Source organism: Strigops habroptila, chromosome 1 (assembly GCF_004027225.2).
Source record: "Strigops habroptila isolate Jane chromosome 1, bStrHab1.2.pri, whole genome shotgun sequence".
NCBI lineage: Eukaryota > Metazoa > Chordata > Aves > Psittaciformes > Psittacidae > Strigops > Strigops habroptila.
Window position 1 is genome coordinate 87575689 of NC_044277.2, and position 72089 is coordinate 87647777.

The 72089-nt window shown below is 41.8% G+C and overlaps 1 protein-coding gene across 2 annotated transcripts; it reads left to right on the forward strand.

Moving 5' to 3' along the window:
• The first annotated feature begins 12358 nt into the window (after positions 1–12358).
• On the forward strand, positions 12359–50241 carry DSP (desmoplakin). 2 transcript variants are annotated; one of them, XM_030505504.1, is made up of 24 exons: positions 12359–12552; positions 21277–21379; positions 23079–23227; positions 23569–23743; positions 26445–26573; positions 27514–27564; positions 28604–28765; positions 29695–29799; positions 31013–31108; positions 31354–31479; positions 32340–32492; positions 34028–34182; positions 34611–34737; positions 35278–35482; positions 35975–36192; positions 36979–37145; positions 37471–37609; positions 38340–38533; positions 39105–39267; positions 39859–39942; positions 40861–40968; positions 41577–41675; positions 42495–44786; positions 46343–50241. In XM_030505504.1, exons 1-24 carry the CDS (start codon positions 12359–12361, stop codon positions 49535–49537), a joined length of 8589 nt encoding a protein of 2862 aa, XP_030361364.1. In that variant the 3' UTR covers positions 49538–50241. The 2 variants fall into 2 exon arrangements, with proteins under 2 accessions (XP_030361364.1, XP_030361370.1); XM_030505510.1 differs by having other exon boundaries at positions 42495–42992.
• Positions 50242–72089: the final 21848 nt, after the last annotated feature.

Sequence of the window (72089 nt, forward strand, 5' to 3'; positions counted from 1 at the left end):
TTTAAAAATAATGTGACCTCACTGAAGCTTAATTTTTTCCCAAATCGGTCACGTGGGCAAGAGCTCCTCTTTTTGGGGTGATATTCAGATTCCGGACTGCAGACTCCAAAATATGCTGATTGCGTGTTGCTGTAATGCCTGTGCCTAAATATGTGGTAGTGTTGCAAAGTTCAGCCCTGTAGGGACCCTAGTGTTTATCCGTGCCAGAGGCCCCACCCCAAACAGTAATTTGAGCAAAGCTCATGTCATAAATCTGCTGGCATCCCAAGTGAAGCCAGTGTTCCCTGGGAACGGAGGTTATCTCCTCCTTTTGCTGCTGGTCCTTTGAACTTCCTGTGGTCAGGGAATCCTCCTGTTTTCAGCTAGAATAACAATTACAAAACTACCCCTGCTCTCCTGGCCAGAGTTCGTGTCTAATTAACTTTAACAGGACTCATAATTTTCAGAGTGATTTCTCAAAAGCGTTATAACTCAAGACAATTAGTGCTTGAGAGAGAGCGCGAGACAGGGAGGGGAGGAAAACAGAGGCACTCCTTGGGGCAGGGCACTTCATGAGTGTTAAACAGATGTGACTCATTCCTGCCTCTAGTCCCAGCAGAAGTAATACCTTTTGAATAAGTTCTATGTGCTAGATAAAAACTTGTTTGCTGGTGCAAAAATCCTACCACGCGTGTTAGAACAAGCCCCCCGATGGGCTATTCCCATTAAAAACAAGGGTACACAGCAGCGGATTTTTCAGTCTATTGGTGTAAATTGGACACAGGTTTTTTTTTTAGCTATGGAAACTTGTCAAAGTCTGCAGAAAGAAGGGATAAAGAGGAAGGAAATGTAGACCAATGAATGAATGAATTAGTTCAGTTGCCCTTCTGGATCAGGATGTTTTTATTCTTGTTACGCATGAAATATGTAGTAGGGTATATAGAATACATCCATCAGCCAATTTGACAGGCAAAACCTGATCTTCTTGAGGATGTGTAAAACTAGAAAGGAGATTATAACCACGCAGAAGAGAAAATGCTCAGGACCCCTAGGTCTGACTTTCGTGTATTTATTTAAAGGTAGTTCTACATGCAATACTGAAGCCTTTGTGTGTATGACAGGCATCCTCTTAAGCTGGGGCATCCAGTTTTATCAGGTTTTATGCATCAGGTTTTATGGCCAAGGGTTGTAGGGAAATCTCCTGCTGCTACTATAGGGATGATCCCTATCTTGACCAATGGTGTGAGGATTCTAGAGGAAACTGGTTTTTTTTTTTTACCACAAAATTGGCTCAGAGCAAGGTTAGTCGGAGCAGTGGTTAAAACAGTGCCAGCCAGCCTACACAAAATCCTCACCAGCATTCCTGGGGATAGGCTGTTGCTAAAACAACAGTGGGCTGTTTCACTTAAGGGCTATATCCACAGGGGGAATGCAAGATCCCTACGGAGGGTGAGGAGGTGGCAGTGCGAGTGACAGCTGATGTCATGCACCGTAACGCTGATTACCATCTGCCATGAGCAGCATGTCCACACTGCAGCTGAAGGTGCAACTGCAGCATGGGTGGACTCCATTGGGCTTCATCTAGTGGCGCCAGCTCAGGTGGTAATGGCAGAAAAACAACAGCAATATCAGCAAGTAGCTGCCCGAGACCTCAGACACGTATTCTGGTCATCAGCCATGCTATATCCTTGCTGCTGGAGCTTCACCACTGCTGGCATCTGGCTGAAGCTAACCCCCAGGCTTATTGCTATGCTGCAGTCATGGGCAACCCCACAGCTGGCTAGTTGGTCCCAGAGGTGGATTGCAGGCTGCTTCTGGTACAGCATAACCACACGTGGGCCCTGCTTGCAGCACTCATCTTGGCAGGAAACAGGCATGTATTCTCCGTGGAAAACACCGAACAGTCACAGTAAAACAGCAGGTTTCTTTAATCAGCTCCCTGTAGTAATGCTTTCCCCCCTTCCTGAGAAATCTTTGATTTCAGCCATTCAATGCTGCACCTCCTCCAGCTGCTCCCATGGCTTCTCCACTGCCTTCCAGCAGCCCTGTAAAAAACTACTCATCTGCTCCAGATGAAGCAACACAGCAAAATGAATATCTGAGTGTGACGAGAGGCTACAAGTGAGTCTACACAACCCGTGGTCTGCCTGGGAAGGAAACCTGGACCGCCTAGGGAAGAAAAGTCTGACCTATCAAGTAGTGGAGTGTCTTGTGTCCTTGGAGCTGGGACTTGGGAATTTTGTGCCCTCTGGGAGGCAGCGAGTTGATTTTCTCAATGTAGGAGCCTGGGGCAAACCAGCATGTAAGTGGTTATGGACAATCAGGGGCCCAGGAGTGAAACAGGGAGCGAACCACAATGATAGTATAGATGTGTCCTAAGGATGATGCTTGATAGTTTTACAACATATTGTTGTAAGCAATGAAAACTTATCTTTAAATGGAAAACAAGCTGATTTACAGTTTTTCATAAGAATTTTGCATTGTTTTCTGCTTGTTAAATTCCTAATATTAGCATAGCCATTATGTTGTCTCTTTTCATTAGGTTGGCCCATTTGGCATCTCTCAGAGATGCCAAAGTACAGGGGAGGTTTTTGGAAAGTATTTCATGAGTACTGTTACTGGGGAAATTATGACCAGCTCTACTGTTTTAACAAGCTTGAATGGATATCACTTGACACTTGGACACATCTGTATCCCTTATTCTTTCATTATAAAAACCAATGCTGACAGCTCTACCTTCTTTTAAGCATCATCCAGCTATCATCCAGCAACAAGAACTAAATAAAAATTTAAAAAAAATCCCCTAGGGAAAGTATTGCCTTCATCCACCCATAAGACAGAAGCATCAGGGTCTCTGCTGAGTCTGCTAGAACTTGTGTGAATGTTACTGAATAACAAAGGAGGTGATTTATTTTGGAATAAGGACATTCCAGGGAAGATATGGTGTATTCATATTGCTTTCAAACCTTTTTGAGGGACAGTGGTGAATGTGAAAGCTTTGTTACATGAATGAGAAGGTGATGGGGAATAGCCAACATGGATCTACCATGGCCAGATTATCAGATCACATAGGCTTTGTGGGACCTCTACAGGTCCCTCGTCCCACTCCTGCCCAAAGCAGGTCCAGGTAGGGCAGGTTGCTTAGGGCCTTGCCCAGCTGGATGTTGAGTATCTCCAGGGTGGAGAATCCACAGCCCCTTTGGCACCTGCTCCAGTGTTTACCCTCATGGTAAATTCATTTTCTCTAATACTGAGTGGGAATTTCTCCTGCTTTACCAACCTGATTCCTTTGTAGGATAACAGAAAAGCAGTGGTTGTTACCTACCTTGACTTTAACTTAATGTTAGACATGATCTCCTACAACATGTTTGTATCTAAGCTGGAACATTCTGGTCTGGACAGATGGATTAGTAGATGGGTGAAAAATGGGCTTGTTTAAGCTTAAAGGGTTCATATTCTACCTGGAGGCCTCGACAAGCAGAGTTCTTCTGGGATCTACTCTGGCAATTTAATATCTTTGTCAGTGATGTGAAAGTGGAGGCAGAATGCACCCTTATCACGTCTGCAGCTGACACCAAACTGGGGAAAGCAAGCGACACGCTCCAGGGCAGGGCTGCCGCTCAGAGGGCCCTGGACAGCTAGAGGAAGGTGCCAAGAGGAACCTTACAACATTGGACAAGGACATATGCAAAGTCCTGCAACTGGGATGAAGCAGGTCCTTGCAAGAGTACAAGCTACTGATGAGCTCTGCAGGAAAGGACATAAGAGTGCTGCTGAGCAGTAGGCTAAACATGAGCCAGCAGTGTGCTGTGGCAGCAAGGAAGGCCAAGAGCCTGGTGCTGCCTGGGCTGAGTCAACAGGAGCACAGCCCCTGGGTGGAGGGGAGTGATTATCCTCCTATATGCAGGAGTCATTACATCCATCTAGAGTACTGCATCCAGATTTCTGCACCGGTTGGTTGTTACTAAGCCATCAAGATGGTTGGGGTTCGGAGACCAGCCCTGTGAGGAGAGGTGGAGGGACCACACCTTGTCCAGCCTGGAGATGAGACAGCTTCAGAGGAACCTAAAAGCAGCCTGTCGGTAGCTGTGAGCCACCAAAGCTCTTCACAGTGGTGCCTGGTGAGAGGACAGCAGGCAGTGGGCATAAGTTGAAAAAAGAGAAGCTCCAAGCGCATGTGAAGGTGAACATTTCCCCGTGAGGACAACAAACAGTGGAACAGACAATGAGGTTGTGCATGCACCATCAATGGAAGTTTTCAAGACCTTGCTGGACAAAGCCCCAAGCAACTTTGTTCTTGTGGCTAAAGGGCTTTGAGTCAGAGGTTAAACTACAGACCTACTGACGCCCCTTCCAACCCAAACCATTCTGTGATTTCTTGTTAAAACTGGGAAGGGAGACTTTATCACTTCAGTAGTTCAGTACCTAGAAGCTCTGGTGTTGTCCTAGTGATTTCAAGAACTTCCCAGTGCTAGTCAGTGCTCACATAAAAAAGTTCAGAAAAACTTACGGCCTGACGAGATAAATCAGGCAAAACTTTATAGCAAAATATGTCCAACATACATGACAGTCCCTTCCTCCTCCTGCCCAACACTGTTGCATAGGAGCTGCCCTCAGGCACAGTGTCTCATGCTGCTTCCCAAACACCCTTTGCCCAGCTCAGAGGCAGATGGAGTGAGCCCTGAGTGCTTCTTCCACTCCTGGGAAGAAGAGCCAGGTTGTGGTTCCTCTTGTTCTTGTCTGCATTCAACAGAGTGCATTAGCTACAAAAGCACAAGAAAGCACAGTCCTGTAAACAGTAGCCCAGTTCATAATTATTATTTTATTGCTTTTTTGCAGACAAAACTGGCATTTTTTCAAGGATGTGGCTAGAGTCTGTCCTGGAGACGCAGCCATACCTGTCATGCAACTAGCAGGACTGAAGTTATTCTTAATTTAAAGTCATACTACATTTAACAGAGAAGAACGGACAAGTGAGATTTCTGCTTGCGTTGAAGATAATCACATATACAGTGTATTACATAGTGTTCCACACAGAGTGGTCTTCCAGTACCTATTCACAGGTGTTTAAGGACAACTTGAGCACACTTACTTCACCGAGACATGTGCACAAGGAGGCATTTTTTACAGGAAGTTAATCTTGTTTCCTACAATGCCATTTGGAGGTGATTTCTAGGAACCCACACAGAAAATAAAACTAAGGAGAGCTGTCAATCCCTCAGCACTGGCACAAGAACTCAGACCTGTGCCAACAAGGTTAACATGAAGCAATCCTTTTTCTTCCCTGTTTCCCATCAAAGTCTCTTATTGATGTTAGCCTCGATGGTTCTTAATGCTGCTCATCATGCAAAAGATTAGCATTTTAATGGAAACAGCTGACTGTGTACTAGAGGGGGGTTAAATCCCCCTAAAAGAAAAAGGGATCTGAACAGAAAAAGAGGAAATAAAGTGATAATTATTTTTCTTACATGTCTGACTCAGACCTACTTACATAGAGAAGATATCATAGATACCCACAGACACATCCAAATCAGATGGAGAGCTGGGAAGAAAACACTAATGCAAAGTAGCCTTTTTAGCATCTTGTATCATATTAGGGTTCTAATCCTCTGGTCTCTTTATCAGACTTTTATAATTACATGGAGCAGAGAATGAGAAGGTAGAAAACCAAATGAAATTGATTCTGCTACTTGAACTACAAGGTTTGTGTAGGTGTTTGGGGGAAGGAAGCAAAGCGCACCAGCCCTTGAATGCTGAGCAGCAACACCATAGTAATAATTGACGGCTGAGGAGGAGAATATTCCATTGCAAGTCTGATAAAACTTAGTCAGCACTGGAATTCGGTCTAGACAGGAGAACACTTCCACATTTACATCGCCACATCTTTAAAGCTGCGGTAATCACAGATGTTTCACGATTCCCAGTGGCTGCCGTGTAGTATTCTGGCCCCACTGATGACAACCACTCAAGATTTAAATGAGTTATAGTGATGGTTGTGCTTTTGTAATGGAGGAGAATACGGCTGTAATAAAAGAGCTCCCATTTTTTGTTCAACATGGCTCAGCTGGAGGAAGGAGAAAGGCTAACTTCAACTTCTCACTTCAGAGAATTACGTGTGTGAGAGAGGAGGCTGCCTCTTTGTTTTCCTTCTTTTTCTCATTTGTATTGTAAACTTTATACTAGCAAAATTCCCTGTTAAGTGATCAGAATAAAGAAGACTCTTAGGAAACTTTCTTAAGTCAAGTTTTACACATTTAAAAAGGCTTTTCAGCACAGAGCAATTTTTAATGTTGCCTTTACCATTTAGCCTGAGGTCCCTTTGGTGTGGGGAGTTCTTGCTGGCTGGGTGTACAAGCAAGCACAGCTGGAGCACACAACACTATGATAACATCTGGAGTTTGTAGAGAGGTACCTTGCTAAGGAGGTTTCCTATTCTACCAGGAGATAAATTGCCCTCCATAGCCTTGGGGTTTTGGAGAACTTGGGGTAAGGATGACACTTCACTCCTCAGCTGTGAGAAGCAGAGCTTCTGGCACTGCAAAGAATGGAATCTTTATTTTCCCTGGTTGTTATCAAAATAGTTGTGGTATGACCCACAAATTGAACATGAAACAACAGGTCTGCTTGCAGAAACTAATGCAAAGTGAGTTAATTGGCATTCTTTTGTATATATTAGATCCAATTCTCCATTGTCCTCCGCAGCCTGCAGCCACTGCATGCCATAGAATTTCAGCACAGGGGAGATGTGCATGAAAATCTGTTTTAATAGTCTTACTCCTCTCCATTAAGTTAGTAAAGATACTTGGGACATTTATAACTGCTCTGATCTGGTGTTCCCTCTTCCAAGATACACGGTATTTTTAATTATGGTGGTAACATTTTAATAAGGCTATCAGTTCCCTAGGGCTAATGCCATAACCCAGTTATTTGACATGTTGGGATGACAAGCATCTGTTACAATGTGCAACCTTGCTAATGGAAGAGTCACACTAATGAGTGGGAACCCTAAGTGTCTTCTGTAGCAGTTCCCATTTGACCCTTCACTCCCATTTCCAAGAATGAAGGCACAAGCATAAGAAAGAGATGGGTGTCAATAAAATCATTGTGCTCCTTCTCCCTTTGGGCTTGAGACTACCTGGGTGTAAATTAGAGTAGCCCTGGTGTAAAGATCTCTTGAGAGCTTCCACTGTTATACTTATCTTGTACTTACTGCACGTGCCTGAGCTGCACTGTGGTATCTACCACCAATTATCAAACTGTCTGAATAATGAGGGGGAGATGCACCTTGCCAAAAGTTCATGGTTTATTAAAATAATTCATCCTCACAAATGAATACATTTTGCATGCATGTAATGTAGCTGAAAAGATTTTTGTCCCACTGCTAAACAACAGCTAGTCAGAAACAGCCTTTTATTGCTCTCAGCACTGTCAAGTATCTTCCTGTATGTTAACTACTCAAGCTCCAGCAAATGTCACCTGGTGTTGCTGAAACAGAATTGTGAAGTGAGCTTTTAAAGGAACAGAAATAACGTAATTGACCTTGTACTGTCAATGCCAGGGTCCTCTGCTTGCAGCACATGGAATCAAGAGCTGTGTAGAAATATTGTGTGCATGCTCTGTCAGCCATGGTGGAGCCATGGTGGGAAAAGGATGTCACGTGTTGGCCTCCTCCACCTGAAGCAAAACAGCGAGGCATCCTGAAACTTTTTGTCTGAGTTGTCGGTCAGGTTTGACAAGGCTGACACATCCCTTACCACACCCTCTGCTTTTGCATGGTACAGAAGGAATTGTGCAGTCCCAAGATGCATTCCCTCCCACTGAATTAAAAGACGTTTTTCTTTTTAACCATACCAGAAACTGGTAGCATAATATTCCAGGGACTGTCTAAAAGGAGCACAGCGGGTGTTCAGAGGCCTGGGAATGACAGCTCTTGGCAGGCAGTCCTGGGCTTGACTAGTCACAGGCTCACACTGTGTGCCTTGTGCCAGTCATTCCCTGCTCTCCTCAACCCCTCCAAACACTTGCTGGGGCATATCTACATTTTAAAATGGATTGTGCTGCAGGGCACTGTAAATCTGCCCATAATTAGGCACCAGTTGAGTGTATTTAAGATATAACTTCCCCATGACAGGGATATACTTGAATAAGTTGTTGGAGCCCTCTTGGTTTGTTATTGACATTTCAGACCATCTCTGCAGTCACTATGGAGGTGTTACTACTGGTACCAGCTGGTAAGCCTCTCTTCCCATGAAGAGAATTGCTCAGACTGTGGACTTGGGAGTGCTAACTGAAATTTTCTGAGCAGAGTTCAGACTGAGTGAAGTGAGGAAGTGGAAATTCCCAGGACTGACCTTCATGTTGGAATAAACACGGACTTTGTGAATGCTGCCATTATGCCTAAGCTGTTGCTTCCCAGGCAGCCCTTGAAGAGAAGTGGTGTGCATCACTTTACGAAGACATGTAGCCAGATTAGTGGATTGCACGTGCAAACTTGTCCCTACTGCCCAGAACTGTAGGAGTAAGGCACGCACGAGTCACATGCCTGTTTTACCTGGATGATTTGATCTCTATTTGGAATGCCAGACTTGGTTTTTCACAAGTTGCAATAATGGAAATCAATTACCAAGCCATACTCAGATTTGTACTTTGAATGCCAGATGTAACTGGTTATCAATGTGTTTTAGCAATTTTAAATTTATAGGGTTCCTCTCCATGCAAGAAGGGCATTAAAGAGAGAATGTCATTAAATAAACTCAGAAGATAGCATGTGAAATACAAGGGGCTGGCAGTTACTGTTAAAAGTTGTTAATTAATAAGCCATTGAGAGGAATTTCAGTGTCCCCTTGGAAATTCAGTTCTTAAGTTAAAATGCAGATGTCTTCCTTGTATAGACAGGGACAAACACAGCTTGTTACATTCACCTAAGGTAGTGTCCTGAATAATTAAACACCCACTATCCAGTAGCCTAAGCCTAAAATAGAGCTTTTGGGTACACCATTTGGGGTTTGGAAGGAGCCTTTTGTGAAACCTAAAGAGATAGATCATGCCTAGCCCTATGTATAAAGGAGCTTTCATCTGCTTACTAAAACGGTGTTCAGCTGTAGCCCCTTTGCCTCTTTGCAATTGCTTTTTCCTAATATCCTCATGATGTCTGTGATTCCAAAGGCGGTGAATTAGGATGCAGGGCTGCAGAACGCACTTTGGCTCTAGCTTGGTTTAAGGTGCCCAGAGGGAATATTACATCTTCTTTAGACTAACTTGCTTAAAGAAGGTCTCCTAAGACCCAGGCAGTTTTTATGGATCGATGTCTTAAGAGCTCCCTTCTGCTAAGGGAGACGAGGAAGAAACTCCAAATTACTACACTTCATTCTATCCTGCGTGAAGTTTTCCTCCGCAACTTGCAGAATTTACTGGACATTTGCTCTCAAAAACTCTTTGAAGTCAAAGTCAAGGAACTCAGGATGTGGCATTGGTTACATCAGGATTGGTCCTTTCCAGAAGTAGTTGAGCAAGGTTTAAGCAAGATCATCCAGTTATGGCACTGATGTTTCCCTGTAGTTGGTAGAATTTTAGGCAATACCTATGTGACTTGATCCTGCTTCAAGATAACCGAATTCACCTAGGGTAAGCACACAAATAAAATTGGCTGTTTCAGCAAATAAAAATATTTGTGTTTACTTCTTTCATTTGCCCTTGTATGAAAACAGAGAAGATGATAGGAGCACTGCACCGCTGTAAGTATCAGTCCTCTCCATTTCGGTGGGTCTGATTGTGCAAGCAGGACCAGCAGAATCCACTTGCTATTTAAGTACATTTTTCTACATGTCCAGGTAACAGTGACTCATCCAGGCCTCTGGGTGTATCACATACATGCTGTCTCCATCACAGATAATGGAGTGTCTCACTGAGCTGGCACACCAATCCAAGCTGAATGATGGGGCTGATTGGAGGTGGTGCTAGAACTCAGCAAGAATCTCAGGTCGGTGTAATACTTTTGAATTTCTAAATATGCATACATATAGATGGATAGCTCTCAAAAGGACTTGCTGAAAAAAATGCTTTGTGTTTGTATGTCTAAATACAAGTGCCTGGCTTGATGCATCACCACTCAAAAAATGTGACTTTTCGCTGTCCTGGTGGTACTAATGCAGCAATGAGTATTTATGTTTCAAAAAGTTTGGAGTTTCAAGGCCCAAAGTTCAGGTTTCCCTCATTCTGCATTTCCCTTCTATTCTACGTCTGTTTTCTACATTTTTACTTCCTTCTTTACAGCATTAAGCCTACGTGTTTGTTTTTCTTACTCATCCTGACTGCTTTTGTATTCTGCTCCCTAATGACTTTGGACTGTAATGTCAAATCATCAAATCGTGCAGATGTAATCTGTATTCAAAAAAGCACCCCAAATCCACATATATATACACACACCTATATGTATGTATGTATGTGTGTACATATTATGCACTGATACATAATGATTCATGTTATATATAATACAGCATATATATTACAATACAGAAGTCGCTGTATGACTTCACAAGTAATAGCCAACTTGCATTCTGCCTCTTTGTAGCACTCCATACAGCTCGGGGCAGTGCCATCAGGATGCCTTTTGGGACTTAGCAACCCCATGTTTGCTTGGAGGAGCTCTTATGCCTCTGTTACATTGCCCACCATCATCTTCAGCAGCAGGGCAGGTTCTCACATCACCAGCACTGCGGTGCTCCAAACAGAGCCCCAGCAGTTCCAGTGGCATTGAGGAGAATTGCTCTCATTGGTTTTCTCTTGAGTTCAGAAAGTCTTGTCCTTTGGTATGTTCTTGTAATTGCTTTCTGTCCAGTGGCTCATCACTTGGGTGTACAATAACAGGAAAATGGTGAGTGCAGGGAAGATGGAAACAGGCTTAAGAATTTATGCATGGTGTGGGCTGCCGGTGATCTCCCACAAGTTTAGAGAACTTACCTCATATGCATTGTCACAGAGTATCAGATGATGGATACAGCTGGCTCCCGTCCCGCACTTTGAGATGAAAGCCTTCGGTTATTTCAGAAAAGCTTGGCAGGGTTTTTCATGAGTGACTGCTGCTTCTTAAAATCTGGCCGTCTTCTCTTTGTTTGCTAACACCATGGACAAGTGGCCAGACCAGTTGAGGCAGTGCCACTGAGCGTAGCTAAGAAATTGTTCCACACCAACACTTGAAACTGACCCAGTGGTCAATGGCCGGTAACAAAGGCACCACAGGGCATCCTACAGCAAACTGCCTTTACTGATGCTCTGCACACACACAAATGCATCGAAACTATTTTGTCTCTAGGATCTGGCTTTTTTTTATTGTTATTATTTTATTTTTTAATAGTAAATATTAATTTTCAGAGCACCAGAAGAGAGAAATCAAGAGAAACTTAGGGGGAAAGTCAGTTTCAACACCTGTTACTGGATATCCCCATTTTCACGCACAAATACAGTCAGGAGCTAGTGCACGAGTTTCAGGTCTGTTTCAGAAACGCACTGGGCTTGCAGTACCGACAGCTTTCTCAAATGCAGGATACAATGTATTTCCGCAGGAGCACACCGGCCCTGTGACGCGCAGGGACAGAGGGCTGCTGCCAGCGGCCTGGACCCATCCGTGATGGAATGGTGCCGTTTTAACCAGCAATGCCTTGTTCAGGTGCTGGTTGCTTCCCGGAGTGTCATGAGGTGTTACCTCTGTGACAGCCGCAGGTAAAGCACAAGCCGGTAGGTATGACACAGGTCAGGAGGAAGGTTTTAATGGGCTCCAACCTCCACTGGCAACTTAGGAGGGCAGGAAGGCGGAAACACCGGTGCGAGGCTGACAGAGGCCTTGCGGTGCCCGGGCGGCCGCCGGGGAGCGACACCATCACCACCGCCGCCGCCGCGGGGAGGCCGGGCCGGGCGCGGCGGGGCGGAGGCCGGTGCCGCGGAGCAACCTGAGGCTGCCGCCGCGGAGGCGCGGACCACGCAGGCGAGGCGGTGGCGGCGGCTCCCCGCCCAGGAGCGCCGCTTAAAACCGCCGTCGAAAGGTGTGGCTTCGCCTTTCCTCTGCCGGCGGGGAGGGGACGGGACGGGACCTCTGCTCTTGCCGCCGCCACCAGCCTTCGCCGCCCGGCCGCCCGCACACCACCGCACACCGCTTCACGACGCGGCGCCCCTGCCCTCCCTGCCCTCACCTGCGCGCCGCGCTGACCCCCGGCGCTCGGCCCTTCCCCGTCCCTCCGTAGCCTGCGAGGGAGAGGCGGCACCGCGGCGGGGCGTCCCGGCGGTGAATGCCTTTCTCCCCGTCGGGTCCGAGTCAGTCTCCCCGTCGCTTTCCCCCTCGTCCCCTCTCCCCTCGGGCGGCGGCCCCCCGCGCTCCTCCGCCGCCATGAGCATCAACGGCGGCTCGCATCCGCGGATCAACACCTTGGGCCGGATGGCGCGGGCCGAGTCCGGCACCGACCTGCGCTACGAAATGAGCTCCCATGTGGTGGGGAGCGGCGGTGGCGGCGGCACCCACACCCACAAGACCTACTACTACCAGAAGACCTACGGGGGGGACTACGGCTCCGACGGATATGGGTAGGTGCGGGCCGGGATGGGGCAGCGAAACCCGCCAGCCCCGGCCCCGCTCCCTCGGGCCGCCTTAGGAGAGGGGCCGTGAGCCTGCTCGCGGCTTGATTCCCTGAGGAGACTAACTTCTAAAAGGCTTTTAAAAGCAAGCGAAAAACTTTTATTCTAACCCTAAAAAACTCCCAAAACTTTTGGTGGGGACGCTCCATGAAGGGAGGGATGGGGTATAAAGCAGAATGGTAATCCCTTTGCACTCTGGGGTGTAATATGCGTGTGTGTTGGCTGTACTGACCCCACAGTTCTCTGCTGATAAACTCCCTCTTTGCTTGGTGACGCAGAACAGGCTGTACTGAGGTAAATTGCTCTATACCTCATACACTCAGGCTTAGCTCTCACTGTCCTCCCCAGCAGTTGCATGACTAGGCATATAAAACGGTTTTATCTAGTGGGAATCATTCTTTTACTCATTTTTGAGTTGATTTCTAGCTTGCGCAAGGCCTGGGAGTTTAAGGCCATAATATTTTATGCAGCGATCCCCAACATTTGGTAGCTGAGGAGCAAAGATGCATGACAAGCAACATCAGTCTGCTCTCCTCCCCTCCACGTTTTTAACTTTCTACTTGTCCTGTTGCTGTGAGCGCAGTCAAGATCTTGTAGGAGGGTTCCAACTGTGAATCCCAGTTTGGAGAACACCCGCTTTCATGGATGCGGCTGTACCAGCAATCTGCACAAACCAATTCTGGCAAAGACTTTTTGGAGCAACGTGGTACTCTGAATGTATGAAAAACAAGTGCAGTGATCATGAAGACTTCTCCATTAATCCCCTTGGCTGGGAGTTCACAGGACTGAAAAGCAGTTAACAGTCACTGGGGGAAACAGCACTGGTGTATGATGAAGCACCTATACAAAACGTTACTGGTGATTACTTTCTTACGTGTGGAATGGCTCTGTTAAACCTATTGGCCTAATTATTGATGCTGCTGACTTAGGAATTCTTTCTGAAGTGCTGTCATGTAATTTGTGTTAAAATTTAAGCCCTAATTTTATGGGTAGTACATCATGATTGGATTGCAGAAGGATGAGAAACACATATAGTAAATAAACAGCAGATGAGAATAGGCAGAGAATAGGCAGATCAAGCAGATCTATAAGTGCCTATAGAGAATTAGGACTACCTTAGAGGGCACAGGGGGCTGTGTTTGGGTACATCAGACCTGCTGCTAGAGTACCACAGAAGGAAAGACAAAACTTTCATTCTACCTATTTTTTGTTTATTAATTTGCCCAGTTCTTAGTTTTAGTTCTGTATTTGACTTTCAGTTTGGTGTGTGTGCAGGGAAGTTAGTTACGATGAATTGAAACTATAGCATGTCTACTTACTATTACAGTAGTATGAGAATACCTATTTCTTACTATATAATTAGAACAATTCAATACTTTACCATGGGAGAGTGCACATACTAGGACACCAAAATGCCGTTGCTGTGTTGCATTTGGGAGGATTTGTTTTGCTAGTGGTGCTCCACTGCAAATACCTTTACTGTTTACAAGAGACAGACATGAAAAATTCATGGCAGAACATGCTATTTCTGGCTGTTCTTTTTCCAGACTCTACACTAGTGCAACTATATTGGATTCGCTAGAGTGACTTCCCTATTACTCCTGACCTTCACCAGAGAAGAAACACATACCTTTAATTTAGCAGCCTTTAGCTTTTGTAACATGTTTTAAACTAGCCCGTAGTTGTTAGGCTCTTCTTACTTCAGTATTCAATGGTGGTGTAACAAGAGTGGGAAGGACAGACCTGGTCAGGAGGTTAACAACCTTATATCAACATTATTTCATTTACTCTTTATAACATAATATTCTTATTTCCTTTTGAGAAGGCATATCTGGCACAGGAGTTGCAATGAAAGTTCCTGTTCACTTCATTGCGAGGCTTCTGCATGGAACTGAAGACCCCTGTTAATGACATCAAAATACATAATGTGAAAAGATCTGACCATACAAAATACTTTAAATATTTTTTGCAAAACAGTATGTGTGTTTGCACCTTACTGAGTTGCATAGTTTTTTTTTTTTTAATCAGTGCTGATTTGAATTAAAATGTGTCCCAAAATACAAAGTGATGGTTTTGTTGCCAGTTAATGAAAAAAGCAGTAGTGCCTGATTTTGCTCATTCGCTGCATACAGAAGATCCACTAAATCCTGTGTATGTTGTGCTGGCAGGATCAGGGCCATCATCTATGGAATTGGTTTTAATAATTGCGTTCAGCCTGACATCTTCAGTGCCGAAGTTTAGTGGCAATTACTGAACTCAGAAAACTGAGGCTTCCTTTTCCAATGGGGAAGATTACTGTACTCTAATTTTAAATGCAGTAGGATTCAACTTAGGGTCTAGTCTTGTAAGTTTTGGGGCGTATTCTGCCAAACAAGTCTGTGCTGAGTATTACATTACTCACAGAGCAATAGAAGACGCTCCCTACCCTTAGGCTCAGCAAGGTGCTTTTACAACATTCCCGGTTTCTTCTGGCTTGGGAACTCAGGATGAGCTTGGCCCGGAGTACAGATACTCAGCTTGATGGTGAGTCACACGCTCCTTAAACTGCCAATTCATCAGTCAAATATTTATCAATGTCTTTGCTGTGGAGAGATAAAATCTGATCAGCTGTGAAAGAATTAAAAAAGTGGCAAATTGTGCAGTTTTATTTGTCACTGCTGAAATTAGGGGAAAAAACCAAACCCTAGGATTCATGGTCACCATGTCATATCAAAATATATGAATTTACACAATTCTGCTTAAGAGGTAATGTAACTTCAGTGCTTTAAGTTACAAAAGGAGTTAGAAATTCACATCCTGTGTCCTGACATTACTTTCAGGAACTGACAGACTAAGTGAACTTGGAGAAAACGGATTCAAAGCCCTATTTTTGCCCTTTCCATCGGTCTCACAGGGATCTGCAGGGTCCTTCAGAGTGATGTAGGGCTAGTGTGATAACATCCCCTTTGAGCTCTTCTACCACAGTGTTGCACAGTGGGAAAACTCTTTGCAGATGTAAATGTCTCTGTCAGGCAGAGGGGTTTTGCTGCATTTTGAGCCGCTGCTGTCCCGTAGAGGTGTTATTTTCGTGGTCCAGGGTGGACCCTGGCGTTTGGTCCCTCCCGCTCCTAGAGCAGGTGGTGGGAGAGGCAGCCTGTCTGCAGCCTGTTGCACGGGGCAGGTGTACAGCCTTTAGAAATGGTGCCTGCCATTTCTGGTGCTCCTGGTGATTAATACCTATGGGAAAACGTGCAAGGATTTTCTGTCGATAGGTGTGGCAGGATCCCTTGTGAAACCCTGCTTGCTCTGAAGGCACTTAGCTGCAGGGATCTTGAGATTTCACCAGCAACTCTTACAGTTTTGCACGTTTCTAATGGTATTTAGAGCCCGATCATGCGAGATGCAGACATGTTTGGAGGTTTCCCGTCATCATGCCTTAGTCTATGTACATTCTATGATTCTATGGGACTAGTTTGATGAGGCCGTGGTGTGCCAAAACAGATCCTAGGAAGAGTAGAGACATACGGGGTTAACCCAGTTATAAAACTCGATGATTTCTGATGCTTGTATTCACCTTCTTGGTGTGTGTGGGAAAGCTGGTTTATAGTATGTTAATTTCTGTTTGTATTCTTATGGATATTGTGATTCTCCACAATTCTGCCAGCATATGCCTGTGCATTTTCAGGGCACACACACCCAAGCGGCAGGCGGTGGCAGATGGGTGGTGGTTTAGTCCCGTGGTGTGTGCAGGCTGTGTGCTGGGAATGGAGATTCCAGGTCAGGTTTTTCTTCTGACTTGCCTACCCTGGGCATGCCAGGTAATCCCTTGATGAATCTATTGCTTGTTCAAACAAGTTTGGGGGGGGAGTGGGGTGGAGAAGTGCTATGGTTTTGCTCTCACTATTGAGTTATGGGATCATATTGAGTCACTCAATACTTTGGATGTGCAAAACCACCTTTTTTAAAGCTTCCTTTATTTCTTGAAGGGAAAACGAAACAAAACAAAAAAACCACCTTTGAATATTTAAAGGCTAAATGTTCTGTGGAGGAATCAGAAAATTTAACAAGGATTATTCTAATTTTGTTTAAATTAGATCTTTGGGCCAAGAGCATCCCCTTTGTGCTTCCAAAGCTTTAAGGAGCTGTGAAGCTGCTGGAAGGCACCGCAGAGCTGCTGGATGTTCTTTTGCTGTCTCCTTCGCCCTGCTTCTCTAGATGCTAATCGCCCCCAGATAACACAGCAGCCTCTTGATGTGTACTAACAAAGGCAGAAACCAGAGCAGCCTCCACGTTGCAGGCATTTATGCTGGGGCGTGCAGGTCTTCAGCAGCAGCAGGAGGCAAATGAGAAAGCAGAAGGTAGCTGGCTTTCTTCCTTGCCCCTTGGGTTCTGCAGATATGACGGCTCAGTTAGGCCTGCAAGGGTGCAAGCCAAGTGTTTACAGAGCATATATCATTCATTCAAAATGTATCATTTAGGAAATCTTTTGACTGGTGGGGTATATTGCTTCAGGGAGATGTCTGAGCAGCTGCCATTCTGCCCACATCCCAGTGGCAGCAGGGCTTGGGCCGTCCTCTCGTTTCTCTGGGAGAGCAAGAGCACAGTGTAACAAGGGAGCAATGTATTCTGCCTTGACATGCAGCAAGCAGGGTGGCTCCTGTAGAGAATGACAACAATGTGAAGATGCCGTGCATTTTCTAGGGCTCTTCTGGCAGTAAAGAGATACAAGGCTACATTTTAAGATCCCAAATAAAAGTGATTCTTCTGTGTTTTGAAGTATTCTCATAATTTTAAAACAAAGACGCTATCCCCCCCCTTTGTTTTCCTTGGCTCCTTTAATAGTTAATGACTATTAAAACTAAGTAATTTTAATAAATAACTCAGCTTAATAGTATCCTTTTGAAATTCATGAGTTGCCTTAAAAATAAGTGTCATGCTCTAACATTTTGAGTTGTAGGGACAAATAGGTAGTTAAGGCATGAAGCAGTTCAGGCTGTTTCACTCAGTGCTGTTCTGCAAGGTTTGCAAAACAAAAGCAGTACAGCAAATAGTCAGATTATTGCAAATGCGTATATTTGTTAGTAGGAGTCCATGTACTCTTGTGTTACAAGTCCTGCTAAAAGACCAGGCTCCAGGCCCTACCCTTTCTACTGGAATGTATGCTGTATTTACAGGGATGCAGTAAAACAAGTGAAAAACCTGTCTGTATTTTCACCACGTGGTATGCCTACAGTGTTTGGTGCAGCAGGATTCTACTCAGAGGTTTGAGCTTCAGATGCTGCCAGAGTTAAAATCAGATCAAATTGTCATCATAGCAGCAGTAGTTGTTCCAATGACCAAACATTTCTTTAAAAACTCATTCAGTTTCATGTAAACAAAATCGGATGAAGCAAGAGAGACATTGACAAAATATCATCTATAGTAATCAGCTTAATCTGTGTCCTGTGAGGATTGTTGAGGTTTTACAGCGTTTATGCCCTTCTTTCTGAGGAGCATAAAAATATTTTTATATAGGATCTAGGTAACATGGTTATACTTTAATCCAGCTTTGTTCTTGCCTCCACATTACGATGTCATCTAGCATGTTCAGGGATTAGGGGTTGCTTCACTGTCTTTGGTCGAATACATTTTGTGTTGAATACCGTTTTCCTTTGGCTGGCTGTTTCCTTCTGCCTCAAGGTTGGATGTCTGCTTACCCTGCATTGGGGTTTCTGCTTTGATCTACTTATTCCCATTAAAGGCCTGTTGGCTTCAATAAGAGGAATATTATACTGAGGGCCTTTTAAACTGCTTATGAAATACTCGCCTGTCATATGGGTGAAAAATATTGAATATGTGTCTATGTGAGATTGTGCTAGTATCTCACATGTATCAACCAATATATGTTAGAGGTATTATCCTGCTAGGTATTTTTATTTTCTAAGTTCAGAGATTGATTTATGCCATTCTTAAGTATATTTGTACAGGTAAATGCTCTTCAGATTTGAAATCTTTGAGTCCTGTTGACTTGATAGAGCTATGCCATCAAACATCAGCTCCCGTACTGGCATCTGCTGTCTCTGCCTATGCCCTGTAACCCCATGTAACTCCATTTGGTTGGCTGATGGATTTGAAAGCCGTTAGCTTGCTCAGTGTCATCAGCTGCCTTTAACAGGCCACTACCTTTTCACCCGTTAGCCTAGTATCGATCTGAGTCCTTATCCTAATATAGATCTCAATATTTTGATGAAAAAGGCTCTTTAACAACAAAACTGACATACAAGATGTTAAAAGCAGCATTGTTGAAATCTTGTGCTCTTCTCTGTTTTCAGTTTGTACTGCTCCAGCTTTTGCTATTATTTTGGCTATGTCTTTATCTACTAGATTGTAGGGCCTTACACTTGCTGCTTTCTTCTTGCACAGGTCCCCGTGAACTGTAAACAATTAACTTGTAGGTCTTTATTTGAAGATCTAAACAGGGTGCACTTAAGCCTCCCACTTCAAGGCATCTGCTTCTGCCTTTGAAATAGTCTTGTGCATCTCAATTAAACCGTCTTCAGTTTTCCAACTTTTTAATTACTTGGACAATAATTCTGGATGTGGTATTCAAACATCATTGGGATGAACACAGAATACTTGTAATCCTACTTTTTCAATCTTTTAAATTGTTTTAGTGGTTTGATTTATTTGGAAATAACTTTTCTTCACAATTTTGTAGCATTTTAACTATGACAGCCATTGTTTAGACCTCCTGTCAGTAAAAAGTGAAGTAATGCCTTTGAGGTCACTGAAGTTACACTAAAGCTAGTGGACATATGCTGATTTATTACAGTGGAAGTCTGATTGCCATCTATAATTCTTTTAGCTTTAATAGATATCCGGCATGTATAGCTGTCAGGAGAGGATTGAAAAAGCGACTGAAGAGGAATACCCTTCTGATGTTCTAAAAAGAGAAAATTGCTTGGAAGGTTCCTCTCTCTTCTTTATTATGTTTCATTCATGAGAATAATTGTAGGTATAATTAAATGGAAATTTTAGATGCAGTCAGATACTTCTAGATCCAAACACAACAGCGATGCCTAAGGAGAAGGAATGATTTAGAAAAGGAAGCTGATGGGAAGCCTGGCACAAAATCAGACCCATATGTTATTTTTCACGATTGCTTTCTTTAAGCTGTTTCCAAGATACACAGGGGTGCATAGCACAGTAGGGTGCAGCATTTGTGCAGCCAAAGGGTCACAGTGCAAGCCAGGGGTTGCATGTGTACAGCTTGTTTAAAGTCACCTAGTGATTCTCTAGTTCTTTGTCTTTGGGGGTCTATTCCCTGGTATTGAGGGAAGCTGGTGAAAAGTTGCTCAACCTTCTCCTACTTGTTCCAGAAGAGCTGACAGGAGTAAGGCAAGCTGCTGAAGCACCAACTGCACATACTGCAGAAGAGCTCTTAAAATGTTTCTCACCACTCCAATGATTTTCCCAAGGACAGCTCTGCCAAGCTTTTTACATTGTCGTGATTCCTTTTGCAAAGGATAGTCAGAGTCTGTTGAAGTCAGTGGAAAGATTTCCATTGAATCCAGATGACTTACTGGCTCTGAGCTGGACAGGTTTGCAACTGATAGTCTTTTTGATGTTAGTATGTTGTATGGAAGGTTTGAACCTCTACTGATTTGTAATGGAAAAGGTTACCTACTGTGAGCACAGGAGTAAGAAAACTCCAAATTTCCAAGGTAAGGCTTGGAAATGTCTTAGTTTCTTACCGTCTCTTAGTAGTGGTTTATTTTAGTTTCACTGGCAAGTGCTTGGGCTTGGGAGCTGCCTGGGCTTGCTTGGGAGCTCTGATTCCATCAGCAAGGAATGGTTCCTTGCTTGAAGCACCTCACCCACATTCAACTAGCAGTGGCTCGCTTTGGTGGCTGAATCCCAAATGCTGGAAAAGCAACCTTCTAGTGGTATCGATGCAGTAGATTATGTGCAAGACAACAATAATGACCCTTTTATCTGTCTTGATTTTTTCCCCCCACTAGTGTTCTCAGTTCTGGAGTTTTACTTGGAACTCCCACTTTATTTATTTGTAAGAAAGAATGCCCTCTAATTCCAGGCCCTACATCTGTTTTTGTAGTAACTTGTGCATCCTGCAGTTCCTTCTTAAGACACCGCACTATCTTCATGCATTTCTGCTGATAAAAGGGCCCTTCATACTCTTGTATGGACTTGTGTGCTCATGCGCTTGTGTAGCAGAGGATCCTGCTTTTCTTTATGCTCTGACATTAGATGCCTGGTGTGATAACATGTAGGATACCATCATGCAAAGGCTATATTCTAATCTATTTACTTTAACAAAGATCACTAATAATTCATTCTTACTGTTAACACTGCCAAAATTGTGTCTATCAAAGCTACAAATACCAGTATTGGGGAAAAAAACTTTCTCATCTATGGCATGCCATTTTCTGCCTTCTACTCTATGCTGTGGCAAACTCAGTCCATGCCTGCTGTTACAGAATTATAAAGTGGCTCTGAAATCATGGAATCGGCATTAAGACTTCACAGTGCAGTCATGCAGGAGGGCCAGATAAAGCATGTGTGCGTCTGTGAAGTTAAATGAGGTGGATTATCCCTTGTACCTTCCCTTAGCTGTTCTAAATTTGTATGTCTTGTGTCTTCAAAATATGTGATTACTCTCTACTTACTTCATCTTCTTCTTCTCCCCCACAACAGTCAGAATGGGACCTGTACAGTGTCCAGACGCCAGAACACCATCCAGGAGCTTTTGCAAAACTGTTCGGATTGCCTGATGCGAGCTGAGCTCATAGTACAACCCGTGAGTGCTTCTTGTTATCAAGAGTGATTATGAATATTACAGGGAATGAATGCTGCATTGTTATCTGGACTCGCAGGCTCTGCTTCTTCATCTCCTTTCTCCCCTTTCAGCTGTTTGTGTGAGGCAACTGGGAGTGGAATAGCACACCCCCTTCGTCTCCCTCTTCTGTCTGCACTCAGTGAGCAGTAAAACTGAAATGCATCTGATTAAGAAAAGGGGGACTTCTTGATAAAAAGACCCAACAAAACAACAAAACCACCCTTCAGACAGATTCTACTGAATCTTATTTTTCAGTTTTAGATCAAGACCATTGTCAGTGTAAACAGATGTTGATAATGTTAGGACCACTTATGCTCTCTTAGTGTGTCCTGTAGAATATTGTCATCATTTTCTGGGCCATAATGAACCTGAACCACCAGAGGAAAGGCCTTTTTTACCTTGATTTTATTTTTCCAGAGGATTCCTGAAGTAGTATATGAAACTTGATTAAAATCTTCTGGTCTGTTTCATCCCAAATGCATACAGATGATCTTTGCTGTACACTACACTGACTTAAACTCATAGTGCCTGGGGATGGGTCGTTCACTGGCTCTAGATTCAGTCTCGGTGAACGTGGGATGTCCTCTGTTCCTGCTGAAGTCAGAGGAGGTGCAGGATGGTGAGCGCATCCTGCTGTTGAGGCCACTGAGATGCAAAGCCCATTCACAGTTCTGGCAGTGTATGTGATTTACTGCACACTTTTGGACACTGTGAACAAAAAATTCTTTTGGGAATGAACTCTATCATTAGCAGTTCATTTTCTTTTCAGAGATAGAGCGTGTGTGAGCATGTTTATATAAAAATCAATGCCAGAGTAAATACTACACGATATTAAGGATTAATATTATTCCACTGAAGTTAAAAGAACGTGATGTTTAGTTCCAGCTTGGTGCCACAACATACATTGCTTACTTTGTTTTTTTTATTTTCTTCCTGAGGCACAAAGTAATGAGGTCCATCAATATTTTATTTGCAAAATCAAATCACAGCTGGGTTATGTTTTGATCAGCATGCTGTGTCAGTGTGGGGTGAGATCAAAAAGCATGCCTTCCTCCTTGAAGCACCATGACCATGCTGGTCCTCTGCACTGAGACGGTGCATGAAGAATTTGCCTAGACTTTGAGTGATAAGGTGGGATGCAAATATGACAGGGCATGGAGCTGGTTCTAGGCAGACAGGGTGCAGTCTGTTTTTTTGCAGGGGAGGAAAGTCTTAGAACCTCAGGGAAACTTCTGAAAAAACAGGAGCAATATTCACCAACTCCCACTAGGACAGTGCTTGCTTCTCATCCTCTAAACACAAAAGCATAAGGTCTTAAAAACTTAGCACACTGTGTGAAGTCTTGGCTCTGCTGAAATAAACATCAATCAGGATGTGCTGTTTTTTATGGAAAGGTTTGGTTGGTACTATGTTTTAATAATGTTTTTTCATGTTTTATTTATAATAAGGACTTTCTAATGACTGTGGATCCTCTGTTCATTTGCCTTCTGCCAGTTAAAGCTGGCAATCAGAGACCTAGCAGTTGAAAACTATCATGCTTCCTAAAAATGATCAGTCCTCATAACATCTCTTTTAAAACAATGAAGCTGAAGCTTAGGTGATGAATATTTAATTTAATCTCACATCTCTTTTTTTGTTTTGTTTTGTTTGTTTGTTTTAGGAATTGAAATATGGGGATGGTGTCCAAATTAGAGGGAACAGAGATCTGGAAGAGTGTTTTGCACAGGCAAATGACCAAATGGATATCCTGGATGGGCTGATCAGAGAGATGAGGCAGATGGGCCAGCCCTGTGACATGTATCAGAAAAGGTATTACCAGGGAATGGGGGAGGGAATCGGCTGGTAAGTTTGTGGTATCTCAAGTGCTTGCCTTCCCTGGTGTTGCAGGATGTGACAGAAATCAGTAAGGTGGAACTAAATCTCTTTGGGGCTTGCTGATGTGGAGAAGGGCCTTGCAGTCATATATTTCTTACAGAATTTCACATCTTGGTTGTCCCCATGAAATTACAGTCATCATATTTTTTCCACAGCCTGTACTTTCAGCACTTTGTTTTGAATACTTGGTGGTCCAGTAGGAGAGATGAATTGTGTTGTTTTCATGTTTTCTGGGTGTTTTCCTCATAGACACTAAGTGGTTCCTTCCCTTTCAGGCTGCTTCAACTTCAAGAGCAAATGCGTGCCTTGTACAAAGCCATCAGTGTTCCCCGTGCCAGGAGGGCCAGCTCCAAAGGTGGTGGTTGCTACTCCTCTCAGAGTGGCTCAGGCTGGGATGAGTACACGAAACGTGTCACAAGTGAATGTTTAAACTGGATGAGGCAGCAGAAGGTAAATCTGTGCAAAACCCAGAGACAGTGCTAAGACCTGGTGGTGTTTATGACTATCACCTCACATGCAGTAATATTTTGGATGCCAGTAGAAAATTAAAAGCACATGTGAATGCTAGTATATTATTCCAAATTTCCCCTCCCTCCCCACCCTCAAACTGAACATATAGTGAATTTCTACTGAAATACAAACATGGATTTGGGGTCTTCTTTCGTAGAGGAAAAAGCATGGAAGTTAGCTTTGAAAGCTAAATGAGACACAGCTGTTAACATAACAAAAGACATTGCCATGTTTGCGTTAGGGATTATTACACTTGATATTTCCTTCCTTCCTTCTACAGATTTCCTTTATGATTCATATTTATTTTAACCCTTTACACAGATAGGACCAGCTTTAAAGATTTAACCATTGTCTGGTATTTTACAGTTGTTCCCCACCTCTAATCTCTCCTTATCTCAGTGGGAGCCAAAAGACAGAGCTGATTGCCACAGGACTAGGCTTTCAGAAGTCACTGCTGAAAGACACACAGAAATGCTGGTGTTGCTATCTGTTGCATTTCCAGAATAAATTTTCCTGTGCATAGCTGTTGATGGTGTAACCTGGAGTACAAAACGGATGTTGAATGCTCATAGTCTGTTTTTGTGCTGCTGCAGTGAAAGTTGTTTGTTTGTGGTTGGACAGCCCTTTCTGAGAGACAGGGAGGATGGAACAAGGTGGCTTAAGTTGTACTTTGCAGGCTCCTTGTAAATCGAAATTGCATTATTTTTATCTCTCTTTATTAGGTTGTTGCTTAGTGACCCTGTCATTGTTATCTGCATATGGTGTTTGCCAGGTGGCCTCTATGTAAACCAGATGAGAAGGGGAGAGCTCTGTACAGCTGCCATAGTTTTCTGTGGGTGCTGGTCACAGTCTAGTTTTTCAGTGCCCTCCCACAGCATGACATGTTTTAAAGGAAGATGGGGAAGTGGAGGTGCAGTCCTTGAGTGGTAACGTGGATAAGTATTGTGCCTGGGCAGCGACAGCGGATGTGATTGCTCTACACACTCTGTGGGAGAGTATGCTAATCATCAGACATGCCATAGTTTGAGGAGTGATGTTGAACAGACACTAGGCGTGCTTCCAGCACTGAAAAATGGTGAATATGCTGCACCTCTCTAAGGCATCACATGACACCCAGGTCAGATACCCCCTTGTCAAGCACAGGGAGCATAAGCAAGTGCTTTATAGCTGTGTTCCCACACAAAACCTCCTGTGAAAGTAAAAGGCTCTCTCTCCCTCTCCCTTTTTCAGTCCCTAAGGCAAAGATGAGGTGGGGGCAGTAAGTGTTTAGCTCTCTGTTGGGCTTTTGAGGGTTTTTTTTAGGGAAAATTAATTTTGACCTTTCCACCATGCATCTTCTTCCTTTCGTGCCTCGCTCTGTCCCATTACCTGTTAACGTTGGGACTAGGATAACGTTTGCCCTAGTAATGCGATGGGATGTGGGAAAAAGGTCTGAGCAGCTGGGGTTTTCTGCCAGTGTTTTTCTGTTTTCTGTCTGGATGGTTTGCTAACAGGAGAATTGAGTGGTAGGAGGGTTGGTCAAATTCCCAGTGCAGAATTAGGGAAAGTGCAGTGAAATCCAGACAGCCTTTGTTCGCGTACTGGTAGTCAGCCAGGGCTGCCGCTGTTGCTACAGACTCTTTGGACTGTTTAAATACAATGAGAAGGGTCAAAGTCCTGTAACTTTTAGATGGCTGAATGCAAAATGGTTTTGCTTCTTGGATCATTTTCAACACTACCTTTGAACCCCTACGCTTGAGTGTGGTTTGGGCTTTATTGTTATCTGTTGACTCACAGAGATTTGGCTCCAGGCTGGTAATTACCAGATTCGGTCCCAACCCAAGATTAGGATACCTATTTCTTTACTGTGTGCCTGTGCAGACAGGCATTCGGAGATAGATGGAGTGTGTCTTTACAGCATAAAAGACAATTTGGAGTTTGAGGAGCTGAACTGTGAATTCAGTGGCTTTTAATATTTGAAAATAACGAAACAAAGAACTGCAGTCAGATAGTTTTTTAAGTTAGCAATTATCCAGGTGTATTACTATTTTTTCAAAGGCTGTTCCTAGAGATTTTCACTCGGCATCCTACAATAAATATTGCCAAAATGCAAAACAAACAACATGTTCTATAATAATTCCAGTGTATCTTCAGTTTCTTCATTTAGTTTGACTGCACTGAACTGAAGTTATTGGAGTTTACATGGGTGTAATTAAAATGAAAATACAGTGTATTTTCAGTGGCCTGAAAATTCAGTGGCCTACTGAACTTGACTCTGGTTATTTTTGCATGAACTGCATGAATAGCATTGTTTGATAAAGTCATAATTTGTTTTCAGGGTGATAACAATGTAACTAACAACAACAGGAGAACAGTTTGGTCCAAAGAGAACAGATGAAACTACACTACTGAGTGTGCTTCATCTAGTCTAGTTTTAAGCAACTTAAATACTTTCTCTACTTTGTTGCTTCTAATCCGGGAGCCTGTCACACGGTTTAAGTGATTACAATTTAATGAAATTGTAACCCTCTATCCTGAGCTTCCCTTTGTACAGTTTTACTCTCTACTGCGTAGTCATGTTTCCTTCAGCTCAATTCCTTTATGCTACAATTTAGATAATAATGTTGGAAATGAAAGCACAAATACTGTCTCTTTCTCCTAGGCTGAAATGGAGCTAGTGAAATGGGGGTTTGATGCAGCATCCATTGAGCAACAAATTGGTGACCATAGGAGAACTCACAATGCCATTGGAGACTATCGCTGGCACCTGGACAAAGTCAAAACAGATCTGGTAATTACTGCCTTCCCTTACATGTTGCTTAGTCTAGATTTATATCATTGGCTCGCCAGTATTCCACTACAAAAAAGAATGCTGTGTAATTCAGCTTTTCTTCAGAAAGTACTGGTGTCACAATAGCAACCACTTTCAACCCTAATATTTATTATTTCATTATTATTTTGTATTCCTTTCCCCAGAATTTTAAAATGAAATTTTGGTAGCTATTTAACATTTTGTTGTTGTATACCAAGGCTGGTATAAATATGGCAACATTTTTTGTGAGAAGAATGGCTAAGAATGATTATTCTCACTTCCTGTTTAGGTCGTTAAAACAAGAAAGTGAAAGGATAAGGTGGGTGCTTAGATACAGCCTAGAGTAATGAGGGAGTTTCTGTGAAAAATGTCCAAGCTTAGAGCTTTTCTTAGGTGTTGGGTTTTTTGTTTTGGGTGGGGGTTTTTTTGTTTGGTTGGGGTTTTTTTCTTTCTTTTTTGCCCCTCTGAAGCTTCTCTTCCCCTCTGGATTTTGCGATTGGAATAAAAAAGTCACTGAAAATGCAGTGGTTAACTTCCTCTCCTACCAGCCCAGCAGCTAGGTATAGGAGAGAGGAAGTTTACTTCATTCCCATTCTTCTTTTCTGTTAATTGCTCACAGGGACAGGAGGAAAGAAAGTTGGATCTAAAAAAAAAAACCCACTCCATTCTAGAGCTCTGATCTCCCAGCCAAGCTGAAGAGTGGAAGGAGTGTTACTTCCTTTTCCTTTCCACTCCCAATAGGCAAGGTGATAGTCTGGCCCTATGGAATCCCAGTTCCAAGGCTGTGCAAGTTCCCAGTCATAGATATTTGCAGATTCCCACCTGTAGTTCTAACATATGGTACTGACAGTCTGAAGGAGATACCAACATATAGGCAACTTGTAAAAGGCTCACTAAATATTTGCTGTTTCTGTTTCAGCGGGAGAAGGCAGCAGTTCATCAGCTGGAGGAAGAATATGAAGGACTGCTGGTGAGCATGAGATGTGTTTATTTCTGAAACCCTCTATGATGAATGCTGTTTTTGCTGTATTAACAACGGTGTGATAGGCAAGGCACACTCCAGGTTTCAATAGAGTGACAGATGAATATTTAAATAATTCTATTCTGCAGTAAACTGTCAGTGCTTTGTAGTTTCTACAAGGTTCAGTTTGAGTCATGAACTTGAGATTAATTCATTACCTGGTGTGTAGTTGACTTACTCTCACAAGCAAGTTTCTAGTTTGCACCTGGTGAAGGGAGTTGGTCACTAAGCAGGTGAATTTACTCCTTAATGGGAGTAAATGTAGTGATGAAGTTAGTCTATATATCATAGAATGGTTTGGGTTGGAAGGGACCTTAAAGATCACCAGTTCCAAAACCTTCTGCTATGGACAAGGGTGCCTTCCACTAGACCAGGTTGTGAAGGTTAAAAAGTTACTCAAAGATGGGATTTGAACCACATTCTGTCTAGAGCTGTGCATTTCTCCTGCTTTGGACTTCATGTAAAATACAGGGAAAATTTTGTGCAAATGGCAGATTTAAACCTTGGGATTAGAAGCTGAGTCCTGTACACATTTCAAGCAACAGGATGTGTGTTATGATGTGAGAACAGAGAAGGAATCTTTTCATGAAGTGTCATCTGTGTAAAAGGTGCTGCTAAACATCAAGGATGTACCTGGGTGCAAATAAAAGTGATGTTAAATGTTCAGGCATTTCTTGCATTTTCATCCATGCCTTTTTGCCTGTCTACATGTCTGCTACACTTATGTTTGAAATAAAGCTGCTGACTTCAGGTCCCCATTGTTCTGTAAATCCAGACATATTGTCTACTGTCCATTGCCAGCAGGTTTCATAGCTCAATAAACCCAAGCACATTATCTGCTGTCCATTGCCAACAGGTTTTGCAGATGTGTGTTTTTTACTGTTGTTTTACTTTTTCATTAAAAAGAAAAAGACATGTGGGCCTCCCTTCTCCACCCAGCAGAGGCATTTCTGTGTTTAAGGTTTCTCATTTTTTTAATTCCTTGCAGAAATACTCCTTTGAGAGAATGGATCAGCTCCGTCAATTCCAGAACCTCATCCAAGCCACCAGCAGAGAGATCATGTGGATCAATGACTGTGAGGAGGAGGAGCTTCTCTATGACTGGAGTGACAGAAACACTGACATCTCCAGAAAGCAGGAGGCCTTCTCTGTAAGACAGCTCAAACTTCCCATGTTTTCAATGTTTCTCTTTTGGGATAGTGAGGGAGGAACAGCCTGACTCAGGGCGGGGGACTGATCACAGTATGGTCCTTTCTTCACTCTTCCGAAGTTCCTGAGGACTTCTATCAACACTTTTGGATTAAGGACTGTGTGACAATATTTTGAGTCAAGATTGGACACCTATTGGAAGATTGTGCTCCAATTCAACTAGTTGTCATGGTGTCTTTTGACCTTGGAAGCTGGCCTTATCAGTACTGTCCGCTGTGGACAGTAATCATGTATAGCTTGTGCACGCAGTTACTATGTTGGCAAGCTAAAATGAGGGACTTGATTCAAGTAGCTTAATTCTCCCTGTTAGGACTATGTAGGGCTTAGGGGTGTCCCCATGTTTGGCCCTGATTGTCTGTCCCAAGGAAGTAGAACTATACGAGAGGGAACTGCTCTTTTCCTCTGGCAGTTTTGCCAGTGCCATGTTGAGTGCACGGTCAGAGGTAGTTTGCGCTGCTCCTTGTCTTCTGTGGGTAATTGAGCAAGTGCGTTTCTTTAACCAATATTGGTGCTGATCACCAAATAGAAAAAGGAATGAAAGTTCATGCTATTAAGGAAGTACTGTTTTTTTAGTTCAGTTGTTCTGGATGTTGCAAAATGTAGTCATTTTTGCTGCCATCATTCCTAGGAAAAGCAAACTTTGGATGCTTTGCTCAGTGAAGCAGCAGGCCTAGAGACTAGAATTGAGATGAGTGTACCTTCTTTGATTCTACTGTCTTCATAAATAACTTCAGTACACTGAATAGGATTACTATGTAGTGTTAGCAGGGATCATTTTACATTACCACAACTATCTGGAAATTTTTAAGCAAATCATCCTGTGCAGCGTATGTTTGGGGACTCGTTTAATGCTGTGTTTTGGTTGTTTAGAAACGCATGAGTGAACTGGAGCTTAAAGAAAAAGAACTCAATAAGCTAAAGCAAGAAAGCGACCAGCTAGTACTCAACCAGCACCCTGCTTCAGACAAAATTGAGGTGAGTTAGACTGTGTGATTTCACTTGCTCCTTCAGTTGCTACATGGGAAAAGTTCTCAGTGAAAGTCTGCAAATGAAATGCTACACTTGGACCTGAGAAGGGTTTGCCTGCCAAAAAGCATGTCCATGTTTTATGGAGCTGTATAGTAAATGCTCCTGCCTTCCTCTACAAACCTGGCCATAACAAGTGCAGACTTCTTAAGAGCTGAGAGCTCTCATTGCTAGCAAATTTGATGGTAAATGCATGTAAAAAATAATACAAGGCTCAGAATGTTGTCTGAATGTATTAAAATTGCTGTATCTTGAGTTGACTACAGTGCAGTGGAATTTATGGTGGGAAGGTATGTCGTTGTTCTTCTGCTATCTCAGTAGGCATGTTTTGAAGAAAGCCACACCCTTTGTTGAGGGTTTATATTTAATCCAGGTGCAAACACTTTCTGCAACTGAAATCCATAGTGCATTTCTGCAGCCTATCCAAGACAGTTTTGCTTTCACAGCTTGATGTGCATTTACCTTTCAATTACAAAAGCTGCAACAATTTGGAAAATCTGATTTTATTAGGAAATGCTGTAGTTGTTACAGGTGTTACAGTTCAGACTGCATTAAGAACCCTGAAACTGAAAGCAGCTAATAGGAAAAAAAAAATTAGTCCTTCCTGCTTTTCAGTGTATATTTACTTTGTTAACTATTAACATGTTGTATAAAACCACCATTCGTATTTTTTCTGTGGTCTGTTTCTGCCTTAAAGGAAAGATCCTTGTAAGCTCCAACAGTGAAGTAAAAGTTGTGTGTAATTTTCTAAAGAATATACATGAGGACTACTTAAGAAGTTTGAATTTAAAAATAGCCATCATGAAAAAGTCATGTGTGATATTGTTCCTTGGAAGAAGAAGAACATGACAATTTGCAATCGAAATATTTTATTTGCACTCCTGTTTGTGCATTTCATCCCTTTTTGTTCACGTAGTTCAGGCTTTATGCTGATCAAACAAAATTCAAGTCATGAACAAATTTCTCTCTGCATCCCACAAGCAGGCATTTAAATCATTTCAGTTAGGTAGATGCTTAGAAGTTGGGGAACTATTTGCATGAGTTTGTTGTAGCAGATTTTTCATTTGCATTTATGTGGAGCATAAATAGTTTTGCTTGAGTCTAGGTACAGAAGAGAGATCAGTGTGGTGGTTTGAGTTCTGTATATTGCTATTTTTATTAGGCCTACATGGATACATTACAAACTCAGTGGAGCTGGATTCTTCAGATCACCAAATGCATTGATGTTCATCTGAAAGAGAATGCAGCTTACTTTCAGGTGAGTAGTGATGTGGAGAATTCACCTTGCTCTTTTAAAAAGTGTGAATCCCATCACAGATATTTTTTCTGTACCAGAATCTTTCTAAATGCATGCTTAAATATGTGTAACACACTGTTACCATACTGTAAATGCTACCATTCTGCCATATGTGAACTAGGATTTCTCATGAAAAGAATCCATTGATTTTTAGCAGACATTTTTAAGAGCTGTGTACAACTGAAATTGCAACTTCCCTCCAATAGTTCTTTGAAGAGGCCCAAGCCACAGAGTGCTACTTGAAGAACTTACAAGACTCCATCAGAAAGAAGTTCATCTGTGATAAGAGCATGTCACTGCAGTCTTTGCTGGAGCAGATCAAAGAGCTGGAGGTACTGTCACACCCACCTGACAGGTTATGTTCTGCTTTCCTTGGAAATCAGTTGCCCCCTTCAGATGCCAGATGTAAACCCAGGTGTACTGCAATTTTTATATACAGTACTGTGTGAACTTGAAACCGTAACAGTATATTTCTGCCTATTTCTTAGTAAAGCCTACAGACAGATCAGTGTTACTCCAATTCATGTAATACTGTTTGGGAACTCTGATTTCTTTTTAAACCTGGAATGAGCCCAACAGATTCCCAAGTTTCTAACATGCTCACAAATTAAAAAAAGACTTTCATTCATAGGTGGTAGAATAGATTCTGCCTCAAAGGATGAGCGCATTCAAAAAATTACTCATTGTGTCACTATATCACTGTAGTCTCTTTGAAATTATTTAACTCTGCTTTTTTAGCTAAGTATTTCCTCATCATGAATTAGGTACTGCAATTCCAGATTGAATATACTGGAGAAAAAATGGTCAGTGATGTAAAAAGTTGATTGATGAAGTTAGGTTTGAGAGTGTAGTTCTACAGGGGGTTTTGTTAGCATTTATGTTATAATACATTCTTTCCATTTATGCCTGTGTTTCTTACGCATCACTTCAACCACATTACAGATCCGTATGAAACACCTCCTTTGCAAGTATTGCAAACTTTGCAGCTTGCTGCAAAGATACTTAGTTTGATGTTTCTCTTCTCTTTTTTCAAAACTGCAGTTTTTCATTATAGGCCAAAGGCTTATCCCACTGGAGCTAAAGGAAGTTTTGCCTACCTTTAGCTCCAGATGTATCCCTCTTAATAAAACAGTGGGAACTAGATGTGGTTTCTTTTTAGAATGAATTTTTAACATACAATTAATTTTTGCAGAATGAACGAGAGAGAATTCTTGAATACAAGAGGCAAGTGCAGAGTTTGGTGAATAAATCCAAGAAGATTGTGCAGCTGAAGCCACGTAACCCAGACTACCGGAGTAACAAGCCCATTATCCTCAAGGCTCTTTGTGACTACAAACAGGATCTGGTATTGTATCCCTTTCTGGCTGAGAATGAATATCATGTAAATTAGAACATGGCAAATGATATAGTAAACGAATTGTTGACCTGAGGGGTATAACCCCTTTGCTTTTGGTCAGCATTTAAATTTCTTTGACAAAAAAGCTTTGACTTTCTTGCAATTACGAATAAATAAGCAAGGTTCTGGTTGTTTAACAAGTGTAGTCAAAATTATTAGTATTAGTCCATTAAATAGCATTAATACAGTTCAAATTAGCACAGAAAAGTCTTATTGGTAATAGGATTAAAATTGTTATACAGCTGCTTCTCAGCATCTACGCCTATTTTTTGGTGATCGCTCACCTTTCCAATGTCCCTCTGGGTTCTTAGGTCAACATGTCATCTAACAAAAGGTGAGGAATGTACAGTGAGTCATTGGTATCCCCAGTTTTTTGCTGGATGGAGCATGAAACTCATGGTGGTGGGTTTTCTTCTTCCTCAGTACTGGGGCTGATTTGGCTTATCTCTATGTTTTTTTCTTAACAGTAGGCTTAGATGTGTTTTCTGCTTACAGGATGTTTCTCTTCACTGGTTCCCAATTACCCAGCTTTTCTATTCTGTTATCTCTAAAACTTGTTTTACCTGATTCATTAGGTTGCACTCTTGTAGCGACCAGTAATTGACCACTGTGATTTGTATTTACAGTCTGAGGTTTCTGCTGTTCAATCTGCGTCTGCACTTTTCCATACCACATTTTATTCCAGAGTCACAAGAGTTCAGCCCACATAGAGTAACTAATTGTTACTATAAGCAAAAGTAAACAAATTTAGGCAACAGTTACCTGACTACTTGCTAATTAGTCTTACTTTAAGCAAGCTAAATGCTGCTTAGATGAAAGTTAGCCCAGACAAGTCTGGAGGCACTCCGTGCTCAGATCAGTGCAAAGCCCATGGCCTTTTACTAGTTAATGTCAAAAATTGTATTTGCTGGCTGTGGAGACATGGTGCAGGTAGAGTCCAGTCTGGATAGATTATAGGAGGAGCTTCTCCATCTTGGATGTGAGTGGGCTGTAACCTGCACCATGGCCACATCCGTGGCCGCATGGTGTCAGGATTTCTGGCAGTTGGTGGATCTAGCTCTGCTGCACTTGCTCCCAGTCCCATCACAAATACAGATTCAGCACTAAGCATCCATATGCCTCCAGCTCACTGGCTTACAGCCATACATGGTTGCATAGCTTACTGTGGCCATGTATCCATATTCAGTCTTTGATATTTGTCATGGCAAGGTCCAAGTCCGATGATGAACTGGGCTGGCAACTACTCAGGGTGTTCTGTGGCTCCCACTTGGTTCCCTTGGGTTTTCTTCACGCGGAAACCAGATTCAGGGAGCGGGAGTTGATCTGTACTTGCCCCATTATGAAGCCAAGATGCACACCCAGACCTGGCAGCTGGGAAGCACTCCCACTTCTGTGACCTAGATGCATCTTCCTTGTCTGTCTCTCCTAGAAACCCCATCTTATTTAGGTAAATTAAAAAATGTTTTTTTGTGTGTTCCTTACAGAAAACAGTGCGCAAAGGAGATGAATGTATCCTGAAGGACAATAACGAGCGCAGCAAGTGGCTGGTGACTGGCCCTGGAGGAGTGGATATGCTAGTGCCATCTGTTAGTCTTATCATCCCACCCCCAAATCCATTAGCAGTGGATCTTGCTACCAAGTGAGTTGCTGCCTGGGTCTGGACACCTACCACTGGGATTAGGTAGAATAGCTCTCTAAAAATAGTAGCCAATCACAAAATCTGGTCTCTGCCTTGACCAGAGTGCTCCCTGACCCTTACAGGATGGAGGATTAAGTGCTAGACCCTTGACTTGAGGAAATACACTTCAGTGAAGCTTGCTGGGATTTAGGTTGGCATGTTAAAAACCTATTTTAAAGTTTTTGCTAGGTTGGCAGTATTTAAAACTTCTACAAGATTTTTCTCATCTCTAACAATGAAAGTCATGGATAAATTAATTTCTGAGATTTTTTCAATTAGAGAACAAGCCTTAACACACTCCACATCTGTTGGATGTTTCTTGGGATGTTTTGTAGCTATGCTACGAGGACAGATGCATTTTGACCATGGAAATTCTTTTCTCATCTCAGAATTGAGCAGTACTATGAAGCTATTTTAGCTTTGTGGAACCAGCTGTATATCAACATGAAGAGCCTGGTATCTTGGCATTACTGCATGATCGACATTGAGAAGATCAGAGCAATGACTATTGCTAAGGTGAGATGCCAGCTGGCCTTACTTGTAGACTAGGGTCATCCATGACCTGACCTCTGTTGTCCCAAACAATGCTTGCTATGACCTGTGCAAATGTATGTTCTGCAAAACCATTAGTCTTCTTTTTGCTGGGGTGTGCCAACAGTTATATTACATATGGATGTTGCCGTTTTATTAAAGGAGAAGAAAAATGCTTTCCCATTCAAACATGGTATGGATAAACAGGAAGATTAGCTAAGGAGATATATTTCATACTTGCTGTACTTGTTCCCTCTATGCAAGGATATGAATAGACAGAGTAAGAGGTAGAATTTCAAACTGTTCTTAAGTTATGAAATGGTTCTAACAAGAATAGATTAGCTCAAAAGACACTTTTAGCACCATACTTTTAGAGGCAGCTCAGCTGGGTTTTGTTCTAAAATGTCATTTGTTTGGGTTTTTTTTAATATAGGAGTATTAGATTGTTCCTTAATGATTAACTAGTCATAAAGCTTCCCCAGTTGTTTTGTTCTTTTTTCAAAGTTCTCTTCTTCCTCATTTCAGCTGAAAACAATGCGTAAGGAAGACTACCAGAAAATAATAACTGACCTGGAGATTCATTATCAAGAATTCCTCAGGAACAGCCAAGGCTCAGAGATGTTTGGTGATGAAGACAAACGAAAGATCCAGACTCAGTTCACTGATGCTCAGAAGCACTACCAAACATTGATTATACAACTGCCCAATCAACCACGGCAGCCACAAACAGGTTTGTCATCTTGCTTTTCATAGAGATTGAACTGCTTGGATTTCTTTGTTCGAGGTGGTGGTGGTGCATTCTCATTATTTGAAAATGTTCTCATAAACATACGAATGGAAATGTTCAGTATTTTACTGCTGTCTCCCAACATAACAAAACTGGCAGGGAAGAGTATGTTTTGTTCTTCCTTCCTTTGGTGTGAATCTGGGAATAGCCCTCCGAAGTTCATGGAACTTTCTGGGGAAATGGAGTTTAGTCCCCCTCATACGTTTTCAGTTATTAGGAAGCAAAATATCCCTGCTGCATTTGAGGAAGCAAGTTTGTCTTTTTAGGAAGGAGAAATTTCATTCCTTGAATTAGCTGCATAAGGGCCCAGATCTTCTACCTGTTCTCAGTTCTACAGATAAACTCAATGCTTAGGTTACTTGGGCACTACATTGGCTTTCTATATGTAAGTGCTCAGTTATCTGGCAGCTGACATTTACCCAATTCATTTTACAGTGGTCCCAACTGAGACCTGTCCTGTGGGTTCCTCAAACACCATTATTGTTAACGAGAGAAACCGAGAACATGAGAAGCAGGAGGCCTGGCTGCTGATGGAGCTTCAGAAACTTCGGCGCCAGATTGAAGCTTCTGAGGTTCAGATGGTTCAAAGAGCTCCTCTTGGAGTGGATCAAGGGGCTGTGCATGACTTTACAGTCAGAATAAAAGATTTAGAGGTAATTGCGGATGTTTTTCTTTGAGCATCTCAAGCTTGATATAACTGTGCTTCAGAGCATACTGCAGTTGTATTTCTGATCAGCTGGAAAAGACACACATCCTGTGCACAAAATTCTCAATTGAAAGCTAACCATGATGATTTGGATTGAAGTTTAGCTCCTAAATAGAAAAAGTTGACTCTTGGGTTTTAGAAGTCAAATTCTGTCAGGCAAAGAATACAAAAAACCTAATGTAAAGTGAGCATGAGCTCATATTAAGTCTCATCTAGGTTAAAGCACTGTTAAAATCCTTTTGCACAGATACCACTTTACTAGCAACCTCTGAAGTGCTATCTATGGGATGTAGAATGGGTACGTGGGGCTTAGAGGCTCTCTCCTTCTCCTAGTTCTTTTGAAGAGGACTGGAGAGAGATTAATAAGAAAAGAATAGGTTCAGTATATGAGAAACTCTTCTGAGGCAATGAGGTTGCAAAGGTCTGAAGAGCAGAAGGACCTTGGCACATCTACAGAGTACAGTAGGCAGCTGGCAGTACAGCACTCTGCTTTCAACAGAGCTGAGTTTCAGGGTGGACAAAGTGCTCAAAAAGAGGTATTGCCTGTTGTGAACTGTGCAAAAAAGAAACCACCCAATGTTACTTACTTTGCAGAAAGCAAACTCGGGCACTGCTTCAGTCCTTAGTCAAGCTGGTTAGCAGACTATTTGGATAAGGAGACCAATTGCATATGTGCTGTAAAATGATCATTAAGCCACCAAAAATGTGTAAATCGGGCATTCTTTTTCTTTAGGGTGTGCAGAATGACTCTCAAATAATGGCTGAAACCCTCAATAAACATAAGGACTTGCTGCCTAACTTCAGAGGCTGTGAAAAGTATGTGTACTTGCAGTCAGAGATAAACGCTCTATTTCAAAAACTGGAAAATATTAATGGTGTTTCTGCTGGCTACTTAGACAGGTAAGAAAATTGAAGTTATAGCAATAAAATATTCACTTTCTTCATAATTCTTAGTCCAGAAACCTGCCTTTTGTTACCAGTAGTGTAAAATTACACCTTTTTTCTTACAAATACTGTACATGTGAATAGAAACAGACACTTATGTGACTTCCTTCTCTTGCCTGGAAGACTTGGGGAAAAAAAAAAAAAGCGAGAATCATGATGGATATCATTGAAATTTCTCCTGTATTGTCTATTCTCTTTAACTAATGATCTCAGATTAATTAGAAATACCGCCTTTCCTGCCCCAGTCCATAATGGATTTGTTTTGTATTATTTATTTTAGCTTGAATGCACTGAGATGTCTGCTCCAGGTCATTCTACAAACAGAAGATGTGATCAGAGTCTATGAAGTCAGACTCTCTGAAGAGGAAACTGTTCCTTTGGATCTTGATAAAGTAGAAGCTTACCGGGCTTGTCTGAAGGTGAGAGGCCAAGACCCAAAGACATAGCAAGGCAAAACTTGTAGCTGGCGGCACTGGTATATTAAGCTGGGTGAAACCCTTCTGAAACCACAAGAGGTGGAAATGCTGATCCTGTTGTATTTTATGGCATAGACATACAGTGCTTTTGCAAATTATTGGAAGGAATGTACAGGTTTCTACTTCTTCTGTTGCAGCCTGCACAGCAAAGCCAGTGGCGTGGAAGACGTCCATAATCCATTTCTGTACAAAATTATTTATTTTATATGTATCACTTATGAAACTGTGCATATTTTTAGATAACATTTAAAAACTGGATATGCTCATCCTGAGGCTTGATTCCACAGCTGTTGCAAATGCAGGAATCTTTTATACTTCAGTGAAATTTTCTAGTCAGTTGTTTCTAGGAAGAAGCAAGGCAGGCTTTTCCTTTCTTTTTGGTAGCTGCTCTGCATAGTTCTGAGAAACTGAAGCTTTGGCTACAGAATATGACAGCAGAGGGCTTTGGTTTAGCAAATTATTTAAGAGTGAGTTTAACTTTAAACACATTCTTAAGTCAAACTCTGTTTACTGAAGTAGGTGTTTTACTTGAAGTATTGCTGACATCAGTGTATATACCTCACTGAAACGTTTAGATCCCAACACATTGTGCATGTGGTTAATGCTTGATGGATACATTTGAGTATTCCCATAAGAATAAAATGTGTGAGAGCATTTTGGTTTTTTTCTCCAGAAAATGAAAGCAGACCTAAACATGAAGAAGTCTCTACTGAATGCCCTGGAAAATGAGCTTCAGAGAACGCTTCAGATTCACTCACAGTCTTGCCAGTCATACACCCTGTATGACATGGACATTGGAAAGTTCTGTGACAAAGTTACCCAGCTAATAGACCGCTGGCAGAGAGTTGACAAGCAGATAGATAACAGGTTTGCACATACTTCCTAATACCTTCTTCCCTATTGCTATTGCTACTGAGATCATCTTAACAGTGAGTCTAAAACAACTAATGTGCACTAATCATCACTTCCAGAGGACAAATAGTGACTTCAGGGCAATAAGATTAGAGCAACTGTGAATAGGTTGAACATACTTTAGAAGGATTGTGTAAGAACAGGCAGGAAAATTTAGTAATTTAAATTTCTAACCTATGTGCTACGGAGTTGTTCTAATTATTATTTTTTTAAATTCTTGCTAATGTTCTTTGATTAAGTACTTCCAGTCAGCATTTTCCCCTGCAAACAAAGGAACCTTGCTTATTCCTGAACCCTCCTGACCTGAGGGTTAAAAAATTAACACTAAGAATTAAGTAAAAAAAAAAATTCCAACAATTTCTTTTCTAATGCTTTATTGAGCTATTGTTCAGGATCTCCTTTTAAAGCTTCCCATAGTTTTACCTCATTTATTACTGTGTCTTACTTCAAAAAATGTTTAAAAAGAGAGAGAGACAGAAAGCATTTCCCATTTTGACAGGGTTTCCTGTTTTGGTTTTTTTTCTAGATCATGGGATTTAGAAAGGCAGATCAAACAGCTGAAAACTTACAGAGATCTCTACCAGGCACTTTGCAAATGGATCTGTGATGCCAAGCGCAGGCAGGATGCTATCGAGGGCATGAAGCTTTGTGATTGTAACGCTATCATGAGATATCTACATGATCAGAAGGTATGCAGCACCTGAATGAGTTGTCTTCAATTATCCAGATTTTAAATTCTTTTGCTAGTTAGAAAATTCCAGTATCAATGCAATCTGCAATACAGTGGCCTGTTTTGAGTTATAAAGTATGCAAGCTACCAAAAATGTGTGGAAGGCAGGAGAGAGGAAATATCATCCTCATTACTTTCTGTCAGCACTGCTACAGATTATGAACAAGGCCATTTTTGGCTCCTGTGTGATCACTGGCACGTTTACAACATCAGCTTTGAATTAAGGAACTGTGTGGTGATGCAACTTACGGGATAAATTATAGCACAAAAATAAAAAGTGAGGAAATACATCTAAGTTAAAGTCAAGGAACTCTCCCTCCCCAGCTCTGGGGGTTGTTCAGTTGCTAGGTGTTCCTTCTGAGGACAACCTTCTTATGCACAGAGAGCTTGCTGTTGTGAAAACTGCACAGCTACAGGTCATTTCAGGTCTCAGCCTCTGGGGATGCAGTGGTCTCATACTGCAGGTGCCTTCCCATGGAGGCAGTGTCTACAGGAGGAAATACTGGTAAATCTTGAGGGAATGCTTTACAGCTCACTTTTTTCTTGACAGAACTTGCACAGTGAAATATGTGGGAAGCGAGACAAAGTTGAGGAACTTCTCAAGCACGCAGACCAGTGCTCAGCTGCAATTAAGGTACTTGGATTTCAGCATTTTTACAGGGTGTGGTTTTTCATGGTCAGACACATCCCATTCTCTCTGCTCTGCTGGCAGGTGAAATGTTGGCTCTCAAATGTGTATGTGCAGAAATTGCTGGGGTGAAGCAGTTGTGTGTACAAAATATAATGAAAGCAATTTGTGTACTTGCCAGCTGAAGACTACAGGATGATGCAGGAGATACCAGTGAGAACTTCTCTTCAGGAGAATCAAAGCCTCCCTCTAGCCAGACCAAACTTTCCAGTTCACATGTTAAAAAAAAAAACAAAAACAAAAAAACAGGGAGTAGAGAACTATTGGTAATTTAGGAATTAGGTCTGATTAGGATCTGGTTTAGGAGGCAAGACAAACGCAGATTAGCAGGAGGAATGGTGCGCAATACCCATGAAAACCAAGAAGATATACAGGGCATGCTTTCGTGGTCTTTGCATTTTTATGTCACCTTTATATCCATGCTTTCTCCAGCTTGATCTTACTTTCTGTGAGAAAGATCTTGTTATATACTTGACATGGCATATGTGATATGAAAGAGATACAGAGAGTTGTTTCTGATGAAGTTTTGATTGATAACAGTACCTAGACCAGTTGCTCCCATGAATCTTTTTCACCTCCAAATAGCCCTCAACTAATGGAAACACCTGTCTTCCCTTTTTCGCAAAATGCTTTTTTCTCTTTTTCCCTTTGTCATTCTCCTCCATGAGTCTGCACAGTGAAACTGATGAGTTTCTGTTTATGATAGAGGGTCATCTGTACGTGGCCGGAGATATAAACAAGGGAAAATGTAGCTTTTTATTAAAAAAGTAAACCAAAACAACCCCAAAACTTTTTTGGAAATTTTTGGGAAATCTGGATTCCCAGAGAGTTCCTTGGTTCTTAACTTTCCCTGTTGTTTTACAGGATTATGAACTACAGGTTGCTTCCTACAGTTCCGGATTAGAAACATTGCTCAACATACCTATCAAGAAGAGTGTTGTTCAGTCTCCTGCAGTGCTGATTCTACAAGAGGTATCTTTCCTTCCTCCCTATCAATCTTTTGAATGCATTTGTTTGTCTGTGTTAGCCATTGTGACACATATTCAGCTGGATTCTAATAGTTATCACTGTCATTAGTAATGTGTGCTAAGCACAGGGAATTAGTGCAGAACAGTCACAGTGCTGTAAAATCATACTTAGGCTCATTTAGACTGTAGATTAGCCCAAGAATTTACCTCATTCCTATTCACTGTCCATTGCATACATATTGTGAGAAAGTAAGATCCATGCCCCAAGTGGTTTAGTCACTTTCAACCTGGGAATTAACTACTATTAAAGTTTAACTAACTTAGGTTACCTGTGACAGTCAGACAGGAAGAGCATGATGAACCAGGGGTGAAGCCTTAGATTTAATGTCACATTAGCAGTGGGGGAAAATAATCTTGAAAAAAAGGTGTGGGTTTATGAGAAGGGAGAATTTATACATTTGGGGTCCCCAGAAAGTCGTGTGGATTTGTGAGGAGAATTTGCTTTTTACTTTGTCAAGTAATATGTTTTCTCATCCTTTAAATGATCTGAGACATAGGTATGTTCATATCTAACTGTAGTACAAGCTGCTAACAATGATTTTTCTTTTCAAGGCTAATGAGGCTCAGTCTCGCTACATAGAGCTTCTTACAAGATCTGGAGATTATTACAGATTCTTAAGTGAAATGTTGAAGAGTATGGAGGACTTGAAGGTAATCTGACTCTTATTTTCTTTATCTTCCATTTTTATCACAGGTTACAAGCTATCACTGATCAAAGACTTTCTGCTTAAGTACAGTGCAAAACAGTCCACAAAACTAAATCCTGAGCTCAGTGCTATCCCATGAAGGAGGCAGATTCATGCATCCTTTGTCAAAGAGTACAGTATCTTGCAAAGTTACAAGTTCATATGTAAGATGGAGAACACTAGCCTTCTTGGTAAATGGGAGGTGCTTGTCAAAGCATGCAAGAGGTCCTTCTCTGCTCTTCACAGCCTTGACCTCATTGAGAGTACAGTTAGTGATGAAAACTGCTCCTCATGGTTAAGGAGCCACACTTCATTTCAGGCCATTTCTAAAGTGTTTCAAATGGAGTAACTCCTGATTTGATACAGCTCAGTGGAAACAGAGAGGCCCATTTAAGAGGTCACATATATGGAATGTGAATCACCTGTTTGAAAATCATGGCGGTTCTAAAGAAGGCTATTTAATACTTTGCTGGTGAACTCTTGGTACGTCAGATTTTACTATCAGTATTGCATCTTCCTCCCCCCACCAAGTACCACTTTCCCTCTGAAAGTGATTATGCTGATTTCTGAATAAGGTCTGACACTGGATAAAAAGGATTCCAGAATTTGGCTTGATGACATTAAATAAAAAAGGATTTTGAGCTCTCATTGAAGCTAAGAAAAAAATGCTTTGTAAATTGTCAGTGTTACAAGTGTATACTGCATTTCATGTGGCGATTTTGAAACAGTTGTCACAAGTGTTTATGTGAGGTTCTTTATTTGTTTTTCTGCTATCATTTTGCAGATGAAAAACACCAAAATTGAACTCCTGGAAGAAGAACTCAGGCTTGCCAGGGATTCAAACTCAGAGACAAGCAACAAACATAAATTCCTGGAGCAAAATCTGCAAAAGTACCAGATGGATATTTCTCAGCTCAAGGCAAAGCTGATGAGTTTGGAGGAGATGAAAAGACAAGCTGAAATGGATGGAAATTCTGCTAAGCAAAACCTGGACAAATGTTATGCTCAAATAAAGGATCTAAATGACAGAATAACCAGGCTGACTTATGAGACTGAAGATGAGAAAAGGAAAAGGAAGTTGCTGGAGGATAGATATGAGCAGCAGAAGAATGACTATGATCAGCTGCAGAAAACAAGGCAAAACGAGAAAGACAGCCTTGGTTGGCAAAAGTTAGAGTCTGAGAAGGTCATCAAGGAGAAGGAGTACGAGATAGAAAGATTAAGGGTTCTTCTTCAGGACGAAGGCACACGGAAGAGGGAGTATGAAAATGAGCTGGCTAAGGTAAGAAACCAGTTTAGCGAGGAGATGAGTAATTTAAAGAACAAGTATGAAACAGAAATTAATATTAAGAAGACCACAATCCAGCAGATAGCTGCACAGAAAGATGATGATGCAAAAGGTCTCAGAGCCCAGGTTGACAGACTGACAAGAGAAAACAGAGACCTTAAGGATGAGATTGTGAGGCTGAATGATGCCATTCTGCAAACCACAGATCAACGGAGGAGGGCAGAAGAAGATGCTCTTCAGCAAAAGGCTTGCAGTTCTGAGGTGTCACAGCAAAAGCATCAGTTAGAGCTGGAGCTGAAACAGATCATTCAGCTCCGTGGCGAAGACAACTCAAGATACAAGCAGGCTCTTGAGGAGGCTGCCTCAACTATTCAGGATAAAACTAAGGAGCTGGAAAGGCTAAAGGTTCAGCTTCAGGAAGAGGCTAAAAGCCGATGGGAACTTGAAAATGAATTGGCTAAGGTAAGGAACAGTTATGATGAGGAAATTATTAGTTTAAAGAACAAATATGAAACTGAGATTAATATCACAAAGACCACAATTCACCAGGTCACCATGCAAAAGGAAGAGGACACAAATAATTATAGAACACAGCTTGATAATGCCATGAGAGAAAATAGGAATTTGTGTGAGGAAATTAGGAGACTGAAGAATACAATAAGCCAGACAACAGATAATCTACGGAAAATAGAAGAGAATGCTCAGCAGCAGAAGGCAGCTGGCTCAGAGCTTTCTCAGAAGAAACAGCAGCTGGAGATTGAGCTCAAACAAGTTATTCAGAGGCACTCTGATGAAAGCATGCGGTACAAACAGTCACTTGATGATGCTTCTAAGACCATTAAGGAAAGAAACAAAGAGATCGAAAGGCTGAGAAAGTTGTTGGATGTAGAAACAAGTCAGAGAAAAGAAGTAGAGGATGAGAACAGTCAGTTAAAAAGAGTCCAGTTTGACCTACAGAAAGCAAACACAAGTGCTACTGAAACAATTAACAAGCTGAGGATCCAAGAGCAAGAACTGGCCAGACTGAAAATTGACTATGAAAGAGTTTCGCAAGAGAAAAAAGGCAGGGATCAAGAAAGTGCAAAGTTCCAGAGCACTGTAAAAGACTTGCAGATCCAGAAACATAAGCTGGAGGAGGAACTTTGCAGGCAGAATAAAAATGTAATGGAGGAGACATCCAGAAGGAAGAAACTGGAGGAGGAAATAGAAGGCATGAGGAGATCTCTCAGAGAGCAATCGGTTAAAATAACTAATCTCACACAGCAGATAGAGGAAGTGTCTATTGTAAAGAAGAGAAATGAAGATGACCTTAGACACCAAAGAGAAGTATTAGATGGTCACGTGAGAGAGAAGCAGAGGTACATGGAGGAGATAAGAAAATACACATCTGATATCGAGACTATGCGGCGTCAGTTGGTCCAAGAACAGGAGCAATTAAAACAGGCTCACCTGCGATACGAGCACTTGCAGAAAACCTCTGAGGAAAAAAGCAAAAACTTGAATGAGTGCAAAATAGAAATCGAAAGGCTTCAGTCTCTCACTGAGAACCTAACCAAGGAACACTTGTTACTGGAGGAAGAGCTGCGAAACGTTAGATTGGAATATGATGACCTCAGAATGGTCAGAAGTGAAGTTGATGAGAAAAATACTGCCATTGCTGAACTAAAGAATCAGCTTCAGATGAGCAGCAAGCAAACCCTGGAACTTCAGGGGTTGATTAATGATTTACAGAAAGAAAGGGAAAAATTGAGACAGGAAATTGAAAAATTCCAAAAGCAAGCTCTAGAGGTATTCATACATATTTTGATCCCAGCTTTACTGTCTCTCAGATATATAATTAATTGCAGTGTCCATTTGAATCAACTTAATTCACACTTTGCTGTTTGAGTTCACTGTACTTGTGACTAATATCCCCTTTATGGTCCTTCCACTTGTTAATTTTTAAACAAAAACTGCAGGATTTGTTACTTCCTTAGCCTCTTTACTCCTGGGAGCTGTGCTAGGGAGCTGTAAGGACAGTCTTAACTGTCTAGCTGAGCCTTGCCCTCAGCCCTTGCCCCAGGAGAAACCTGGGGTCTGTGCCAGTCTCCACCATCTATCCTAGGGGATAGATGAGAATACATGGAGTACCACTGTGCTTTAGCTATGTACCATGCTGGCTGTGTGTTTCCCCAGGCTGTTTCAGCCAGGATGGGTTAAAGCAGTCCTGTGAGGCTGACCTGACTGCTATCACAAACTAAACCAGCTAAAAACCCCAGAACCAACAAGCCATCAAAGTGGGCAGCTGGGTAAGGTATTGACTATAAGTGAGGATTAAAGATCATGTTGTCAGCTGTACCTAAGGTACTTAAAGCCTACATTTCATTGACTGTTTTGGGGGTTTATGTTCCTAAGTCACTAAGGGCATTTTACTATTGGCCCTTATTTGTTAAACGTGAGGTGACAGCATAAACAAGTTAAAACATCTTTTCATATTTTATTCTTCTGCCTGGTTTCTTTTCCAAAGAGCTACTGTTTAAATATATACAAATGAGCACTTATGAAAATGTTTTTTTGCTTTTTCCTATACTTGGCCTTTATATTTATTTTTTCCTCATTCCCATTCTCAGCTATTCTTTTCTTTGTTCAATTTTTCTTTATTTAAAAAATCTTAGTCCTGATTTTTAAAAAATACTAACATTTAGGATTATCTGACATCTGTGCATGAATATATATGCACGTGTTACAAACATATAAACTTGTATTCTCTTTAATATGGACTACATACAAATGTGCATGCTTGTAGGTGTTTGTGTTTGTGTGTATATATATGAAGACCTTAAGTGAATTAAAATGTAAAGCAGCACAGGTAAAATTGTTTGGAGTAATATGTGAAACTAATAGGAAGGTGAAAATTGAGTCATATATTTCTTTTTTATCCATGTTTGATTAGCCCTTAGCTGATACAAATTCATCCAGGTTAGTAGGACTATGCCAGGGTACATCTGCTGAGTATCAGACTCTTAATGAGTCTTGAATGCTCTGTGTATTTGTAGGTGTACTATGAGAAGTATTAGAAAGTTATAAAGAGCTTACTAAACCAGCAGAAAATCAAGGCTATAGGTAAAGAATGGAGTCTCTGGCAGTACTAGAGACACTGTCAGTGAATGGACAATGTACCTTCGCTAGTTTATACGTGTCCATGGTCTTGGGTAAAGCACTGCTGTGACTAGAATGTTTTCCAGTGGCAGTTTACTGCAGGTTAAAAGACAGGCTTGGAAGAATATTGTAAGTGGAGAGCGTAACTCTAACCAGCATAAACTCTAACCATCCTCTCTTGGTTTATTTCTTCTTTAAAATTGTAGGCATCGAATAGGATTCAAGAATCCAAAAATCAGTATAGTCAAATTATGCAAGAAAGAGAAACCTTGCTGATAAAAATGAGTGCTTTGGAGCAAGACAAAGCTAGGCTGCAGAGATTAGAAGAGGAGCTGAACCGTTTGAAAGTTACCTTGGAATCAGAGTCTCGTTTGAAGCAACGTCTGGAAAGTGAGAAGCAGCAAATACTGAATGATCTCAATCAGTGGAAGAGCCAGCACTCCCGGACAGAGGAATCCATAAGGAAGATCCAGTGTGAGAAAGAGAAGAGTGAGAGAGAGAAGAGCACTCTGAGGGCTGAGATTGAAAGGCTGCAGATGGAAATCAAACGGATCGAGGAGAGATACCGGTGCAGACTAGAAGAGACTGCTGTCAAAAACCAGTCAGAGTTGGAGTCTGAGCGTCTCAGGATGCAGAGAGAGATTGAGAAACTCAAGCAACGCCCATATGGGTCCCACAGATCTACACAAACTGAGGAAGACTTCTGTATTGATGCCTCCAAGTTGCTGTTCTGTGGGCTGCGGAAGAAGATTACAGCAATGCAGCTGTATGAGTGTCAACTGATAGACAAACTCACACTGGATAAACTGCTGAAGGGCCAGAAGTCAGTGGAAGAAGTTGCGGCTGACATTGAACCCTATCTCAAAGGGGCAGGTGCTATTGCAGGGGTGTCTCTTTCACCCAGACAGAAGTACTCTTTTGTTGAGGCCAAGCGGAATCAGCTGCTTACAGCAGAAAATGCAGTCCTGCTCTTAGAAGCTCAGGCAGCAACAGGAGGTGTGATAGACCCACACCGAAATGAGATATTAACTGTGGACAGTGCTATTGCCAGAGATCTGATTGACTTTGATGACAGAGAACAAATCTATACAGCAGAAAAGGCTATTACAGGATTTAAAGATCCTTTCTCGGGCAAGACTGTGCCAGTATCTGAAGCCATCAAGAAAAACTTGGTTGATAGAGAAACCGGGATTCGCCTGCTTGAAGCCCAGCTGGCTGTAGGAGGGATTGTTGATCCTGTCAACAGTGTTTTCCTACCCAAAGATATAGCTTTATCTCGTGGCCTGATTGACAAAGACCTGTACAGGATGCTAAACAACTGCCAAGGCACTACAAAGAACTTCATTGATCCCACCACCAAAAAGGCTGTCACTTACATGCAGCTGAAGGAAAAATGTAGGATTGAACCACACACTGGTCTGCTCCTTCTGCCAGTGCAGAAGAGGAGTATGTCATTCCAAGGGATCAGGCAACCTGTCTCAGCAGATGCACTGCTTGAGGCTGGAATTATTAAGGAATCAACAAGGAATGACTTAGAAAGAGGAGCAATCACAGTGGAAGAAGTGAGCGAGAGAATTATTGATTTCCTTCAGGGCTCTAGCTGTATTGCAGGTATCTACAACGAGGCTACTAAAGAGAAACTTGGAATTTACCAGGCTATGAAAATAGGTTTGGTTAGACCAGGGACAGCCCTTGAACTCCTAGAAGCCCAGGCAGCCACAGGGTTCATAGTGGATCCTGTCAGCAATGTGAGGCTGCCCGTTGAGGAAGCTTACAAAAGGGGCCTTGTTGGAATTGAATTTAAAGAGAAACTTCTCTCTGCTGAAAGAGCTGTCACTGGGTACAAAGACCCAGAAACTGGAAACATCATTTCTCTGTTTCAAGCAATGAACAAAGAGCTCATAGAGAGAGGCCATGGCATTCGTTTGCTGGAGGCCCAGATTGCTACCGGAGGAATCATTGACCCCAAAGAGAGCTACCGCTTGCCAGTAGAGACAGCCTACAAGCGTGGCTACTTCAACGAAGAGCTCAACCAGATCCTTAGTGATCCAAGTGATGACACCAAAGGGTTCTTTGACCCCAACACAGAGGAGAACTTGACCTACTTGCAGCTGAAAGAAAGATGCATAAAGGATGAAGCGACAGGGCTCTGCCTTCTGCCCCTGAGAGAGAAGAAGAAGGTGGTGCACACCTCGCAGAAGAACACCCTTAGGAAGCGCCGGGTTGTCATTGTAGATCCAGAAACAAACAGGGAAATGTCTGTTCAGGAGGCGTACAGCAAAGGCCTCATAGATTATGACACCTATACAGAACTAGCTGAACAGGAGTGTGAGTGGGAAGAAATAACTATTACAGGATCAGATGGTAGCAGCAGAGTAGTCCTTGTGGACCGAAAAACAGGTAGCCAGTATGACATCCAAGATGCTATTGATAAAGGTCTGGTTGAGAGGAAGTTTTTTGACCAGTACCGTTCTGGCAGCTTAAGTCTGACACAGTTTGCAGACATGATTTCCTGCCGTAATGGCACTGACGAGGTGTTTCGGCATGAGTCAGTGACTCGGTCTCCCACAGTGCTGAGTGTCAGGAGTTCTTCATCGCTGATCAGGAGCGGTTCTTTCTCAGAGACCCCAGAAGAGTGCAGTCCTATTGCAGCCATATTTGACACAGAAAACCTGGAGAAAATCTCCATTTCAGAAGCTATACAGCGGGGCATCGTGGATAGCATCACTGGGCAACGGTTACTTGAAGCCCAGGCCTGCACAGGGGGCATAATATGCCCTACCACAGGCCAGAGGCTTTCACTTCAGGAAGCCACTGGTCAAGGCATCATCGATCAGGATATGGCCACACGTCTCAAACCAGCCCAGAAGGCTTTCATAGGGTTCGAAGGCATAAAGGGTGGGCGCAAGAGGATGTCAGCGGCTGAAGCAGTGAAGGAAAAATGGTTGCCTTATGAGGCTGGGCAGCGGTTCCTTGAATTCCAGTACCTCACTGGAGGTCTCGTGGACCCAGAAGTGCGTGGAAGAATAAGTACTGAAGAAGCCATTAGGAATGGATTGATTGATGGTCGTGCTTCCCAGAAACTGCAAGACACGAACAGCTATCCCAAAATTCTGACCTGCCCCAAGACCAAACTGAAAATATCCTACAAAGATGCAATGAATCGGTCAATGGTGGAAGACATTACTGGGCTTAAACTGTTGGAAGCAGCCTCCGTTTCATCTAAAGGCATATCCAGTCCCTACAATGTCTCCTCAGCACCCGGCTCTCGCTCCGGCTCTCGCTCTGGCTCGCGTTCAGGCTCACGCAGTGGGTCTAGGAGGGGAAGTTTTGATGCGTCAGCAAGCTCCTCATATTCTTACTCATATTCAACCTTCAGCAGTGGGTCTATTGGGCGCTAATAACAAGTGAGGGAATGTGTCTGCATTTTAGATATCATTTAGTTATACTTTCCTAAAAAAAAAAACCAAACAAAACCCAGCACCACCACCAAAGTAAGCCGAAGCAAAACCTTTAAGTCTTTTCTGCGTGTGTTCAACTTCTCTTCTGACAAAGCTGTAAAATGCTTGAATGAAAATTTATGAAATATAGATTAAGGGTGCAAGAAGTCATGTTTGTGAATTTTGAGGTTCGGTTCCTATTTCCTTTTAGGGTTTGAATTTTAATTGGTGTCTGTATATTTTAAATACTCTGTCATGTGCCTTCTGTTATCTCTGTCAACCCATAAGCTGATAACTGAGGCTTGAACGTCTTGCAGTAGTTAATTTTTTTCCACATAGACCTTTTTCAATTTGCTTTTGTGAAGAAAAAAAAAATTAACAATATGGAGAGAAAATGCATTTAATACTGGTTTAGAATCTATACTATAAACATGAAAAGTTCTGTCTTCCAGATGCTCTACTTCTCTAGGTTTGGTTAGCCATTTTCTTAAGTATAACTTGGTGGATATAAAGGGCTATTGTTAGGCTGGGCTTTTGTTTTGCTGTTACCCATATATATTTTCTACTGTTTTGCTTGATTTCCATGTAACAGGAGGGAAAAAAAAGTAAATCTAACTGCACCATGTGAGCTATTCTGGGCAATAAACTTTTGAAGTTTTAAATTATTTGTTGTGTGCTTATTAAATGTAGCTGTGGACATTCTTTGAGGTACAGATTGGAGAAAGAACCATTTAAGAAAGTAGCAAATACTAGCTTTGTTATAAAAAAAGTGTACAGGTACATTATTTTTTGTGATGCTGATTCATCATTTGTATGAATGTGGACTTCTGGTTCTTCATTTTCAGTAGGAAAATTAAGATAGCACTAGTAATGGAAACTATGCCCCTAGAAACAGAAAGCCTGTTTACTCAGTTACAGACTTGATGGTGACCAGAAGCATAGCTTTGCTCATGATCCAGCCTATTGTCTCTGCAACTACAAGGGTCTGAGTCAAATTCTCCATTACACATTAGTGTGTCTTTGGACAATGAGCAGAACAAAGATAGAGTGGCGGGTCTTAGCCAGCCAGTTTGGTGGCACAGAAGGATCTTTCAAAACCTGAACACTTGCCTTCTGTAATGTCTTCCCACCTCTTCTGTTGACTCCTGAAAGCTTAGGTTGAGAAAATAGCAAGAGTATTTCAGTGTTTGCATGATGCCTTGCTGTTGTCATTTCTACATATGCTGCTGGTGGCCTGCTGACTTCTTTTATCTGAGCTGAGAAAGCTCACAAGATAAGAAACCAGAGCAGGACTAAATGACCACAGGATTAGAGCACACAAAAGTGGTTTGAAGCCACTTCAGCTGTCATTTCCTTAGCCAGAGCAGGAAGCAATTTGTATACATCAACACTGGGCCATTTGCCACACAGTGCAGATACCTGTGGATGGGCACTCTGTTCTTAGCAGGGTGATCACGTACAATAATTTAGTATGGTTTTAGACAACTGCTAGTACAGAGCTTAAATGACAAAACTATTAGTATAATTTACCTGTAGTTGAACTAAATTCTGTAAGTAGTTGGAAGCATGTACCTGCCTTTAGCCATGTACTGTGTAGGAGCTCCAGCGGTCTATGAATTTTATCAGTTGCTACAGAGAGAAGCTGATAGGTGTAAGTGCTAGTCACTGTTAGTGACACTGCATAATCTTTGTAGCATGTTCCTTTCCTGCAGTAAGGAATAGCATGGGTTTTGATACTGCTGTCTCTGGCTGAAGTGTACCTTCTACATTTCCAGTGTTTTCTGAAAATGAGAGCTGTGTATAAAATAGCTGTCATACATAAAATATCCTCAGTTACTGGACTAAGAAATTAAATTGATTGGTGCAAGTCAGTGGTAGAGACCTCTATAGAAAGTAGGTGAGAAAGTGCATCCCACCTCCTAGGAAACTCCATAGCATCGAAGGTTTCTCTCTACAGCTGAAGTTCATCAGCTATACCATGGAGGAAGAGCCAGGGTCTGAATGGTTTTCTGACACTGCTTTATTTAATCCTAGACTGCTTCTGCAGTTAAAAATGTCTAGGAGATTCCTGGGCTTTACAGTGAAACTAAAGCTGGTCATTACTGAAGGAGATGTGCATGCACCCCTGAAGTTCGCAAGGCCTGAGAATTCCTGCACACTTTGCAGCAGAATTGCTGCAGGACTGGGCATCTGTTTTTGCACAACGCATTCCTGGCATCTCTGTTAGGTTGTGTAAAGCTCCATCTTCACATACTATCTTTCTTACTGCTCAGCCAACCTTTTGTCCTGTCATAGTGGCCTACATGTAAGATAATCTCACAGAAATGCTAATGACACTACTTTCGCCTTGCAGACGCTCCAGCTGCAGATGCTAATGTGGCATTAGTGGTGGTCTTACATGGCCAGAGGTGTTTGGTGCAGGAGACCCAGGTACCCAGAGCAGCTGAGCCAGAGTAGGCAGCAGGTGAGGCAGGATACTGCTAACAAGGGGTGGGTGCTGAAGAGAGAAGTGGAGAGTTTTCCCCCACCATATAAAGGTGCTGAGGAGGGAGTTTAGGAAGGATCTCTGTTTTAAAGAACTGAGGTTTGGCAATTGCAACTCTGTGGGGAGGTCAGCCAGCAGAGAAGCATAGCAGGTGAGCACATCCAGAGGGGCAGGGAGTTGTGGAGCCAAGGAGACCAGGTTTGTGGCAGTCCCCAATGTTTCTGAGCTAGGAGAGCCATGCCTGGGCTTCTAAGAGCAGGTGGGTTGTGGTTTGTTGTGGTGCGGGAGCAGAGGTGAGTGTGGGGCTGCTGCTGTGGGTTTGGGGCAGGGTGTTCACAGGCTCTGTAACTCTTTTACACCAAAGGTGAAATGAACTCTGCTCATGCATTTTGAAAGAAAGACTGGCAGCTTTGGATGATCTCTGCTGCTGAGACAGCAGAGATCCTTCGTATTGAAAAGCCAGAATAAAGTTGTTGATCCAGCCTGTAGCTGTGAGCACTTCCCTGTACAGGAAGTGCTGGGCTGGGTGTACCCATCAGCAGCCTTGTAGCTTGCAGTCAATCCTGGGAATTTGCTGTCTCTTGCTTCCTCTCTTCATCTTGAGGTAGGTGATGCTCACCCTGTTCAATGGCAAATGCGTGCCCAGAGTGCTGACTTGGGCTGGGGAAGGCTAAGTCATGAGCAGAGTCAACTCCCTAGAGAACTGGGCTTTGCTCTGAACAGGACTGGAATTTATTTCATAGATTGAGTTAATGCTCTTAATGTTGTGAATTTGCTGTCCTTCAGCTTCAGGCTGCTCTGCTGGGAAATGGCTGCTCTTAAGACCTGAAGTATGTAAGGCACCATACGGTTTGCGCAACGCAGCAGTGCTCAAGCCACAGTTTTGTCTGTCTTATGCAATTTGGAAATGTGCACATGCCATAGTTAATTAATAATCTAGTCTTATGAATATGGAAGAGGGGTGAAGAGATTTGCAGAATAGCAACTATATGACTTAGCGTAAAACTGAATTATTAGTAAATTGTGAGTATTTATGCAGAGGGTGGGTTTTAGTTGTTTTTTTTTGGGGGGGGGTGGGGTATTGGATGGTGGTCTTGATTTGTTGAGCATCCACCTGTTAATACATCAGATGTTTAAGTAGCTGATCCATCTGCGGATGCCTGTTCTGCTGGCAGGTTGGGGATGTATGTAACACAATTGTTTGTTTCACGCAATCCAGGTGCACTTAGTGAACCAGTGCTGGTTCAGGGTGGCCACTGTGTCTGGGGGGGATGTGTTTTACCTGGCTGCCTGTCTTGGGCAGCCACAGGATATCCAGAAAACCCTGAAAAGGGAAAATGAGTCTGTATAAAACACTGAAAGAGTGGACTCCCATGCATCACCAAGTCACCTGCTCATGCTGCTTTGACTAAAAGTGACTCCATGAGAAGCAGTGAAATGTACCAGTGTAAAATTTGAGGATCTGAGTCCAGCACATGCTTCAGAGAAAAAAAACAAAAAACAGTGACACAAGCAAATGGTGGTGATCAGGATGTCAATAGGAACTGAGCAGTGTAAAGCACAGGGAAGGGATATGCCTTCTCTTAAACTCTTCTGCCTATATGGCACCTTCCTCATGGAAATGGACTAGAGGGTCCTCATTGCTTACTTGGCATATGGCAGATACTTAAAAGAGGGTGGCTGAGTTACATGACACTGAAAAGACTGCTGGGAGACAAAGCAGCTTTCTCTCCCTTTCCTTCAATGTGCCAACAGACACGCTCATGCTGTTTGTCTCACCAAGGCCCTAGGGTCACATCCTGTTACCTGCTTACATGGTGGCAACTGTCAAACAAACTCAGTTTCTCACACAGGTCAAATGAGTGCTATGATTCCAACATGGTGAAAACAGTAAATGTACAGGAGCTGCTGAGTACCGATATCTGATTACAAATAAGCCCTTTACGGTATAAAAAGCTTTTCACTCCTACGATGTTGCATTTAATGACTGAATCAATGATAAATAGAGAATAAAACTTCAGTAAGAGGTGGCTGTCATTCACCATTTGCATTACCTCCAAGACCTTGGCCTCCATCTAAGCTAGGCAGAAGTCTGCCCAAATTGCCCTTCTTCCCTTTTTTATCCCCTGCATGACAGAGTAGGAGGAGAAGCATGTGTGGCAACTGTGCAACTCTGCTTTGCGAACTGACTTTTGGGGCTTTTGGATTCCTATCTGGTTTCCCAGCTGCTCCTTTCATTCCAGGAAATCCCAAAGGTTCTCCAGGGTCAGGCTTGCCATTAAGTCCAAGCAGATCAGGTTTTCCCTTTTTAAGATGTTAGACTTTTCTTTTTCTTTTTTTTTTTCTTTTTAATTTAAATTAGCCCAAGAGTAATGTGTTTATTTTCATAGGAGGAAAAAAATGAAACAAGGAATGAAGTATCGGGAAGTTTTTTACAGGCAACCAAGGATAGAACTGGGATAGTGCTTGGTTTCTTGGCAGAGCCAAGGAGTTTAAAAACATAATCCAATGCTTAATTTTCATACGGCTTTATTTTTAAAAACTTTATAATTAAATATAGTTCAATTTTAAAATGTTGCCATGAACATTTGTATTTAGGAAGGGTAGGAGGAATGCACTTGCCTGGGAACTTTATAATCTCCATTTCTTTCAGGTTGCTGTTAGAGCTTCCAGATTCAATAAGAAATATGCTATACTCATTGCAAGCTCCTGGTGGGGAATGATTGAAAAAAACAGGTTGCAAAGTTTTTTTTCTGGCAGTTACAACCTTCCCTTACCACTGGCTCTCCTAGGTGGTATGTGCAACTTCTGGTCCCATCCAATATCCAGGTCCACAAGAGTACACTCGGCGCTGACCTGCTGCATGATGCAGAAGTGAGAGCACTTACTATGTCATGTTGTAATAGGCTACCATAGTATGTGGGGCATCAGCACAGGCTATTGCTGTTCTGATTTGAGCTCTGATTGCTGTGACAGAGCTGTCATTGGCACCATGACTGTGTTTTGGTTTATGTTGCATTATGCTGGCACAGCTCTTGCCTTTTTCTCAGGTGGCCTTGCCATCCTGGGAGGCCTGGGGGAACTAGTTAGTGTCCTTTTGGTAGGGGGACAGGCATTGGCACATAGGTGTCTGATACCAGCTATGTATTTGAATTTTCTGAGCTTTGACCATGCTCAGAAAATTCATACACTTGGACCCTAGGTGGAAAACACAGGCTTAAACATGACTAAAATATTGTTGATTGTAGCTGAATGTGCCCCAAAAGGATTCCTAATAAATCAGTTTGAATGTGTGATTCACAGCTCATGGTTTAGTCTGTGTATTGCTCAGTTTGGCCCACTGTACATGAAGAACAGATGCTGAAGCTATGTTTTATCACACCTTACTTGGGCAAGGCAGTAGAAAAAGGCTTTTTATTAGACCTATGCCACAGTTGTGTGAAGGAGGAGGGAACTGGCATTTACTGCCTTGTATTTGTTCACAGCTGCTCGGGTGCAAGGAATGATGAATAACCAGTGGCAAAAAGCTGGCAAGCAGTTCTCTTCTTGTTTGTGCTAACTCTTGATAACCATGCATGAAAGAGGTGTGTCCACCAGCTTCCCTCTGGACTGTCTTTCCTGCCTGGGCTTTGAAGCAGCCTGAAAATGGCATTTGAAGCAGTAACAAATTAAATGAAATCACTGTGTCATACTTCACCAGCACATGGACAGACACGCACTGCCATCTATGTGTTTGTACTGCACTGGGTCCTAAAGCTGGAACCCAAGCTCCAGCACTGAAGAAGTGGATTGTGCTGTGTAGCACAGTAAAGCCTGATCTTCCTGGGTCATCCTCGACTTTGCTTGCCCTTAGCTCCTGCCAAGGCAGTTGAAAATATCTGGGATTATTCGCATCTGGAAAAGGGCAGTTAATGGTACTAGACTTCAAGCACACTATGCAGTTAAGGTGCACCTTAAGAGATTTAAGCTGGGCTCATCATGGCTTGTAGAACTTTTATCTGGTGGGGTTTTTTTTTTAGTTCTGGAGGAACAATAAAGTCTCTCTCCAGCTCATTTTTACAGCAACCTGACTAGCAGGAAAGGAGAGGCTTAGAAGGCAGCAGCAATAGCCAAGGATATTATTAGATTACATGGCAAGCCTCTTGGTGTAATAATAGTAAAAATTAGGCTCTAGGAATCATCTGGAGTTCTTTAGCCACTCTCAGATTTTGGCAAGGCTTTTACCTGTGAAGTCAGTCATGTACTGTTAGAAGGTAAAGCCCTGGAAGATGCTACTTTCTGCTATCATTTTGTTTCTTTTTGTTCCATGTCCCAGTTGCTGTAAGTGGTAAAACTGATTTTTTTCATGTGCTAGCCACATTGTATTGTCTTTTGGTCCCAGGTTTCCTGTCTTACCTTCTAGCACTGTGATCCCGAAGGACACTGAGGAAGCAATGAAATCTGTCAGGGTATCCTCTTCATGCCTGAAAACTGGTTTCATTTAGCATTTTGAAGTGAACCCTAACTCTCATGCTTTCCTGGACTACTCAGATCCCATATATCCTTCATCACCCTGGAAATAACAAAGCACTCCAATTAAAGCTCCCCATCTTGCTCAATACTTTTCAGTGTTGTGGAGGATCTTTTTGGGTTTGTTTGTATGTCTAAGTGAGTTTAATGCTCTTCAATAATCTGCTTTGATACTGCTGGACAATTATTTTCAGCATAGAACAGGAACTGCTTCAAAGCTGGAAGTTTGTTCTGCTTGCATGCTTTTAGCTAGCCATCTTCAGCCAAAGGGAATAACTTTGATTTTAGGCCAACTGAACAATGTATGGAACAGTTTGTTCCTTTCCATTCTCTAGCTCACTCCCCAAGAGAAAAATCCCACTAGCTTTTCAGCAAATGAGAGAGATGGCATTTTTTTGCACACTATTATGCAGTGAAGCCAAAGTACTGCAGCTAAGTCCTTCCAGGAGTAAGAATAAGGTGCCGTTTCACTGCAAGGATGCTGGCAATTTTGAAAAAAGGAAAAATTATTGGGTAAAATACTTTTAGTATGGATTCCTAAAAATCACTTTTTAAAAGTTACACTTGCTTTTTCAGAAATTTCTGGCACCATTGATATCAATGATATTGGACCAAACTCAAGAGAGACCTTATTTTATATTATATGCTCACCTTTTCCAGTCTCTCCCATATCTCCTATATAACCTTAGGTAAAGCACAATTAAAGGAATGGTGCTATAATTGAGTTGCCTGAAGCTTTGTGTGGTACACAGTGTACAACATCAAAAAGATAGTGATCCTTTGAATAACAAGCATCAGAAAACCACCATTTATAAGCTTTTATCGGTCTTCAATCTCAGAATGGCTGTTTTGCAAAGACTACAGTCAGGACTAATCACCCTGTATAGCAATAATTTCCTTAATTTTTACAGTAATGAATAAAATCTCCTCAAGGCTACAGTGTGTCTGTCTACCATGAAGCTATATATTTGAATCCTGTCTTTCAGCTGGGGAAGCAAGATTGCCCAAGTGCTTTGTGCCCTTCTTTAAGTACCTTGTGCAGAAATAGTAACCTGAAAGAGTAGACAGCTTGAGGTAGTCCTTCCAGATAAGCCTGCTGAAAGTCAACAAATCCTTCCTTAAGCCTGATTTTTGAAGTCTTCATGGTCCTTGAGTGCTCAGTCCTGCTGGAGCCAGGAGGGCTCATTCTGGGGAAAGATAGTGAGCAGCAGCAGTGACCTAGTCCCTGTAAAGATATTTTTGCTACAGTGGTGGGGGCTAGGGTGTATAGGGTCTGTCTGTGCCTCTTGGGAGCACCAGTACTGGGATAAGCCCTGCCTCATTGCTGGGGATCCTACTGGTTTCATTAATGACTGCTTGAGTGAGCACACACCAAAGGAAATAATAGTTCTGTATATAGTAGGGCTATAGCAACTAAATCTGCTGTGACTTAGTTCTGCAAGATTTCTGTGAACTAATTTGACCATGAACACAGGAAGAATTTGTATATTTAGGATGCCCATTCTCAGCATTGATGGAGGCCAAACACATGGTTTGTCCTGCTGTAACACTTACCATCTTTCCACGCAGACAGCTGGGTCCATTAGCACCAGGAAAGTCCTGTGATGAAGGCTGGAGAGCTGTTATTCCAACACCATTGTTTATTCCTCACCAAATTATGCCTGCATCCCTTTAGCCTCCACAGCCAAGTCTCTGTGAATTCACTACAAATTCTTTGCCATGATGAGTTCCTAAACTGATACCAGATTTAATATGACAAAGGAACAGGGAAAGTTCAGTTCAAATTGGGCTCAAGTGCCTGTCTGCTTGTCCTATTTCACTCTAGATTAATCTGAAGCCCCATGCCCGTCAGTAACACCAAGTTTACCAGAATTGGTGTCTGGTGCTTTCAAAACTTCATCAAACTGCAGAACATAGGAAACAGGGAAGTGGTGCTGTGTGCACCTCTAGGGACCTGGATCCCTTCTACTGCAAGGACTACCTCAGGTTAGCCACCCCTAGGGAAAGGGCTGGAGCAGCCAGACGTGGGCAGTGCAGCATGCTGCATCTGGATGGCGGCTGTATGGAATAAAATCTGCTGCTTTAGGAGGCCTTCCAGTGCAGTATGCGTTACTCATCTTCCTAGCCTTGGACGTCGACTTGAAAATTCAGCCTGCTTCCTTCCATGCTTAGTGATGTTCAGAAACAATTTACGGTTCTTGCCACATGATGTCCCTGGCTTCTGCTGACTTTTAAGCCACACGTAAAGAGAGTATCTAGGAGCTGTGGTTGGTCCCAGTGGCCGTTTTAGCCACTTCATGAGCAGTGATGTGTCTCAGTGCACTGAATCAGTGGGAGCTGGTAAACATAAAGAATATATCATTCTCACGGAGGAAAAGACAGTGATGTTTGAACTAAATCTTAAGGATATCTTTTGGTAATGTTGTCATTACTAAATGTCTACTTACAGTGAAATGTAGTATTGAGAATATTCAATTTTTTGGACCTCTTTCTTATGAACCCAGCAACAGGATCAAGCCTCATAAATGAAAACTGTAATTAGGCTGATATTTCATACCTTCTCTATAGCACATGAGCAACCATCTCCCTTGCTCTTACCAATATCATGCTGGAATGCAAAATCAGCTATTACTTCTGGTTTTGAGTGAGCAGTGTGATTACAATGATTCTTACCTAGCTGCTTCCAGCAAACAATGTAAAAATGCAGAATATTAATTGTGCATCCTGTCTTCTTTTGGTGTTGATATACCTGTACACTTGTCAAAGTAGGATCTTACTGTGATGGAGAATTCAGACAGTTAAAAACAGACACATTGAATCAACTGTTTCTTCATTTCTCAGGCTCATAGTTAGATGTTATTCCTTACTGAGTCAGTGAGTTACCAGAGCCTTGCACTGCTTGACTTCATCAACACAACTAAAAAAAGATAGTCTTGGACTGGGAAATACCACAATCTAAATATAGGACAGGAATTTGCAAGTGAACAAGGCAGGTAAACAAGGCTGATACAATTCTGTGCTAATTAAATAAGTGAAGCTTAGTGTTAAAGGCGGTACATGAGGCAATGTAAAATATTGGCTTCCCCAACTTAAGAGCCAACTCTACCTGTTTCTTCAGAAAACCCAACAATTATTTGTGTCGGGTTTGTTTGTTTATTTGTAATTACAAGTGAGAAGTTTCAAACCCATGTCCTGTGTAGTAAAACAGCTCTCTTTTTGGAACCACACAAACCCAAAGCTATTGAAGTCCCGCTAACTGATTTGCCTAATCCCCGGTAGCTGGCATCTGGTAGTGAAAAAAGATATTTAATGAAGGAACAAAAGAACACAGCAAGAAGGTATTTATACAATACTTGGTGCCCAGTGGTGATATGCTCTACAGTAACTCATACATACCATACGCCTTACGATTCTATGTTTATACATGTATTAGGCTAGTCTAAAAGCAGGTGGTTAGGGAGGGAAATAAATAGGAAAATAAAGTATCTATCTTAAAACATAATGATCCTGTAATGTAAGGCTGAGTAAGAATCATACCTGATGTGTTAGTTGGGGGTGAGGGTGCTCAGCCAAGCTACCAGACTTTCCTTTTTAGTGTGCCAGCCAGAAGGTAAGTATGATGATCTGATAAATCATTTGCTACCTAAACAGAGGAGGAATTTTGGATGAGAAGCTGCCTGGATAAAAATCAATGCAGGTGTTAGTGACTTGTGGGGGTGTGGGGTAAAGAAGTGAGCAGCAATGTAAAAAATGTAATTCACACTGCAATTGCTGATTTCTTGTGATTTCTGTTTTTTATAGCAATTCTTGGCATTTCATACACCTCATATTATTAACACATCCCATCACTTTTTGTTAGCTGCACTTCAAATGCAAGATACTGGCTTTTATAGTGTCTGATAGATAAGTATTATTTGTTATTCCCAGGTGTGACTACATGGTTGTCCTCTGTATAGTCACAGAATCACAGAATAGTTGAGGTGGGAAGAGACTTCTGCAGGTCATCTCGTCCAACCCTCCAGCTCGAACAGGGCCACCTAGAGGTGGTTGCCCAGGACCATATCTGGATGGGATTTTGAGCATCTCCAAGGATGAAGAATCTGACACCTCTTAGGGCAACCTGTGCCAGGGCTTGGGCCCCTCACAGTAAAATAGTGTTTCCGTATCTTCAGATAGAACCTCCTGTGTTTCAGTTTCTGCCCACTGCCTCTGGTCTTGTCTCTGGGCACCACTGAAAAAAGCCTGGCTCTGTCTTCAGATATTTGTACAAATTAATGAGATTTCCCTGAACCTTCTCTTCTCATATGAGCCTTTCCTCATATGTGAGCTGCTCCAGTTTCCCTATAGTACCTAGATGCCCTTCATTTTCTTCCCTTGAATGAAGGGCATGAAAACATTTCTGGAGGATAAGACATGATTGTGAGAACATTTGATCAAGTCTTCACTTCTGACTTCCCTTGGACATAATGTGCTTCAGACCATGCTGCATGAGTCCCGTGTGAAACGAATAGTTCCAGAGTAATAGTTAAACACAAAGACTATAAAACAGTAACGGATTGGGATACTATACATCAGCACTTCAGATGGATCATTGCAACATAATAATGCACAATATACAACAGACAGGAGAGTGTAGTCAAGGCTTCAGGACAGAAATATGTAAGGGTGTTGTGTGAATAGGCTGCAGGTTATTAGTATTTTACTGCCTTTGAACCCTTCTCCCCAACCCAGTGTGCATCACTATTGGTAAAAGCTAATGTGCCTGTAAAGAGTTAAGAAAGGAAAATATTCAGAGACTAGATTCTCTTCTCCAAAATTTGAATTTGCAGTGGCCCTAGAGCTGAAATCTATACTTGGATTCAAACACAGGTCCCAATCAGAGTAACCACACCTGTTTGTAATCTTAGGTAAATTACGAGAAATTAGAAGTACTTTGATTTGCAGCTATAAGGAGAGAGGCTTTGCCGCCTGGAGATCTAGGATGAAGTTCTGGCTCTACAAAAAGAACAGGGAACTGACTACTGATTCCAGTGGGACCAGTTTTTCACCTCAGTCCTTTAATATTTCCAAACAAACTCAGTCTTTTAAGCAAATGAGTAATACATTTTTGCAACCCCTTAATGCTTCATGTGCTGTTGGAGGCTTGCTCTACTTTATTTGGTAAATGTCTTTCCTCCTTACCAGGCGGACTGGCATGACCTGGCCTTCTGAAAACATTGCTGCAATACTTTGGAGTTTCCATGTATCCCACATAACAGCTTGGTGCGGGAGGGAAGGAACATACAACAAGAAAAGCTAATTAGTAGAGCATAGCTAGGCTAAACTTGGCACATTTAAGCAGTGTTTGACATACACTTTCCTTGTGTGTTCCTAGCAGAAGTAAATATGCATGTCTAATTTCCATATTTACAAATCCATGAAGAAACTCCTCTGCTCATCTTCCTGTAAGGAATGGAAGAGGTGAAGGAAAGAACAACAATGAAAACTAGGCAAATGAATTTAATTAAAATCTCCGTACAGAAACCACAAGGATGTGTTATTTGCAGTCAGTCAGCTCACCAACCCAATAACTTCACAGCAGGTTTCCTCTGCTGCCATGTTATGATCTCTATGAAGTTCAGGCTGTGCTACATCAACCACCAGGATAAGTCAATAGGAAGACAGGTTTTAAATTTGCTGAACAGTTGCAGTCTAGCTCCAGTCTGTCTGCTTATACATACAGATGCCTTCACTAGTGTACATGAGTATTTCCCAAATATAGGACTAAATGTAATAATTAATTCCCAGTTCGTGAGAGAAGGAGCTTGTCAGGTTTATGGATTTGTCTGCATGGGATGGAGAGGATTTCTGCTGCTGTGGTGTGGAAATACTAAACCTCAAGGAGGCTTGTGTGTTTAGTTTGGAGAGTGTTAAGGTCTGAAGTGATCTCAGCTGGGAGTGAGCTTCTAGAAATTTTTGTCTATGAAATCCTGTGGTACTTTTCCCAAATTGGATGGCCCTGTACTGTTCCAGTGGTGGTTTTCTATAGCAAGTCAGGACCACAGAAGGAAAGCAAATGCTGTTTTGAGTCTCAAGGGTTATTTTAGCTATAGGACGGAGACTTGTTCTGTATATTGGAGCAACCAAAGCAAAGGGCAGAGGACATTTCAGTCTCTTCTGTTAAACAGAAGGGCTAAATAATTTTGAGCCAGTCTCCTCTACTTAATGTGGAGCACATCCTTTGCACCTGAAACAAACCAAATGCTGTTCCCAGACCCTAAATCCAGACTGCTAACTGCAGATGTGGTTCTAGCAGACAGTAATCCCAAAGGTAAACATTAATGAAATAATGAATTCCTGCTATTACAATACACAACTGAAGTTATGCATAGGGTAATTCTTAGCAGCTGAGGTCAAGTGGAGCTCTACATACACAATAAGGCCCTGATGATCACCCAGGGAGTAACACTGTCCTGGGCTCACCCTGCCAGGGCTCCATCTCCATCTGCCTTCCTTGCTCTCTTGAGTGACTGACAGGGGCTGTGCCTTCTGGTTGGCAGTCTCCAAACACAGTGACCTGGCCTCCCCTAGCGCTCAGGCAAGTGTGTGCCAGGCTTCATCAGAAACCTTCCCCATGTTCTCAAAGATGGTACTGTTCTTTGCTGTCACTACAACAATGAGAAGCCCCCTTGAGAATATATTTATATATTTTTTTTTATCTAATAATGATACAAGGCATGGGGAATTATGGTTGTCAGTTGAAGGTGAATAATGTACTAAAAAGGGCTTTAAATGTATTGTGACACTACTGAGAAAGGAGAAATACCCAGACAAATGAGTAAAATACAATATTATAATTCTCATATTATCACCACATATTGTAAATCTGAATCAGCAGGAACTGGACCTGCACATTCTACTAAACCCATATGCTGATTTCCAGGAGATGTGGATATGGCGCATTATTTTTAGTACTTAGTTTGGCAGTCAGTTATGCTTGGGTTCACTGCTGACAAAGGTATTGGAGAAGGAAGGACTTGTTTAATGTCAGCATAAAAGCCCAAGTGTTTACAAATGTCACTTTATGTACCTCATTTTTCTTCTGACTTGCACACTTGGCCCAAACTGACATACTGGCAGGTCACTCTGTAATCCTGGAACAATGTAGGCTCAAACCATTAGCTACATTGAATTGTTCCAACAGATCAATAACTGAAGTAGGCACGAAATAACAACAAAAAAAATTAACATACTTGAAAGAGAATTTTTAAAAGAAAGGAAGCAGATGTTATTCATAAATGTTGGATGAAAGCCACCTCCAAGACAGGAGGTGTTCTTAGAGATAAATGGCAGAGTAGCCCAGTTAGTTTCAACTATAGAAGAGTGAGACATCTGAGCTTTAAAAAAAACACCTCACCAACTTGTAATGCTACCTGAAAATAAATAGACCTGACAGTACAGATTTATGGAGTAGAAGTGTAATAATCTTTCACAGTGAAATGTAATTGCATAAGAAAGCTGACAGGTTTTTACAGTTTCAAATTGGTCTTGCTTGTATTAGAGGTCTAGTATCAGAGAGGTAAATAATGAGCCTGAAATACTATCTGAATAAAATGTTCTTTGCCTTATTCAGCTATCTATATTCACAGTGCATGAAAACTTGCATTTGGATGTTCTGCCACATGGATATTGTTTTTGACTGTTACAACATGTTGTAGGATAGGAATAAGCATGCCACACCTCCCCTTCTTTTGCAACTTCTTTCTTCATGTTGAACAGTGTGGAGGCTTTGACACCTTCGGCATTGCTGTAGGTCTCTGTTGGAGTGGGATAGGTGTAACTTGCTTTCTGTGGGTCATATCCAGCAGATGTGGATGTGTAATAGGCATGAGTGGTTTCCTCCATATAACATGTGTCAGAATAGTCTGTGATATAAGAGGTGGTTGTAGTGGTCATCTTTTGCTTATTCCCTGACTCAGCTACTGAAGGGTGTACTTCCAGTTTCAGGAGCAGCTGGAAAGGCTGTTTGCCTACAGGTCCCATCATAAGTGTGTGAGATATAGGTAACAATGAAGATGAATGTCTCTTGCACATCAGTAAAGCTCTTACTTTAGTCTGTTAGCCCAGTGTTTCTGGGGCTTTCATCCTGCAGTACATATCTCTGTAGAAATCCTATTGGACTTTAAAGCCTACAGGCACATATAACTGAATTTGTGGCGCACCAAAGGCAGGGTTAATTCCATCTAGCTTTAGTCATGTAAATGTTAGGTGGCTATAACTATGCATCCTGTATATTCAGGGGGGAAAAAGAGAGACAATATCTGAATAAGCTTGGTGAATCACACAGTGATATCAACAGTGCCTGTCTCTATTTTTACCCGTTGGAGGTAAGCTAGGTGATCGGCTTAGACTAGGCACCCACCTTTTGGAGAGTTAAATTCAGATCCTAGCCTGTCAAGCTATGAGTGTCAGTTCCATGCCAGCTTCATTTCTGCTATAGCCTATCACTAGTTGTTGCTGTACACTTGCATCTTAATCTACTGGCATTTCAGTAATTGGAGTCACTGCATGATTACTTAGAGTAAGGTCTATGTTTAACATTGGGAAACCTACTAAAAATATCAGTAAACTAACTGGAAATCATGAAAATAGAAGAATTGTCTGTTTATTTTTACCTTTGGCCAAACTAAGTTAACTGATTTGATATATGTACCAGAACTGTGTGCAGACAGATCTTCTCCTTTGACATATAATGACTCCACAGACCAGAGTCCAGGTCCTCACTGTTAACCACATTACAAAGGAAACCTGCTGGTACAGCCAAGGATGCTGAGGACCTGTGTGATTAGAAAGGCAAACTTTTCCAGCTCATGGCACAACTACAGCATCTTTGTGGACTCTTCAGAAGTTTTACAGTTCCGAGTTCATACTGTTGCCTTACATTGGATCAGGCAATTGGACTAGATGATCTCCTGAGGTCCCTTCCAACCTGAATGGTCCCCTGATCCTCTAATGATACACTATGCCAAGACAACAAGATAATAACCTGCAGAATGAAAAAAAGAAGAGCAGTTACTCTTCAGGGAGACTTCATGTATATTGTTTGGTATTTGTTGCTAGGTAAAATTCTGCAGTACTTCTGGTATGCCAGATGCAATGCAATGCTGCATTGCAGGATAAAGAAAAAGCATTTTTATAGACCAAGTAGATTCTCTTCTTGGTGAGCGTCAATGGCTTCCTGAAAACATTGGAAGTGTGTTGTTTCTTAGAGAAACCATGCAAAACTCTTTAATAAAATGAAATTCTGGGCAACTGGAGGTCAGATGCTGTACAACAGTTCACCTAAGAACTTTAACTAGCACTTGCCTATGTTTTCAGTTACCTATTACATACCAGCAGAGGTTGACATAGGATGTATTTTTAGAGGATAGAAACTGGGATACCTGTGACAAACTCAAAACTTAATTTGTAACAGAGTTGTGACATAACTCTACCAATGGCAGTTACGGTACAGAGGCTTATTTAGCTGAAACCAGTGTCAACTGTTTGCTAGAAATCACTTATGTGCTTCTTGTGGACATTTCATTCTCAGAACTGCTGTGCAGTGCTGAAAGCACAGTCTTTTCAGACAGGTTTTTTTTCTAGGGAGGAAGTAGTCTTTTGCTTTTTTACAAAAACACGTCTAGCAACTTGAGTCACAGCCCTTGGGGAGAGCTTAAAATGCTCGCCCACAGTATAAGAACATTTCCCCCAGAGAGGGAAATCTTTTTACTGTGTTAGTTATAATATCTGGAATATGCAGAGCTTGGGTGCATGCCTAGTGGTAAGTACTAGGTCTAGGCACTTACCTGAATGGCAGTTCTTTTAAAAGTCAGTGGTAAAAACTGAAGACTGCTTACAGAAAGTGTAATAGTACTGAGTGGAGCATTTCTGTAACTGAATAAGCTTAGGAGAAAAAAAAAAAGTTACTCCTCTCACCTTCCTTTATTTTTTTAACAATATATCTACTAATAAAGTTTTGAGTTTGGGGTTGGTCTTTGTAAGGTAAGCTTGAATATATATTACAGAGAAACATAATAAAAGCGTAATATTCTTCATGATTTTCTTCTCTCATTTTTGTGCTTGCCTGTCTAATTTTTTTGGTCACTTCCTAAAAATAACATCATTGAAGACACTCCCTAACTTGTAAATGTGAAGAAGGAACTGGGTTATGATTTTCCCCAGTGTTTAGGAATTATTAATTGCTGAAACTGGTCAGAAATGTGAGTAACCCAGATCAGCTGGCAGCAAGCCTAGACATTGCAGTCCAGAGGAGAAGGTTCCACAAAGCTTTTTATGAACTCAGAGGAAGAGCGCCTAATTTTGAACATTGAGATATATTGGTTTTGTTTGAGTTTAAGGAATCAACAGGGAAGTGCAAAATCTAAGTGTTTTGCTTTTGATCCAACATCTTTACTGAATAGAGTGTTTTTACCTGTATACAGAGATACAGATAAAGATTGAATTTAAAAAAATGTCAACATTTAAAAAATGCAAAGCACAACAGAAAAAGGTTTCAGCTAAAATGTGATTTAAGGTGTCTTGGTCTGCAACATCGCAATTTTCACTGCCTGCCTTTTCTGTCTAGTGGTTTGTTACTTGGTTAATGTGCCCAGAAATCTCAATGAAAATCCATTCAACTGTAGTATTTACAAATGACTGCAAGTTAAAATCAATCACTAACATTCATTTAATGACATAGATTTACAGAATAGTTGAGGTTGGAAAGGGATCTCTGGAGATCATCTGGCCCAACCCCCACCCTGCTTAAGCACCGGAGTGTCTAAAGCAGGCTGCCTGGGACCATGTTCAGAAGGTTTTTGAATATCTGGCAACCTGTGCCAGAGCTTGGTCATCCTCACAATAAAGTGATGCTTTCTGCTGCCCAGAGCGGAGCCTCCCGTGTTCCTGTTTGTGCCCATTCCCTCTGGTCCTGCCACTGGACACCACTGAAAAGAGCCTGGCTCTGTCTTCTTTGCACCCTTCCTTCAGATATTTATATGCGTCAGTGAGATCTCCCCAATTCTTCTCCAGGCTGAATAGTCCCAACTCTCCCAGCCTTCCCTCATTTGTGAGATGCTCCAGTCCATCCATCATCTTCATGGCTCTTTACTGAACTCTAGTAGCTCCATGTCTCTACTGGACACTAGAGGCACTAGACATAATAACTTGCAATGATTTATGAGATAAAACTTGATGCAAAAATATTTGATAATATATTTTTAAACATCAATTTTAATTTTATTTCAGTGGAAACAATACTTATGTGAATGACCAGCTCTTTCTCTAGATGGCTATAGGCACCTAGCAATTCCTGCATGTTATTTCTCCTGATGTGCCTTATCTCACACTTTATCAACACTGAATTATAGCAGCTGTGGTGCCTCCTGATCTTTAAAAATTACCCCTGAAATTTCCATGAATCTCTAATTTTCATTGCTCTAAATAATTTTGTGGCATCTGGACATTTTGCCTCCTCACTGTTAATCCCTGTCTTCTGCAAAATGAGTCCTCCTTTATGGGTTTTGGGATTCCTTTCTGCTGTTCCATTAAATTGCAAGTGACTTACTCTTTGCTTGTCAGGTTTCTTAACTGTAGTGCTATTTTGCCTCTTATTGGATGGTCGCTTACTTCAACATCCTTCTGAGATGTAAGAGAGTGGCCTTGTTTTCCTATTACAAGGTTGGGAGGGAGAAACAAGTTGTCACTTGCTGGAAGCACTGATTCAGTGCATTACTTCCAGGTTTAATTTTGAATTAAGACACTATGGGGCTTGAAGACATGCTTAAAATTATGTACATGGTTAAGTACTTTGCCTTTGACCATGACTGAATACAGATCAATGCAGTGATGAAAACAGGTAACTTTCATGATTCAGTGGTCCTCTGAAATAATTTTCTTTAAAAGTGGAACAAAACTTACCAAAACAAATTATTTCAGTCACAGTGGCTTAAAATTCCAAAATGACAGCAACTTATTCAACCTTCCCATTACCTTGAGGTGTCAGAAAGTCACGGCTTTTGTTACAATTTAAGCAGCAAATTTCTGTCTCCCATTTTTTGACCCTGTAGTTATTTGGTAACATGTTACTCTCTTCAGCTAGACGTCCTAAAAGCCAATAGTTCACAACTCTTTGTAGAAGTTACTTGATTTGTACCATCTCTTAAGACTGATAAAAATAAGATATTTTATTTTTTCATTGTAATATATGCTGTAATGAGATACATGTGTATGCATATAATATATAAAGAGATATGTACATATATATATGTTTCTGTAATATATGAGGAGCAACTGCTTATCCAAGTAGGCCACCCAAGTCAGCAGTGTGTAGTAATCTGTAGCATGTCTCTGATGTGTGTGTCACTGCAACAACTTTCAAGGTACAGTTTTGCCTTGCAGATTATCAGTCTGTCTGAGCATTCTCCCTTGGGACATGAAAATATTTCCATTTCATTTCCATTTCGTTTTAAATGGGATGTTTGGCAGAAGGTTATTCAAATTGGGCTGTTTAAACTTAGTGCTTTGCCTTGATGTGGGAACTGCTGAAATGAAAGTTAAAGGACCCGATGTCAGGTGAGCAGAAGGGGGTCTAGAGCAGTGGCTCTGTCGGAAAGTGTGTCTGAATTAAATTTTAGTTAATTTCTTTCTTGCCAAGAGAGCGAAAAGTTACAGAATCAAAATACTGAGCTAGTGGTACTGGAATCAATTCTTAGAGGAGAAAATGCTTTGCAGCAGTTTTGGTTCATGAATCACACCATTGCCCATATGCAATCTCAGAGCAATGCTGCAGCAAATACAGCCCTGATGTGTTAAAGTAATATTGGAGAGTGTATGTTATGTTTCCATCTGCCCATCTATGAAAGTGGGGAGCCAGAACCATGGTTCCCAGTGACAGCAGTTCTTGAATAGTCCCACTAGCTTCAGCTGGATGGATCAAAAAGTGACCTGAATAAAAGCGCAAATCTCAGTGAGACAGCTCACAGGCTGACAATTCAGCAATATCCTATATGTCATACCATTGCCAGAGTGTCTAGAAAGCCAAGACTTATGGCTATATCTAGCTTTCACTGGAGTGTAAGGACAGGAGCCTGTCCCGTGCAGGCAGGTCCACCTTTAATTATAGGTGATTACAGGACAGTAGGATGAGTGTGTTTGCATCTCTTTTTTCCTTCAATTTTTCTTTTTCTTGCTGGAATTTAGAAGAACAAACACATTTGCTCATCTCTTCACATGCAAAATACACTAAACTTTGTGAAAACTGTGTAACTTTCAGTCACACAAAGTGCCTAATTTACTGTCATGCAGTTCTGAAAATGCCATAAACAGTAGCTTAATAAAGAGGGAAATAGGACCAGCTTGCCATATGACATGGAAATAGATGCCCATAAGAATGCAAGATCAGTCCAAAATTATATAGCCTAAGTACACTTCAGGAAATCTTTTTTGTAAGATTCTATCACCTGGTTAATTATTTTAAAAGCCACGCTGTCTTCCACGTTTAATTCTGAGAATGATATTTGGATGCTGAGATATAAACCAGCTTATAATTAGTAAAAAATGTTAAAAGAGGAAAAGAGGTTTTACTATACCTTTATGCTTGCGTCAGGCATAATTTCTCAATTACTGGCCTCTAAAGGCACTGGCCAGATATGTACCAGTAATTCCATATATACTAACAATTATTTTAACACTTGCCATTCTGTGTATATCTTCTGTCTTCCTTGACTGCCCCTTCCCTAATGAAATGGATTTTCAAGGTGTTTTTCCATCAGCACCTGTCTGGCAACTGTTGATCTTTGTGCTGTTGATCAGGCACGCCTACGGCAATTCTCAAAACGGTGAGAAATACCTGCTTTCCAAATGCAAACATGTCTGACTCTCTTAGCTTCTCTGATCAGTTCTTGTCTTTTTACCCATCCTTGACCTCAGCAAGATCTGGGATTTAACTACTACGTACAATTTTTGTATTTTTCATTATTCTTTCCTGTAAGAGAGAAATGTAAAAATCTGTATCAGAGGAATATTGCCTGTGTCACACTGAAGTGCTGAAATGACAAGTAAAAGACATTTAACATTCATAGAATAATTTAAATCCAGCCTTATTTAAAATAGAAAATATTTTCTTTCCTTTTTCTGATGTATTTTGCAAATATGTGTGTGTTTATATACATATATGGACACATAGACGTAAAAGCTTTTCCATAACACACATCACATCTTAGATATGTTGCTTCACAGGCTCTCCTCTCCTGAGAGAAGAAATCCTCCTCTTTCAATCCATCTTGCCCCTTTCACCTCACTGCCTTGACCTTTCCTCTTCCAGTTCTTTCTTAGATCCTTTCACTATGACTCTTATAACAAACTGAAATTGTCTTCACAAAGATCTCTGCTTATCACTGCTACTGTGGCATGTGGCAATTATATTCTTCTTTATTTTATTTTTTTGTGTGCATGTATTTTGCAGCTTTTCTGCAACTCATGAAAAGAACTGCAGCATTATTTGCAGAATCAAGACTACTTTTATGAGAGTGTATAGTGTATGTAAATGTGCGTATAGCCAACTATTGCCAAATGTGCAACATAGTAAATGTTTTTTCATATATTCAAACTATTTGGACAAAGGATACAATATGGCCTTTTGACCACAAGTGCAATCAAATAGAATGCTTCAGCAATTTGAAAGAAAGTTGACATTGTCAGATTTGTTGATCAACTTTGGTATTTAAAATGGTGAACAGATCATGCTGTTGTTAGTCAGATTGTCGTTAATCCTGCCTGTATCACAGCAAATCAGGTACCAAAGGAGAATATTCAAGCACTATATCTTGTGTATTCAATAAGATATGGAAAGGTGTAAGGGGAAAAGAAGTTGGTGTGGGGGGATCCCAGCTATTACAAGCCATCCTATTCAAGTGACACATCACATGTATTTCTCATGAGCTTGTCAAGGTGTTGGAAGGGCTTGACTCAAATGAAAGCTAAACCCCTTGTCTCCTTCCATCAGCTACTTCAGTTTGGCCTGATGAAAGTCACCACCTCTGCCAGCCACTCCCTCCCTTGCCCTAGGTCATACCCTGCTGTGGTTGCAGAAAATGGGGTGATGACCCACCAGCAGTCATGTTCTGCTATGGGGGGCCACTGCACTGCAGGGTGCTGCCATGGGTGCGGGGGGACTGGCCAGGGTGGTGAAGGTGCTGTCCCTGGTGCTGAACCGCAGGGCTCAGCGTGCCTGAGCCGCCCCCAAAAGGTGCAAGAGCGCACGTGACTCCTGTCACCCGCAAACTGAGCACTCGCATTCATGGGGTGCGATGCTGGTGTCCTCATGATTCACTGCAGCCTGGTGCACTGTACGTGCGAGGACAGCCATGAGAAGTCTTTGCCTTTGCTTGTACGTTGTTTACTGGACAATTTGTCCCTTGGAAATGGATGTGGCAATTCCTTTCATCATGTGTGAAATTAAGAAAGACGGATATCCAGAGAAGGAATAGGAGATATGCT

What these genes read in the sequence shown, in the direction of transcription:
- DSP (XM_030505504.1), top strand. Translation starts at nt 12,359, where the DNA reads ATGAGCATCAACGGCGGCTCGCATCCGCGGATCAACACCTTGGGCCGG. An exon ending in GTGACTACAAACAGGATCTG is followed by an intron (nt 32,493 to 34,027) that starts GTATTGTATCCC and finishes TGTTCCTTACAG; the next exon opens with AAAACAGTGCGCAAAGGAGA. An exon ending in TCTGCTGGCTACTTAGACAG is followed by an intron (nt 37,146 to 37,470) that starts GTAAGAAAATTG and finishes TATTTATTTTAG; the next exon opens with CTTGAATGCACTGAGATGTC.